The sequence below is a fragment of the Chaetodon auriga genome, chromosome 8 (genome assembly GCF_051107435.1).
Source record: "Chaetodon auriga isolate fChaAug3 chromosome 8, fChaAug3.hap1, whole genome shotgun sequence".
Classification (NCBI taxonomy): Eukaryota; Metazoa; Chordata; class Actinopteri; order Chaetodontiformes; family Chaetodontidae; genus Chaetodon; species Chaetodon auriga.
In genome coordinates, this window is record NC_135081.1 from 9,424,034 (window position 1) to 9,496,122 (window position 72,089).

The 72,089-nt window shown below is 40.5% G+C and overlaps 2 protein-coding genes across 2 annotated transcripts in view; both read left to right on the forward strand.

Moving 5' to 3' along the window:
* trhra (thyrotropin-releasing hormone receptor a) overlaps positions 1–6,149 on the forward strand; it is an 8,990-nt gene extending 2,841 nt beyond the window's left edge. The window contains exon 2 of the mRNA XM_076736309.1: positions 2,690–6,149. Coding sequence (XP_076592424.1) covers positions 2,690–3,130 — 441 coding nt within the window. The 3' untranslated portion in view covers positions 3,131–6,149. The remainder of the gene's footprint in view (positions 1–2,689) is intronic.
* Positions 6,150–48,045: 41,896 nt separating this feature from the next.
* Positions 48,046–52,315, forward strand: eny2 (ENY2 transcription and export complex 2 subunit). The gene is made up of 5 exons (XM_076736266.1): positions 48,046–48,317; positions 48,531–48,608; positions 50,621–50,691; positions 51,381–51,455; positions 51,885–52,315. The coding sequence occupies exons 2-5, from the start codon at positions 48,541–48,543 to the stop codon at positions 51,956–51,958; spliced, it is 288 nt and encodes a 95-aa protein (XP_076592381.1). The 5' UTR covers positions 48,046–48,317; positions 48,531–48,540; the 3' UTR covers positions 51,959–52,315.
* The last annotated feature ends 19,774 nt before the right edge of the window (positions 52,316–72,089 follow it).

Genomic DNA, 72,089 nt, shown 5'->3' on the forward strand with positions numbered 1-72,089 from the left:
CCTGTTAGACTCACCTGACTGCGGCTGAGATGGCACAATATAAATATGGATAAGATTCAATTACATACAAGTTTCTCATCAGGATTATCATCTGATAATTACATTAACAAAGCCAGGCTTTGTTATAGTGCGCATACAGATTTTATCAGTCCTCCTAGTTGCAAATTAATCAACAGAATCTGAATAAACAGTGTTTTCTGTTTACTACTTACAAACTACTACGTTTGTTTTCCCCTAAAGAAATTTGTTGGGGGGGGGAGACAGTGAGAGTTGCAGTAATGAAAAATGTCATCCTATACATTTTGATCAGTTTGTGGTAATTTTATTACAACAAATAACTGACAAATCTATGGGGATATTTTGGAGCATTAACAACTACAAACACACAGTAATGTGGGGGATATAATGCAGTAATATAGGATCAGAAACCATCCAATAAAAACTGCAATGAAAAAGATGACTATTATTCCAAAAGTATGGCAGAGAGCTACAGTGTGAAATGTTAAAAAATGTGATTTGTGTCTAAAATCACAGCTTCAGCCTGACTGTGTTGCCTGTATCATTGTTTGCATTTTTCATTTTTGGTTTTCAATTCATAGGTCATTCGCAGTCATCTTTCTGTGGTCATCATGGTATATGAACAAATGCTAACGGGGCAGGGATTCTGTGTGGTGTGGCTCTGCTGAACTTCCTTTGTCTGATGAATCGTCAGTCATAACCTTCCAGGAACTCTGGGAAGTGACCACAGAGCTTTCAGCATTTATTTGTGAAACCTGATGACGGATAACTTTGTGGCAAGTTAAGTCATCTACAGTACGGTTTATTGTGAGCAAATGCCACCACGCTTGTCGGCTTGTTTGTTACCCACAACCCCCCTGAGCCAACTAAATGTGGAAACATTGTTTAATACCACTTATCGAGAGATCTTGTCGTCTACACTGAAAGGTCTGCTCAGTGGAAAAAAAGAGACCTTTTCTCATTCCTTTTGTTCAGCAAACAAAAAACAGTCTCAGCTGATTAAATCTCTGCTGACTCCATTATCATCTATACTGCATTTTAATGTGATTTGATTGGGCTTAGGAGTGCTGACATTATTAATATTTCTATCCAGGCAAATCAGAACTCCTGCATTTTATGATCGTGATGTTTTCTGACAAATCAAAAAAACAACATCTGTGTTGTGTGATCACAGACGGAGTTAGACGTAACAGAAAGCTCCTGGACCCTGTCTAGCAGACATACAGCACTGTTTAAGATTAATCCAATCTGGAGAATGTGAAGGAAAAGCTTGGTTTGGGGTGTACTCCTGTGGTTTCAGTACATTTGTATTATTACATCTGATCTAGTTTAGTTTTTTCACGTCTCAGTCGAGGAAACTCTTTTGTAAGTACTTGTTAATGTGCCAGATGTGTTTTTTTTTCTCCCTTTTTAATGAGTCCTTGTTACTAGAAGTAAGATAATGTCATCATCTCATCATCCATTGTAGATCCTGCTGGACATTAATGCACATTAATAACCACATCCTACCACTTTAGTGTGTCAATAAAGCAGCTCATAAGATGTGTTTCAATGAATTTAATAATTTTATCAGCATCACAACAGCTCAAGTGGATAATGCTTCGATTGCTTTACTTACGTTAAATCGCCTCCTGATGGGACACACGTGCAGTATAAATAGTCTATAGTCTTTTTTTTTTTTGCTTGTTTTTACTTTGTAATACATTTTTCATTCATAGTTTAGCTTATTAACAATTTTCCTGGTTTGGTGGGTCTATATGATCTGAATTGAGCACTTTGTTGATCTTGAATGCATCCCACTGTGAAGACACACGTAACTGCCTTTCTGCTGCTCACTGATCATACAATGTGCCCTTTAAAAAGAGAACTCACTTGGCATTCTGACAAACGCTTCACATCAAGTAGGTCCTTGTAAATAAAATGATCACAAATGAATCAAATGTGGATTTACTTTTTTTCATTACTCCTGCAGTGCTGCCTTTTTTCCTCAATAACTCTGGGGAACCCAAACAAACTTAAGTTTAGGGTTGAATCAGATCAGCAGAATGAATATTCAGCGCGGGAGGGTTTCCTTCTTCTGAACTTGGCACACCATCAATATTTGAGTAGGAGCATGGCTGCACAATTTTCATCTCATTAAACATACTCAAGTTGACTCAAGACAAGTGTTCAGGTGAAGCTGCAGCTGTGTCCACAGACACGACACAGTATACAGAGTGTCATCTGGTTAAAAAATAAACGATTCACCTGCATCAGTGGTGAGAGGCTCAATGAACAATACTTTTTATTTTGTTGGCCATGATGATTGTATGTCTATCACAGATGCTTGAATTATAAGTCTCAATATTTCAGTGCTGGTGATCATTACTTGTTCCTTTTAATGTAAAGCAACAGCAGTCAGAAATGTGCAGAGTAGTTTGATAAACAGAGAGGTTAACGTCAATGAGATAATGTGAATGTGGGTAGATAGTTAAAATCTTAAATGACAATGGCAGACTCCACCACTAACAGTGAAAACTATGCTATAGAAATGTAGCTGCAGAATGTAAATACATTGACAGCCTTTTACTGATAGACTCCATGTGCATTCAAAAAGTTCAATTGATTATTCAGTTTTCTGTGATCTCATGTTGTTGTATCATTATTTGAACACATGATTGAATTTTATCAGGTAACAAAGATGCTGGCTGTGGTGGTGATCCTCTTCGCTTTACTTTGGATGCCCTACCGAACCTTAGTGGTGGTCAACTCCTTCCTGGACAAGGCCTACCTGGATACCTGGTTCCTGCTCTTCTGCCGTCTCTGCATCTACCTTAACAGCGCCGTCAACCCGGTCATCTACAACGCCATGTCCCAGAAGTTTCGCGCTGCTTTCAAGAAGTTGTGTCACTGCGGCCCTCAGCGTATGGAGAAACCAGCTTCTTACAGCGTGGCGCTAACCTACAGTGTCATTAAGGAGACGTCCAATGGGGAAAGTCCTGACCACTTCACAGAAATGGATGATGAGTTAAACATGCCAACAGATCAGTACTTACCCACTAGCATCCTGCCAAGTGCCAAGAAAATGACGTTCAAAGAGCCCTCCCTGTCTGGGAGTGACGTCAAAGCCTGACTAAAAGCAAACTTTTCACCCAAAACGGATTCTGACAGCTGGATTCAGTCACCTATGGGACATTTTAGAGATATATTCATTCAAAGTACCCGCAAACTTCCAATTTATTTTCTCCTAGGTGTTTTTCTAGGAAATGTTTCTTTTATTTCACAAGACCATTTGCCAAAAACCAAAGAGGATGCAGTGAGATGAGCTGATGAATAGGTCTTTTAGCATTATAGTTACAGATACATGGATGCAGCAGTGATTATTCAGTTCTGCTGAGAAATCTCTAATATTTGTGAAAAACAGGAAATAGTAGTTATTAATGCAGTATGTGATGTACCTAATCTGACGGATAAAATGCAGGGACACCTTTAAATACACGTTAACTTAAACTGTTACAGGAAAAAGGTGCAAGAGAGAAAATAAAGTCATCAAGTTTATCCTATAGTTAAATGATGGATTTGGTTGAAGCAAACTGCTCCCACCCACATCCTAATATGGCAAAGTAATGCGGGAAACCATTTCGTCGTGATATATTTTATTTTTCATATAAGTTTATCGTTTTTTATCGAGATAGAATTTACGTCAGTGTTTTTGTTGAGCACAAGATTCTCCAGTCGGATACAGAATCGGAAAAGTGACCAAGCATTGCATAAGATGTGGAGGGAAAATCTATTTAAACTCATGATTTATATGAAAATAAGTGAAATATCCTCAGTCCTGTCAGTGAAGTGTGAAATGTTTACAGCCATGGAGCTTATATCTTGGGTTAGTTGAAATAGTCATGTTATGGTTTCTTGCACAGGTGTTTCTCTGTGATGTGTTTAGCTAACTCAAACTACCCCGCTGTGCCTGTTTCTAAAACACCCATAGATAACCGGTGTTTCTCTCAGATACAAGTTGTACAAGGGATTGCAATTTGAAATTCAGTTATTAAGCTGAGTAAGGCTCCGTTGCTTTGACAGTCTGAGGGTTGACTTGTGATCTGTCCTACCCGGCACATCCTCATACTTAAATGACTGAATATGTTGATTGTCGCTGTCTCTCAACAAGATGTGCATCACTGAGAGTACCAGCGACAAGCCAGTAAGACCATGTCTTCGAAGGCAGACGTTTTGCCCTAACTGACCTTTTGCATAGGTCTGGGCAGCAGTACTACCAGGTTAGGTTAAAGAAAAGATCACAGGTTAAAATGAGTTCGTTACTGTTACGTACTTGACACAACTTGAGTTCGTTATGTACCTTAAAATAGGTCAACACTGACTTTTGGTTTCACATGGGACATGAAGAGTGGTCTCCTGGGTAAAGTCCTGTCCTGTCTTTGATTGATCCATCCATCCACACCACCTCCCTCCTTCTTGCTCTCTACACAGCATTACCTGACTTCCTGCTGGCTGTTGATGGTCAGTATATACCTCCAAACTGTAGGCTGACTGCTTGTCAAACCACATCTCATTTTTCTATGCGTGTTAGATACAGATAAGATGTAACGTGTGAGTGTGTAGGTTTGAAGTTGTTTTAAAGGCACCAATGGACTGTAATCTAACAATATTCTAATGATGTTTACTGTTGAGTAATTAGATTTAGATTAAACTAATTAGATGTAATGTATAAAAGATGATATTTTTAAAGTATTTTGCCCATCACTTATGAGTGGTAAGAAATCGCTTCATTTCTGTGTTGGAATTAGGTTAATAGCACGTTGTCAAGCAATCTGTCTTATCTACAGTGTATCAACGTTTCTAATTTTCTTATCAAGGAAATTTTCTATCGTCTGACCCGAGGATACCATCCAGCAAAAGCTTTTCCTCTTGTTCATGCACCTCCCCACAAGAAACCATGTAATTCCAATGAATCCAAATGCACAACACCGTGACATTGTAATCTTGTTATTAGAGAGAAAGCACAGATATTGAATTACATGACATTTTGAAAAGGTCCATGTAAAGAAAAGGACAAACGTTACAGACACTCTCTTAAACCTGTGTCGATTTAAAAGTCTAACGATTTCTGCAGGGAATTTAGTCTTAACAGTGACAGACACGGCAAAGCCTTATCTTGCTTTGGTCACTGTGGAGATGATCACTGTGGACTCTGTGAGGAGCATGTGAAGGTCAGTGGCTGGTGTATAACAACTAGGGAGAAATGTGTAATCCTGATGTGCAGACAGAGAGGCTCTTTGTCAAAGGGTCAGATAACCATTGTGGCAGTAATTCACTGATATTGGCTGAGATTGCAGAGTGCAGCGCTTTTCTGTGATTTATCTGCTCAGCAAAATCCACAGAGCAATCATGGAATGTGTAAATAGTTCGTGGCAAAGTGCCATACTTGAGCTGGTGCAATCCACAGCATGTACATAGTTCACCCTGCTATTAAAAGAAAACATTTCCTGTTTGTTTGAGCTGCGTACATATATGTATAAATTGAAGAGCACTCAGAGGGAATGAGTACTGAGTGAACTAAATGAAACGGACCTGCTTCACCAGCAGGCCTTTTTGTCTATACTGTGAAGTTGCTTGAAACTGATTGTGCAGTGCTATGTGAAATTAATTCAGTATTGTGTTTTCAAATGTGTGCCAGTGAGTGCATATGTAAAATAATAGCTTGTTTCAATTCATTGTTCCATCAGTGTGTTTTCTATCATTTCAAACCAGTCAGTGGAAGCTAATATGCCCCAAAGTGGAATAGATGAGGAAATAAAAACATAAAAAAAGGTTTGAACTCTGTAGTTTGTAGCATAAAGTACCTCTCATTCGTGCACTTTTATTAATTTCTCCCTTTGTCCTCAGGTGAAAGGCATTTCATTGTGGGGAAAATACCAAGCAGTTGTGTTTTCTGTTCTGCACGGTACAGTTTGCAGCATGAATACAAGCTTTTGTGATGTGAACACAAAATGTCAAAATCAGATACCATCTGAGGCGACGCTTTGTGCACAACTCTGTCTCAAGGTAGCTTTTTTCTGCTCTTGCTGTTTGATGGATTGTTTTGTATTTTGGATTGTTCTTTGTCTATAATAAACAGAGACAATAATTGTAGCGCTTTGTCAATGGTGCATTATTGCTGCATTTTAATGTCTTGTAAGGTTATATTGTTTTTTTCACCAGCTTCTTTCACCTCTCCATCTATACTGATCTATTAACCAGCAGCCACTGAAAAAACTGCCTCATCCAAGACTGCCATGAATCAGGCACAGTTCGCTTCTGTATGAGCTACTACCACATCAGCGACATCAATCAGAGGGGTGATGGCTTCGCTTTGAAGCATGTGGTGGTCTGCTTTGACACAAATTCATCTAAGCTACAGGCCAACTGTACTCCTAACACAAACAATATGACACCCCCACACAATTTCCGTTCAGTTACTGTAGTAATATCCCTCTCAAGTCATCAAACCTCCCTCTATTTAGTTAAGCAATAATGCTAACACTAGAGTATATATTACAGTAATTACCCATGCAATGTTATGGAGCTAGAAAGAGCTTAATGTGCTGGGAGATAATGTCCTTGGAACATTAATTGGCGATTGCTGTTACATTTCATCAGCTGTGTGCACTACAGCCATAAATTTTAATACCACACACATTTTATTTTTAGGCCAGAACCTTTTAATACCTCAAATAACACACACAGTATTTCCTAGCGCATCCAGTGTTGATAGGAAAGTGGTATTTCTTATATAATGACAGGTTACGCTGTACAGTATTTGCACCTGGACTACAGCTTTTACACTGCAAAAGTGTCATTTATAAAGGTTGAACAAACAGTTCTTTTATATTTGTTGCTTTGGATTTTCAATTTACATAGAGCTACACACAGATTGCTCTTTTAAATGCAATTGCAATAAAGTTTCTTCAGTAAGACACCAGTGAGGATGTTTTTTGTGATTCAAATATTGAAATGTTACCACATGGAGGTACCCAGGCCGCAGGGACACCTGATAATGATGTGATCTGTATCAAGATACATCACTTTTTACAAGGCAAAATTTTCTAGCTGTTGCTACTCGCTACCTTCTACCAGGCAGCCTGAAGCAGGAGGAGGTGGAGTCAGGTGATATATATATATATATATATATATACACACACACACACAAGCAAAATAAACATGCTGATCACACGTTGAAGGCAGGTCTTTATGGGGTACAAGACTAATGCTGGGGTCAGTCTCCACAAAATCAGCCTGATTTGACAGAGTTACAGTGTGATGAATGGAAAGAACTCACATGCATGCTCCACACCTGCACACTCACTCTATGCCATGAGTCATAAAGACTACAATTACTCAAACTTCACTGCTGAGTCATGATGACGTTTACTTCCAAGTTCACTTTCTTTAATAAAACTATCCATAACCACTATGTTGTCACTGCCAGGTTCAACAGTGAAGGCAGTCGCAGAAGTTGTGAAAGATGTCGTGCAAAAATGTATTGTTCTATGATCACCTGATCTGATGCCGTGACCATCTCAAGAGATGAAAATAGCATGTAGATGTGAGGCAGAGCAGAAGACTCATATCTACCTTACACAGCATCAGAATAAAAGGAAATATATTCCAGAAGGTGATTCAAATCTCCACTTTGTTATTGGGGTAGAGTGATTCGATTGTAATGGATGCTACCATTTAGAAGAGACCTTGTATGACCTTGTTGACAAACATGTGTTGAACTTTAAGTCAGACATGTTTGGATTGTACTCTGCACAGAAACATGATGTGCAAAATGTGGATGCTGATTATTGTGTGTTTAATTCAAAGTTGCTTAAATAGAGGTGATATACCTCACTGAATGGGATAAAGGCATACTGAGACAAATCTATCCAATTATACTGTGAAAGATGATGCTTTCAGTAAAGATTTACTGGCCAGAGAGAGACATTTTTTGCAAAGACTTAGAAATCCAAACGGGTGAAAACGAGACATTGAGCAGGGCTGAAGTGGCTGAGAGGATGAGACATCAGAATAAAAGCCTCAGCAGAGGGCAGCTGCACCAATGAAATGGCCCTGGCTCAATGAACCTCATTTATTTGCCTGCATCTGCCTTTCAAAGCTATTATGTTGGGAGAGCTGTACATCTTTATGTTCAATTTGAGAAAGAAGAACAAGAAGGGAAATGATGCTTCAGCCATCAGTAGAATGCAAACAAATTTGCATGAGACAAGAATATCACCAGTAACGGTAAACATTTACAGATTCCAACATTTCACTCTGACAGTGAATCATGGCTCTTATTTCTTCTCTACAGTTTATTGCATGCTTGGTGATTTATTCAGCCATTCTCAATGTGATTAGTCTTGGACTGAGAAGATATTATATTGGATAAATTGGTTTTCACTTATTTTACCCTTTCATTTTTTTTTTTTTTTTTTTGTTTTGTTTTTTTTTGTTTGTTTTGTTTTTTTTGTAACACAGTCCACAAACTGTAGCCTTTACCTGAAATGTACACTAAATCTAACATTTTTCACGCTGGATTTTTCTCTTTAAACCTGTTAAATGTAGCAGTATGCCAGCCATATCTGAGCATGATGTGCATGCATATGAGGAGAGCTGAAAGGCTTGGGTCTGACATTTCCCTTAAACTCAGTCTGTCAATTTTAATTTGTTTGATCCCCGAGCAGCATTCATCAACACAATCCAAGCCAATTAAGGTGGAAATGTTGCCTTGAAATTGCTGTTTTAATGTAGTTGCTGAGGCCACCAAGCTCTGCGAGAAACAATCAACAAGAATCCCTTGTTGAGAACAAGCATTTCCGCTTGACTTCACCAAGTCTTGCACCAGCACACAATCATTACTTTAGGAAAATGCTACTGAGCCCCTGTATGCAGGTGTAAAAATAAAGGAAACAGCTACTGTGTGACTGATGAGGTTTCTGAGCATGCTGCTGTTCATCATCTCACCCTTCGTCCTGCTTACCCATGGCATGGGTAGATCTGTGAAGGCACCATTAATGCTGAAAGGTACACAAAGGATTTGGAGCGATGGTGTCTTTTTCAGGGTCCTAGTAAAAGAATTCAGGCACAAGACTGGCGTGGTCTGCAGTCCACACCTGACTTCCACTGAAATGTGTGGCCCTCATGAAGCACAAATTATGACAACGGAGAGCCTGGACTGTTGAGGGCTAAAGTGAAAATCATGCAAGAATGACAAAGAGTTTCACTTTCAGCACTTCAACAGTTAGAATCCTCAGTTTCCAAAAGCTAACCGAGTAATGGTAAAAACAAAGGTGACGCAGTGGTAAACATGCTCCTGTTACAACTTTTTGGAACGGGTTGCAGGCATCAGTGCAAATTTGCAAAAAAAAAAAAGTTTTCCAGTTTGAACATTCAGTATCTCGACCATGTACTACTCAATTTGAATACAGGTTGATTTTTTTTTTTTTTCCAAGCATTCTGTTTTGTTTATTTTTTACAAAGCATTTGGAGACTTTTTTGGAATTGGGGTTGTAGTACCCTACTGAACTAACACTGATTTTCATTGTCATGAGCGCCCACAACTCAATGAGATAGCAAGTACAACAGTCTCAATACTGACAATGCTGGGGTGAATGATGCCAGTCAAACTTCTGCCCACTCAATCTTTTTACTTTCAGCTTATTAAAACGTGGTGGCTGCTTTTAAGCTGACAATACCACTGATTACTGTGTTACTGTTGGCACAGTTCAAAGCCTAATTTTCATCTTAATAGCAGGGATAAAAATTATGGAAGCTCATTGTTGATGAGGGGAAATAATGATGTTCCTCTTTTGACGGTAATATTTCATACATATAAGCTAGTTTCTCTGAAAAATGAATATAATTGTAACAACAGTAATATTTAAGAACTAAATTATTTCACAATTTCAACACACTGGGCTTTTTAAAGGACCAGCTAGAGAGCCAGAGGGAAACCAGATCTTCTGGGCTCTTTTCCAGAAATACGAAAAAACATATTTTTATTCGTGTGAATGTAAATTTTAAAAAATCCAGCCTTGGACCATGAGCTTTCATCATGGTTGGCGGTTCACTGCGTATCATTTCAGCGGCCTTTACTGAACACCATTTCCCATAAATCCACACCCCTCATGGCTTAAATGTCACCAGCCTGACAGCCAGCTCAGACATGTCTGTAATTAGAGCAGGACAGAAGGGGGCAGACAGCGTAGATGTGTTTTAGACAGCATACATTACAGCTGAGATATGTTTCAAGATGCATAGTAGACGACAATGTTGGTGGAAATTGTAACAATTCTAAACTTGCTTGAGAGTGAACATTTTGTGCTTTTTATTGTTTGTGAAACAGTTTTGTCATGCAGTACTGCAGAAAACATCAGCTGTCACTGGCTAGTACAACTTTGCTGTAATTGGCTGGTAGACGTTGCCTCGAGCATGAAAGAGTCTGTTCCAACAAAGTAGTTTTGGTTCCTAAAGCCAACCAACCTGCGACTGAACCCCCCCACCTCCCATAAAAAAGTCAACTACTGGTAAGTCTGAAAATAAAGTTTCTTGTGTCGAAGCCCTGTGTTTGTTCTACTTATACTACATCACCTGGCTTCCTAAAGGCTTTCTTTCTGGCAGAACAAGTACTAGGTAATCACAGCACAGTGGGGCGGGACTAGGCGGAGCAGTTATTACGAAGTAAGAAATTATCATTAACACATTTTAGCTTAGAAAGCTATCATTTGTTTTCACCTTGAATATGTTTAGTGTACATAAAATCAACAGCTAACCAGTTTCCAATGCAGCGCTTGAAGATTTTTAGTTATAGTATACATTTTATACTGTATATATAGTGTATACTGTAGCATTACATATTCTCATCCGGTATGAACATGTGATGATATGTTCACATGGATAAAAGCATTGTCTGAAGATTGGCTGAAGAGAAGAGGTGTCATGGGATTACGGGTTGAAACATCTGTCCAGCATCTGGCAATTCTGATGGTCATTAGGGCCTTTGGAGTGTACTAGCTTTGGTCTATGACTGCAACGATAAAATAACAAAAATGGCTGATTTATTTTTTTATTCTTGCATTTTCTCACCTAGTTGTTCCTTTAATGGAAATTAAACCTATTTAAAAATCCAATTTCATGAACAAAGGTAAAAGAGCTGGAGCTTTATCTTTTGTTTGGCAGCAGAGGAATCAGATCTGTGGAGGGTTTCATGACCAAACTGAAGTAAATTCCTGTTGACTGTAATGTTTTATACACAGAGTGACCAACAGACTCCATCAGTGACTGCAAAAAAGACCCCAGTATAAATGTAACATTTTATCTGTCTCCTCAGTGTGTGTTTGAGTCCATATGAATATGAGTATGAAACATTTTAATAACTTCCTAAATTGATCGTGCCATATAAATCATAAGGAATCAAATTTCTACAAAGCAACTTCAATTACGCGTACCTTCCTGGATGATGTATGAGCATCTTTCTGGACACTTTCTTTTAAAGTGCCGTTAGACCTACTTTAAACCTGTGTGCCATTTTCTGATATGAAGCAAGTCCTATAACAGTCATTATTCTGTATACTGAGGTAGAGGACAAAAGCTTTTAGTTTCAAATATAGTACAGCAATAAAAGAGAAAAACGTGCAAGACAGAATATCAAGACTCCCATCTCGTGTCAGCTTCTCTGTGCAGTAACAGAGTTCCTGTACAATTTGTTTGTGGTTAAAAGGCACAATATCTTGCGTGATCGTCAATAAAGCCACTTCTGGAAAACAGCTCCAAGACAAAATCTACAAACCCTGATGGATCATACAAGCACCAAGTGAGGCATGAAACCTGTCTGACTAGAGAGGAGAAAATAAAACCATGCAGCCTAATGTTTCCATCATCTCAGCCTATCAAATCATGAACGGAGAGAGGAAGGCCATAGCATGAAAGAAGCCATGTAATCACAGCTTGTTTCAAAAGCGCCCCAGGACATCTCTCACAGGAGTGCAGCCTTTATGGAACATGTCAGTGGTCGATAAGACTGGAGGGTAGGAAGCTGAGAACAGTTTGTGGCAGATGAGCTAGTCACTTACAAGGCTTTGTAGAGAAGGTTACTGCAGTAGTGTCATTTCTGCAACATTGTGACTCCAATCTGCGAATTTAGCAGTGAAATACAGGAAACATGTTGGAATATTACACTCCTCAACCATAAACTGGATGATGTGGAAGTTGTACAAATCACAAACTGGACAACTTCATAATTTTTTGAGAAATTTCACTAATAGCATTGCAGTAATGCCCTTTTTGCTTCTCTCATTTCTCCATTTTCCACCCCAGAATCAAGCTCTAAACCAATAACCTCCTCTGCAGCCACTTTAGGACCCACTTTCTATCTTTTATGATGCATTTAAACGAGCCAACAAATAAAACCTGCACCTTGATTTTACAGAAATATGGCTTACAAATGGCATCCTCTTCCTTTGGGTACCCAGTATTTTTTTACAATATATATATAATTTTTCAAAACTAAATTAAATATCAAGATGAGAGAATTACATGATAATGAATGAATATTAAATAAAATTAATATGTACCTAATCAATGAGGGGATCGACACAATAAGCAAAAACTAAGCATTATAACAATTTGGTTTTAACTAAATTTAGGAAACGTTTTAGTTATTATAAAAGAGAATCCTAAGCCAAAGTATTATACCTCCCTCTGGTATGAGCAAGGAAATTAACAGGGGTCAAGGAAAAGAGTTCAAGGCAAATGAACTGAGGAGCTGTTTCTATGACCACTCTCAGACCACTCTCTCTTTCTACTTACGTCTTTCTCCAGTAATGCTGTGATGAGAAAGTCTGCTTTATATTACTGAATGTCTTTGATGCAGGGAGGGTGAATCTTATTCTCGTGCTTACTTTTTATTCTGCACAACGAGACTAACTAAGGCTGGAGATACACTTGCTTTTAACATCACGTTCGTGTGTGCATGATGTCTGCCTGGTGTATCTTGAGCCCGTCTCAAGTGTTGGTTGTGCACGTCCCCAGAACTTAATGCTTCAGGTACACAAGATGCATTGTGCACACGAATGGTAGGGGCAGCGTTGGAGCACGTATGAGGATAGTAGCAGATGCCTGTTGCTAGAAAGCAGAAGGTGATGGCAAGCCTCTCTGCTGAACTGTCTGGCTCACTGTTTGTAGTATGTAATACATAGGCAGAGCAATTACCATGCAGCCAGTTGTCTACGCAAACACGTAATTAAAAAGCAAGTATATCTCTGGCTTAACTGCACCTAAAGGCATCGCAGTACTTTGAGATGCTAACACGCTCACGATGAAAATGCTAACATGCATTTGTTGAGCGGGGATGGTGTTTCAACCTGGGCATATTTCATTCTGGATCAAAGTGGTGGACCATTGCCTCTGCCATCCACACCCTAGCCTGCCTAAAAATGTTCAACAGGTCCCTGGAGGAAAAGGTGCACCCATGACAGCAAGATTAATTAAATCAGCTGACTTCATAGAGTCTGTCTGAAAGGCACCCTTACAAGCAACACATTACAATTTACAATTTGGACATTCAGCAATTTTATCCAGATCAATTTCAAATAAGTGCAACAGTAAAATGGGCATTCCTCAACTATCAGCAGGGAAAGTAGATGAATCAAGAAGAGTTCAGAATGAAAACGGAATGAATGTACAGAAATCAAGACAGTAAGTTAAGTTCAACAGCAGAAATAGATACATGACTCTGAGTCACTTCTGCTGTTTTGTAAGAGTGCTCTCTCTTCGTAACAGGAGCTACTCTGGACATGGAGGGCTTGTGTGTTTTCTCAGCTGGTGCTCCAGATTCTGTCCTTCACATGTGAAAAGCGTCATATGGATGTGCATTGAGCTCCAGGTCATCTCGCTCCTATCTGCGAGGATGCTCTTAGGTTGTACAGTTCAAACAGCACAGACCTGTTCCCTCTGAACAAAATGATTTGTGGCTATTTGCTTGTGAATGTGGCTGGCGGTGTGTATTAGCTGTGTGTTGAGAGAGTCAGGGCTTTTGATTGAACCTTTCCATCCTCTCATAGGTCTGGAGAAACTAACCTATTGGTAATACAATGAAAAAAAAACTTTTATGCAAGTAATCAATATTAACGCCATTCAGCAATAGTGCAAACACCATTATTGCTTGTGTAGCACAATCACACAAGAACAAATGCATCATTGAGGCATTACCAGATCATTCAAATATTTGCAGCTGAAGAAGTTGCTTCAGAGCAAAATATGAATAAGAAACACAAAACCAAAACAGCCCTAACAGAGGAGAGCTGTGTACATTTCTTATCAACTTGATGGGAGCAATGCCAGGTGTGTGTGTGTGTGTGTGTGTGTGTGTGTGTGTGTGTGTGTGTGTGTGTGTGTGTGTGTGTGTGTGTGCGTCATATTGCTGACAGGGTGAGCAGCTAGGAGCCTTGCTGACCTTGGTCGTACCTTTCTCCTGTTGGCAGATAAAGGAAATGTTGCTGAGCAACAGCTAGCTGTCCTTTCTAGCCAAAACCTTTTGTTTCCCACAATTGAAACTGAAATGACCATTTGTGCATTTTTTTGATTGTATCCTTGATTCTACGTTCACAAGTGTTTTTTTCCTAGATTTTCTTAACTTTTGATGTATCACACAGCTTGATGACTAATTCTTGATAAACAATGGGGAGGTTAAATTAGGGGGGCATAAAGGGGGGAGTGTTATCTATATGTTTTGTTGACAGTAGTGACGGATCTTTTGACTTCTTCTCACTCGAGATTTATTTTGATTTTCTTCTTTTCTTGTCAGATGTATCATAAAGGTTTATTTAGCAACTACATTTCTTGAAAATGTGGAGCAACCACAGCATTTTATGTATCATTGACATATTTTTTTGCCATAAATATAACTTTTTCAATGTGAAGGGGTGCATCCAAAGAAAATATTACTAATGCAGTGAAGGACCTTGCTCTTTAATTATATTAGATATAAAATTCAGCCCACCCAAATCATTTTTGGACAGTCCCTAAAGTAGAAACTGACACACTAAAAACATTCATAATGACCGATTTGACTTTCTTATAATCAGTCATCGAATGAGTTCAAAACAGCATGTTCACTTCATTCTAACCTTAAACTAAACAGTAGTTGTTGGGCACTTCATTGCGAGCGCCTGAATACAGGTACCCACAGCAGAGGGCTGACGATTTACAGGCTCACCTCCACATGAGAGCAGGCATCACACATAAGCACTGAACTGATAAAAAAAAAAAAAAGACAGGAGCAGCTGAGCGGTGGAGAGCCTCTTTCATTTAGCTGACCAATAACAGCTAGATGAACATTACCTTGATCAGACCTCTACACAGTCTCTCTCTGTTAGATTCAAGGCCATGTACCAGGTTCAACAAACCATATTTGTGCATGCTGACATAACATCCGACAACAATAACCAAGGACTCAGAGAAAAAGCTTCATTTGTAATGTAGTGACTCACTTCTGGTCTTTATCAGATTTCAGCATAAACTGAGCTTATTTGGCAAATATGTGGAACAATAGGACATCTCATTTTTGTGGCTAATGCTGACAATAATGTTGCTGTTTTCGTTTTTGTTTGTTATGGGTCCTATTGCGGCTCAAGCTGGATGAAACGACTTCTGATCTGAAATGATGACCTCAGTTCATGGCCCTGTACTTTCTGCCTGTGGTTGTTCTCTGGCAATGTCTTGTCAAGTCCAGGAAGTGCATTCTTATACCACTCATCACGTGTACAGTAGAGAGGTGATCCAGGTGGGAAGCGTGGGACTCTGACACGGGCCTTTTAGGTTCATGTACAGTGGGTGGTTAACTTTCGCCTATTACAACATTTTGTTCAAGGAAGGATGTTTTTTAAAAAAACCTATCCTGTATCTGACTTCAAGTAAGTGTTGACTTTTTACAAAATACGCAACAAAGAGCACAAATCTAAAATTCCCCAGAAAAATATTTTGTCTCCAAAGACTACAATGCACAGGGCTTTAACACTGGAGAATGGGGGTTGCATAATGATGACTGCCACTGTCTGTAAAATATAAATAATAACATGCATTAACTGTGTGTTCAGGCAGAAAGTGAAAACAAACATGAATTTGACCTCTGGACAATTTGTCTATATTTATTCGCCCCAGACAGCCAATAAAACGGCTGTGCAGCTGTTAGCTGTAAGCTCACAGTGTGTATGGCAGTTTGCCTTTGCATATGTTTGTGTTCAGCTTGGCCTGACTGAAGTCAGAAATCATCAGGAACTCCAATTCTTTCTGTTACCACCTGCAGGTTGTCTCCATTGTCTTACTGTCTTTGTGTGTTGATGAAGTAGATTCATAAAGCCTCTAATTTACCGCCTGAGTTGAGACATTCTGAATTCCACGTATTTTTGTGCTCCCATCTTGTCGGCTTGAAAAATTTACCTGAATTGTGTCTGTACTCACAGTAAAGGTCAATTCCTTTGCCATTCACAGACAAAACAATGATAATTCTAATCCACTAACAGGATCTGATTTTCTATCCAGACAGTGAATAAACTACTCCTGTTACCTTTTCAGTCTTACAAATGTGTTTATGGTGACCTTTCAGTTCTGTCGAGCAGACCTCCATCTGCTACAAATAGGAATGATTTGTTATATGACTGTACTTTCAAAGCATCTTCACAACCGTTACATATGACCACAAAACTGACACTAACACTCATCTGTCAGAATGACTTTTTCACTCACAAACAAGACATGTTGTCTCAGGAATCTCCTCTAGCCTGCAGGTTAGTTATTTCTTTATCAAAAAGACAAATCAAAAAATGTCAGAGTGGAGCTGGGCTCAAGTCTGGACATGCTGAATCCCCTCCATCACAGACTACACCTAATGGAATTCCTCGGGACATCTTCCAAACACGCGCTAAATTGACAGATAATTGCATGGATGTGTGGGAGTCGGGCAGGTGGCATCTCATCCACAGTCAAACAAACCTGTTTGTCTGGCTCTCTTGATATCATTGACAGTATCTCCTCAAGTAACTCTGCACAGCCCTCAGGGGCCACCACTCTTAGCCTCTGTTCCTGCAGTGTTTGGTATTGTATGTAAATATATATGATTACATAAGTCTGTCCTGGTTGTGTGTTATCAGAGTAGTTCTCTGGATAGTTCACCTGAAGAGAGATTAAGCAGCAGAACGATAAAAGTTCATGCAAAGAGAGCACAGTCTGAGCCTTGAGTAAAACCAAACATATTAAACACGAGCATTACATTTAGTTTGACCTTCACTAGAACGAAAGGGAATTCCAGGACAGAAATGAGTTGAGTCAAGTTTTGGAACATGATCTTTGACTGAAAATGTTTTAATAATTTACTGCAAAGTCGATTCAGACAATGCAATTTCAGGGGGTTTTGTCTCAGCTTAGATCCATTACCTTATAAAATGGAAAAGTTGGCACACTGTCGTTCCTTGATTCTATTCACAAGATCGCATCCTCTCAGAATACAAGGGAAAGCAAAAATGAAAAGTTGGTACAGATAACCCATGTTATCTTTAAAATGTGGGTTAACCCATGCTATCTGTACCGGGGCTCAGTCTGCCAACCCTCAGTTGGCCAGCTGCTGTAATTGCCACTGACAGCAGTTTCAGCTGAGTGGAGAACTGGCCTGTCCAGCTGTGTTTGCTCATAAATCACCACATGTATTTTGTCTCATTGCACAGACTGTTAATGCATGCGTTATAATCTCTGGCCAGCAATGTCATGAGTTTGGCTGCTCCAACTCACAATGACTTTTGACAGACTTAAATACCCAGAAATTATGTAAAGAGCAAATTAGTGAACATTGTTAAACTGCAAAGTCCTCTTGAAATCTGCACTAATCAGTATCTTTATATAAAGATGACAAAACTGACTTTGACAGGTGTCGCTTATAGTGACAAACTCATAAAAAATAATCACCTGGCTCTGTAGTTCCACTCAGTTCTACTGAACATTTTGTTGTCTTTCGGGTCATTGTTTTCTGTGGGTCAAGTTCCACCAATAATACAGGCAGACATATTACAGTGACTGCCACTCAGTGGCTATTGACTTAGACAATATGTTCCTCATCTTCTGAACTCCATTGTGCCATTGGGAGTGAGTGGACTACTTTGGACAAGTTAGCTAAATTCACCGAGTTAAATGTGAAAATATTCTGGCTCTGCACGCTGCCCGTGCCCGACCTTCCTCTCACCTGTCCTGCTCCACACTTCTTCTGTCCCTTCCTGCCTTGTCTTCATCGTCCCCAGAGTCTGAATCTGAGTTGCTGGAACTTAAATTCAGAAAGTGGTATTCAAGTCCTTCTTTTTGTTCTGGAGGAGGTCCCCCAGACCCCGCTCTCCATTGTGCCACCCCTCTGTTCAAACCAGTGTTACACCCATGACCTGAGGTGCATTTTCCTCTGGATGCAGAACTGGCTCACAGTGTATTTAAAGTGCATTCATCCCAAACTCTCACTTGGAAAAACAGGCTTGATGATATGTCCTGTGGTGAGGAAGGGGACGTATGGGAAGGACGGACAATCTTGCATAGGACAGCCTTATCAACAGTAAGGTCTGTCTTCATTTTGTCATCATATTGTAAAGAGCACATGACATCTAACACAATTACATCTATTGTACTGGGTCTCATGAAACATGCTTTACTGATAATGTGCTTAATAATGCAACATTTCTTTGTGACATTAAAATAATTGCAGGCAATTTTTTGAATGACATTTATGTATTCAGAATGGGCTGAATACAGAATCATGTTCTGCATTGGCTTATTAAAATGACTCAATATGACCCTGCCATTTCATTTTGCGTATATGACCTTTTTTCAATTACATCACAGGGATAATTAGGAGCGTGAAGAAAGGTCACATGAGTGCGAGGCTCCGTACTTGATTCTCCTAATAACAATGCTTCATTGTGAGCTGGCACAAGCAAATTTTGTGTTTTCTTTTTCGTCATTTTGCTAATCCAAAAGGTAATTTATTTAATGATACTCATCACCAAGGCAGCACCTGGGAACAGTTAGAGTGTGTTTTTGTGAGAAAAGGCAGGCGTCAGCCATGACAGAACCAAGACAAGACTCTGCAAAACACAGTAGTCAGCAACAGGTTCAGCGACTTCGCACAACAGCCTAACAACCAGAGGGATTCATCCTCTGGAGGCCATGAATGTCTGTCATATTTCAGTATGGACCAAAGAGGGATGGGCCAACATTGGCATCTCCTGTGCTATACAGCTACTGTGACTAAAAATATGTAGCTTTGTTTCAGCTCTTTCTGTTTTCAGCTCTTTAACTTTAACCTGCTCAATTTTTTCCATTAATTTATTTATATTTTACATTCAGTCTTGCATTATCCTTTGATGTCACTATGTTTGGTTTTTGACTGATGATCCTCTGAGGTGAAATAAAGGTTATGGATGTTTGAATCAGTTCATGTCCTCGTCTTGTCATCGTCCTCAGTTTGTAATTTACCATGTGAGATTTCATGTTAATATCTTGCTGCCATACATAGGCAGTGTTTGGGGGGAAGTTCTCTGTTTGATAAATGAAGCATTCACGCCTTTTTACTGAACTTCATTTGACATGATTAACAGTTTTCTAGACTAGCAAGTGCAGCCACTGCATCACTGCTTCTCTCCCAGTTCCAGCTTCCCAGAAGAGTTGCCTGTCAGCTGTGCTGCACTGGTACTTTTTCAGAATGAGGAGGTAGCGCTGGGAGGCAACACTACCTAATTGGCTTTTATGACAAGAAAGTCACTCGATGCCATAGTAATCAGGGCTTTTAGAAGAAATGAAAACGACACGGCCAAATTGAAGCTACACTGGATAGGTCCATTGTGTTTTATCATCAACTTGATTGGAGGCAATGCAACACTAGTAACAACCTACTGCTTTCTCCCACTGTGTAGCTGTGCTAAACCCACTCAAAGATTTCTCTGCTTCTCTCTACGGGATTTTGTTTTTTTGACAACTTACATATGGAAAGAACAATGATACTAACATGTGGGTTATCAATTAAAACATAATTGCATGTGTGCTCCTTAATTACTGACTGAATGTTCATTTACAAACCCTGCTGTATTTGTTCTTTGCAAGTGAGTATGATTCCCTTCATGTTTGCCTGCTGCGACACACTGAAGCATGCTCGTCATACATTAACATAATGTAGACAGATGCAATCACAAAGAGGACATAGTATTTTTTAACGAACTGGGTAAGGTAATGTGGAGGGTTTTAAGGGCTTTAAGGGTTTTTATATACATATATATAAATAATAATATAATTCAACGCTTGAATAAATGAATAAATAAATATATAATTACATGATAAAATTCTTAAAATCAATCAATATATAATTGAATGCGTAAAAATATCACCATGAATTAGAAATAAAATAGGACAATAAATATGCATTTCTTTATATATATAAACCATTGGATTTTAGGGGGGCAGAGTCTGTGAATTTATGATGGCAGCACCCAATGCAAATCTTCATGAAATCTTGCGTGCTGCAGTGGATGATATGTTGGCTAAAGCTGTGCAGATGTTAATAAGATGCTAATAAACAACAGTGTTGATTTAAAATATACTTTCTAGCTGTGTTTCTGCATTAATTCTTTTAATTATGTTTTAATTTCCATTATTGCAAGCTTCAGTATTAAGAAGTCTATATGTCTATGTATTTTAATTAAAATGTCTTGTTCTTAAATATTTATTAACAGCATATTAATTTGTTAATATGCGGAACATCTCCTGATTCAATACATTTCATTTTTTAAAGTTTTTCTTATGCAAATAAAGCTGGTCTGAAGGAAAGGCACAGTGGTTAGCAGTCAGTGCAGGTAGAGCAGCTGGGTAGCAGGCAGAGATGACTGACAGCTTGGATTTCTTCCAATAGCTTTTTTTCCCCCCCATTCATTCCATTCATCAGGTTAGACTGTCATATTTCTAAGGGGTTTTTTTTGTTTGTTTGTTTGTTTGTTTGTTTGTTTTGCTTATTAGGCAATCAATCCAAACTGATCCTACATATTGGGTATAAAGTTTCCACGTATTTTTCTTTCCTAGTTTTCATAGGGGCTGATGGTGATTAACAGACATGAGTAGCTGCACAGCAGGCTGCTCACTGAGAAAGCTCATTTCAAGTTTGTATGCCCACTATTATCACTATTATTATCACAATCAGCAGTGCATCAGCAGGAGAACTAGAAAACCACTCACTTAACCTTTTTTGAAAACCACTCACCTCAACAGACACCTGTGGCTTAATACAGCTACCTCTTAGATCCAATATGTCCTGTTGCGACTACAGAAACCCTCTTCCCTTGAGAGCTGTGAGCACAGTTCTGCATTAAGGTCAGCAGATAAGCCCGACTGTTTACTCGAAAAATGCTTCAAACTCAACGTGTAGCTCTGTGGTTTAGACTATGATTAGGTTTGTCAGAATTTCTACGGCTGATTTTATGATCTGAATATCTTGTTTTCTGTGAGAAACAGAGGAGAAAGTTACCTCAGGGAGTGATGCCACTCTCTATTAATACAGGGACCAACATGTAAAGGTGTGATCTAGCTTGACAGCCGGAAAGGGAAGAACCCCCCTTACTCTCAGGTCTGTGGTTTACTCGTTGCGCTCCACCTGAGTCTTCATGCCCAGAGCAGCTTACACTTACTTCACCCATCCATTTCCATCAGTGGCCCTAGTGGAGCCTTAGGGATGAGGCGAGTTATTTTGGATCCACATCGGCTTCTGTTGGAGTGGTGAGAGTGTCTCTATAGACTGATCCTTTGAAACCTCGTCCATTCCATCCCTCTATCACTTAGGCACCTCATGAACTGCGCTCCTCATCTCATCATTTTATTGATTACATGTGACAGATTATAGATTGTCACTTTGATAAGCCTGTCACTTATGATTAACAAAGTGACAAGCCCAAGGTGAAGATCATAATATCGCTCTTTGCAGACACTGTGTGCAGCCAAGCCAGGGCTGCATTTGTGTTCGCAGGTCTGACATAAACAGACAGCAAAGCTCCGTGTCAAAACCTCTGCCCTTTAAGGCTCATTAAACCCTGCTGGTGCATGGCCACCTACAGGCAGACCGGCAGACAGGAGGGGCAGCAGACAGCCAGGCAGGGAGGCTAGAGGTAGAAAGACGAGTAAGCACGTAAGCAAGCATAAGTGCGGTACAGCAGGCTCCTGACAAAGAACATTAACATAACCTTGTTCTTCTTGCTGCCTACACACCTGATTAATGAGGACAAGCCCGCTGGATGGCTGAGAGAGGTGAGGATAAGTAGACAAAGAGAGATGGAATAAAAGAGAGACAGATATTAGGGACAGAGGTAGAGAGAGTGAGGCAGAGAGAGGACTTTAGAGATAGCAGACAGAAAATCAATTACCAGGCTTAGACACAGTGATCCGACTTTCAAAGCTCTTCACTTCAGAAGTTTGAATATGCTCAGCTCTTTTCTAGACAAGCGTTCCGTCTGTAATATCATCTCAGATTCATTAGGGATTCAGCGTGATGATTCACATGTGGAGAAAAACTCTCTCCTTTCGATAATACAGATTTCAGCCTCACTGTTGGTGAAACAGAACAGTTCTGCTTTGTATGAATGCCAGCCACAGTGATTAAGCGTCCACATAATTACATGTCACCTTGCTACATAATTTAATTCTTCACAAAACTACAGCGGTGGAAGAGGTATTCATGTCTTTTATGTAGCAATACCCCAGCGTGGGAATAGTCTGTTACAAGTAAAAGTCCACCATTCAAAATTTTACTGAAGTAAAAGAGCTCATTTTACAGAATAACCCATTTCAGAATCATATTGTATTATTGGATCATACTTATTGATGCATTAATGTGTACATCACCTTAACATTGCAGCTGCTAAATGTGGGGGTAATTTAAATTGATTTATATATACTGCTGAATAATATAATTCTGAATCTATAAAGTGAAAAATGAAATGAGCAGTCAACATCGTGGCTGAGCACTTCTGCTTTGGAACTGACTGTCTCAAAAACATGGACTCAGGCAGCCAGAAACCAACCCAGTCAACTTGCGGTGTGGGTATCTGATGCATCAAACTGCAGGCAACCCTGTACAATTTGCTCTGCAGTGATTTGTCAGTTTGATGAGCAGAGTTGAAGGTCAGAAGATATACTTGTATATTCACATTCTAAATGAAGCCAAAGACATGTAGGATTTTTATTCATTTATTTTGTGGAAATAAACTTCTATATATGTGATTTTGATGAACAAAGAGTTTTTAGGCATTCAATCAGTGCCTGGATTACAATTTTGAGGTAAAAGTATACTAAAATTCAAAGACAAATATCATACTTTTTACTCCACTACATTTTTTTTTTTTTTTGCCAACTTTAATCACAAGACAATGTTAAAAACTTGATTTTCATTGTAGTTGGTCTTTAAGTAAAGTACTTGAGTAAATGTACTTTGTCCCACCACCGCAAAACAGTGTCTTATGTCTCCTAAATTACCTACTTGTAATTGTATCAAGTAAAAAAAATGATGGGTTGAGAGACCATATTCATCATTTATTCCAATTTCCATTCTCAAGGCTCAGTCACACGACAAACACTGGGTCAGAACATGTCACTGGTACCTGGTAAATTTAACCCAGTAATTTTGCTGCTGCTATATTGACTGGTGAGCTAACAGGTCAGTTAGCCCTGTGAGCGATATTTTCTCTACATTTTACATTTTATGTTCCCTCGTGTCACATTGTTACCAGGACTGCAGATCATTAAAATCAATGAAAAGTTATTAAAAGTGTGTAGAGGGAGCTCTCCTTATGACCTTGCTAACTGTCAGAAAGAAAGATTGCTGGATAGTCGAGTTCACACAGTCAAAAGATATGGCTGCACCATCGACTCCTGACTCATAACTGCGTGCAAATGGATTTCTTCTGCTGAAACATTGTGAATTTAACCCAATTTTAATCCCAAAGTGGTCACAGCCAACAAATTTAGGCTTCAGGCCAAATTTGTTATAGGCTTGCAGTTTGAAGGGGGTTGCAACACCTGTTTAACTGCCCAAAGTGGTTGTTGGACAGTTGGATGGATTTGTGAAATATTGACCTCCCATCATTCAGTTTGAGCTATGATGCAAATTCCAAGTGACGCCACCTCAATGCCTTTGTGTGAGTACACAAGCCAACAATACCTGCGTTTCTATCCACCCATTGTTATGCACATTTTCAGTTTGTGCTTAAAAAAACCTCAGTGGAAACACCAAAAAAATTGAGAAAACAATCTCGTCATATTGTAAAAAGGTTTTTGCACTTGGTTGAGGTGGAAAGTAAAGTGTCAATCAAAGCAAAATGCGACAAAGTGGAATGAAAACAGACTTAATGAAACGTACATGAAGCATGTGAAAAATAGCAACAGACTTAAAAATATGATGAGTGATGAGAGACTGTGATGTTCCACAAATGACTGCATGAAACAAACAAATGTCATATGTCCATTGCGTTTTCTACTTTGTTTTTTACCATTTGAAGTAATGTAGTTAGTTTAATGTTGTTGTGCAACTAGAAAACTGGTGCCACCTCCGGCTTATCTCAACTACTGCTTATTTTATCTAAGGATCTATCTGATGCACTCCTCAAATTCAGGACAAGAAGGCTGCATTTCTTGGCTGCATTTGTAGGATCGTTTGAAAGGGGACCACCATACATGCACTTGTATTCCTCAAATGCAGCCTTCGAAGGATGTGGCCCTTGAATTTAGACCCAGCTCAGTGTTGCTAAGCAATTGTGAACACTCTCAACCTTGAGGCTAATGTTAGCTAACACGCTTTTGTTGACAGATATTCAAACTAACCTTTAAAATCTCACCTCCAAGACAACCTGTGCTGACCGTATCTCCCCAAACATTTTCTCATCCAGACTCATTTACCTTCTTTTTTTCCTCACTGTAAAGCATTACTACAGCAAGTTGTTGCACCATGTCAGTCTTAGTTTTGTGAACATCTGCTTCCTCATGAGATCATGTGAGAAAGATCATGTGAGACGGCAAATTGCTCCTCCTAGCACAATAATCTTATGTAGCATGTGATGCATCATTATTTTCAAATCTTGCAATGTGCACACGTTTGAGATAACAGAGAACATCTCTGAAGTCTCCGGTTAAGATTTTAAAACTCTATAAATGTAAATAAAGATCAAAAGACAACCAAATACCAGCGGTATGTTAAGTTTAAGACAAAGACTGAGCATGGCAATCAGCAGGAAAGCAGCACTTTGCGGCCGATTCAATCCCCGATGAAAAAGTAACACATTTCCAAGCCTGTCGCTGAGGTTCTCCAGCTGTGGACTGAGGTGGTAAGTTTCGACGGGGGGGTAGCTAGAGGGGGGCTGTCTGCTCAGCCTCAGTTTGGCCCAAATTGGATGGCGTGACAGAGGAAATGTCAGCCACTGCTGAGCCCCAGAGAGCTTGGGGTCTTGCTGGCATGCAACAGTGAAATATAGATCTCTACTCGCTGCCATGAGAACAGCAGACGATAGTCAAGTATTCACACCCCAACGCGTGGAGTAAATGAAAAGACTCAGATCAATACGTGACCAGCCACTGAGAAAAGATTTTTTGTAGAAATATCAAAACAATAGCTAACTTCAGCCAACATATGCAGGGTTCTCCAAAGCACAGCCCAGGATGTGAATGAAGTTTCATTAGCCTTTCACTGCTATTTGCTGTGACTGTATGAAGCAATATAGCAAGCATCCACATCTTCAGCAAAGGTTTTCAAAAGAAATGTGACATTTACGTTTCACATGAGGTAACACATACAGAGCTACACATAGCTCACCTGTTTGCGCTCTTCATTTCACTAATGCATACACATTAATAGATGTTTGCCATTTTTGCTGCAAATGAGCTGTCAGCCTCTTTCCCCCGAGCTTGAGAAGACGTGGGCTTATCACAAAGTGCGTGACAGAGTAAAATGTTAATGGAGGGCAGGCCAGGCACAGGGAGGCTGCCGGAGCTCTGGTCACACACTTGACACTTCCTCATCAGCCGGAGCTGTCGTGGTTAAGGCAACGGTGTCGACAGAAATGTGCCTTATTGTTTTTCTGATGGCTTTTTTAAAGGATTCTGAATAGAAAGAGCTCAGTAATGATAGCAACAATGGCTTTGTTTGTAGTAGAGTATGTGTGTACTACTGGGTACACATTAGGGACTTGTAAAACAATAGTTAAATGTCAACAATTCATAATACTGCCTGTTGTCCGTGTTAGATGCGTTTGTTATGTAGTCGGCAATTTCTAATTGGATATTATTAATTTAAATAACGGTACCGGTTATTATGACCCATATTTCCATTTATTGTTGGATGCAGTAATTATGAGCAAAGGAGTAAGTCAGGTGACATAGTGTAAAGAGCAAGAAAGTCCACAGAAAGGAAAGGTGGGGTGGATGGGAGGGTCAGACAAACACCTAGGAGACCGCTCTTCATGTCCCATGTGAAGCTGAAAGTCAGCGCTGACCCTATTCACACATAACAGTAACGTATTTAACCCATAGCCCAGACCAAGCAGTTTTGTTGCCTAAACCTTAGCAAACTGTGACCATTTCACGTTAACCATCAGGATGAATGTCTAATACAACGATCACCTCCGCTGGTACTCTCCAACAGTGATGTATGTCATTTAGGGTCACTATATATTGTTTTGATTTTAGTCTTTTAGATATGAGGATGTGTCTGAAGGTCAATATCACTTTCAGCTCAATATGAAATTGCAACCAGCAGCTGGCTAGCTTAGTTTATCATGAAGTCTGGAATCAGCTGTACGACACAACATAACAAATATGTTTACCTAAATCATTGATTATTTAATGTGTTGTATTTTGCTTGTTTAATCTGTAAAAATTACAAGTTGGGTTTTCCCACAAGATATGCAGGCTGCTTCCCCCACTCTTCATATAAGCAAGGAAAGTACACATCATGTTTAAAAGTAATGAATTTCCATCTAAATAGATAGCAACATATAGACAGCAACAATAGCAAGATAGAATTTATTGTATTTTTGAGCTATCTCAAAACGCAGTGGGATTTGAGAGTAGCCACTGAAGATAAGGGCCTTAGAAAGAGTGAACACAAGCAGATGTGTCGAGGACTAATCTGATCGCATGCTGCTTCTTGAATTTGATACAGGCTGGCAACTGCACTCCTGTATGGTAAGTGTGGCATTGTGATTGTGATGACAAGTGTCAAGAGCAGTTCAAGAATCAGCAGAGACACCTGCTAAAAGGCTCTCTCACGTACACATGAGCTCAATTCAACATCGGTGACAGCGACGCCATGACACTTATTCTCCGACAATGAGCTTTTTTTTTTCTTTCTTTTTTTTTCTCAGAAATCAAGGCTGGAAAAAGCTGTGAATGCACAATGAGAGCAGCAGAGGAGGATCAAGAGAGTGTGTTATCAGCAGCATCAGGAAATGAGCAACAAGAGAGGCAAACATGGGTGAATCTGCTCAAATGGTGCAGAGCAGCTGGCCGTAGTGGGCTCTGTCCTCCTCTCAGAGTAGACAAGCTGGGTGCATCCCAATTCGTGTGACACATGTAACAACCAACAAATCCCATGGGGCGGTTTTTGAAAATGTTGGTTAGTGAGTGGAGCTGTGCTGGACACTTTTTTGAACTGTGTAGGAGGAGGATGCTCTCTCAGCCTGCATGCTGAACAGCACATAAGGTTGCCAAAGCTCTTGTACGTGGCTGGATTGAGCTGTGTGGGACTGCCATAAAATCTATATCACTGCTTTGGTATTTTTTGTGGCTGATAATCTTGGTATAAGCATGTTTTCTTGTGGAATTAAGAAAGATATACTTTAATTCCCCCCTCGCAAAAGGCATTAGAAATGGACAGACAAATGGAAAACTTGAGCCTCTAATCGCCAACAGCTGTAATATATTAGATTTCACGTCATCCCACTCCTATATAAATACAGTCCATTTACTCCTTGGGTGCAACAGTGGCAGTGATTTGAGTGCCAAAATACATCTATTCCATCTACAGTCACTGTGTTGCTTTTCACTGAGAGAGGACTTCAAGATGAAACAAAAACACACTAAGAAAGTGAATGCATAAGAAATGATATCATTGTATAGGAGTTTATCTTCATGACAGCCATAGGTGCTATTTCATATCTCCTCATGCATTATTCATCAGTAAATCACAACACCCCATGCTGTGCTGCGAGGATTCCATGAATAAAATGCCATCATCAGTATGCTTACACACTAACATTAGACTTTCAAGCGAAAGAATCACGTGACAGTTAACATCATAAATTGATTGACTGCCGCTTTGTCAACAGTTCTTCAAATGAATTTGCAGCAGAGATCACTATGAGGAGATCTTGAGGAATGCCCAGCCAATCAGAGCCCTCGATGGAGGCATGGAAGCATTTAAGTATTTCATAATGGGAACTGGGAATTATTGCTTAGCATCAACAAACATTGTTTTATGCATGCATGCAAACACACATGTACACACACACACAGTGTAATACAAGCGGCTCTATGAGGGACTGAGATTAACTCCACCCACAGTAGATTCAGATCACGATTTTCTGAAGCAGCATCCGTCTTACCACAGCGTGCATGGACCTCAGGCTTCAACACAGACTGCTCTCTTTAACACTTTGCCTGATTTACAGCCCCTTATAGCAGCTGCGATTCAGTCTAAATAAACAAGGAGCAGATGGCCACTTGGAGACACAAGTGTCAAGATGCTGGGATGGACACAACATGAGACACATGAAGAGACTCAAGACCCCTGTGTGAGTGCACGCTAACGTATGCATGCACACAGACGTACACACGAACAACGGCAAACACAAACATATCAGGTCTGATAAGCCTTTTGACTGAAAATGGAAATCAGATATAAATTCTACTTCGATGCTCAATCCAAGTCAAAATCTTGTCTGTATTTAGTAGTAAATTACATCCTTGATGAAGTTTTATAACAACCACCCATCTCTGGGTGTCAACTTCTCAAACTGTGGTATTGGAACACACACAGAAGTCAGAGCAATGCTTGTGTGCACATCTTTTTTTCAACCCACTATCCTGAAATACCAACTTAAAGCCCTGTGGAGTTTTCTTTTAAACAAACCAACAGACATTATGTGTATCCTTGAGGTCTAACAGTTCAATGCATTTCCTTTCTCCTTGCCAGTTTAAAAAGTATTTTAAATCCTGAATTGTTTACATCCATGTTGACTGGCTTGTGGTCTTCTTCAGTGGGACCCACTGATAAAAACATTGCTCCATTTCACCCGTCAAGAGCTCAGAATAGCAAATTAATGTCACTGACTTTTTGGTGTTGAAAAACCCTTTGAGAAACACTTTCTGAGCTTATAGAGACTGAGGTCATCATACTCAAAAGGGGGATCAAATTTGATCAAAAGACTATCCAAGCCTAACCAATCTGACATCCACAACATCCAGGAGTTTCACAGTTAAGTGTGTCTTAATCTGTATTGATCTGTTAGCGTTTTATGCTTCACTCGACTTTTTGTCTATGGCTGAAAATCAAAGTTAGTCATTATCACTGGATGTGATGAACTCCACTGCCCTTAATGTCAATATCAGTGCATTTTCTAAACCTGTAAAGCTTGAATTTGATTTGCCTTCTTGAAATTTTATTTACTTGCAGCAGTGAAAAGGCGCTTTTATTTTATTTTATTTTATTATTTTCTCATGTATGTATGATTATCACACACCTGGTCAATGCATGCATAATTTCAGTGTCCTGGACACTTGCCACAGCCCAGGCTCTTCCTAAATCACAAAGGCCACACAGCTACCTGAATTATTTAAAGAAAACAAGCAATTCATACATTATTGAGATGCACTTGTCTTGCTCATTGGTTTAACAGTATTTGTTCTTTTTATTTCCAGAAGGACTGCAGACAGTAAACATTAAAAGTGTATATACAAAATATGCAAAATAAATGAATAATTAAATAAATAAATACACATACAGAAAGACAAAGATCGTTGCTCATTTTGATCCTGCCAGCTGTTCTACTGGTCTCCATCTCTCTGTGAAGAGCTTTCAACTTTAATATCTTCAAGTGGGTCACGGGGTGGGTGGACGGGTTGGCGAGGCCAGAGCCTCACATGGAAAATTGGTGGTTAATTATGGGTGCAAAAAGGAAATGATAACCTCATTAACTGCCTGCACTGCTTAATACGCAAATTTTTTTCTACCTTTTATCCATAATACTCTAATACTGATGTCTCATAAAGTTTCAACAGATATGATCTCATGGTTTGTAAGAACTGCGCGACAGATTTTTGCTATTACAATTTCCTTCTTACCTCTTTAAAGCACTCTAATCAATATCTGGATCTAATAACCATGCAGTATGAAAATGATGGCTTGCAGTGACAAAACCAAAGAGAATAATCGAATGAGCAACAGAAAAAAGTAAGCTGGCAGCTGGTGAGCACACTGGACCATTTATGAATTTATGAGCCAGATATTTCCTTCAGCAGTTGGTGGAGACCAAAACAGAGCTTTAAGGTGAGTGAGTATTGGACTTCATTTGTCAAGTGGAACCAAACGTGACTCTAAGTGAAGGCTTGTGAAGGCTCCGTGTCTGCTTGATGTGAAAACCGTCACCATATAAACTTTATAAGGTGATAATATGCCAATGCAAGATGAACCAAAGGCCTGTTATGTGACCTTAACTTATCTTCATGTATTGTCTTCCTGAATTGAGAGCTAATCTATTACCATAGTAGACTGCAATAAAAACAAATAAAAATTAAAAATGACCTCTTAATTTCAGTGGCTGTGGTTTCTGATCAGTTTTTGTGATCTGCTCAGTAGAAAATGGAAGAAATTAGATCTCTACCACAATGATTATGCCTCCAATCTTATTAATGTGAAGCCTTTATCATTCTGACAGGATTAATTTGCTTTTCTCAAAGACAATTCGTATTCACAGTTGGTGATCCATTGACTTTTCCTTTAGCACCACCATGAGAGTTTGTGGTTGTAAGTGAAATGTCTCAATGACAGTTGGATGAATTGGCATGAAATGTCATACAGATATCTGGACGGGGTGTCTAAATACCAAATAAAGTTCTTCCAAGCTTTTACTGTAATCTTCCAAGATCAAAAGTCTCTGACTGTTTGAGAGCACCAATGTTTCCTCCCAGTGTGTAAAAGAAAAGCTTCATGGAAGAAAAATTATAATTCTTGAAAAGGTAAGAAAAATATGTCCAAAGGGGAACCAGTGACAGAGTTACTTCTCCCATCTGCAAATTCTGTCGGACACAAAATTCATTGCCGTCATTATTGCCTACTGGCCTGCCCCCAACACGCTCCTCAGAGATCCAACAACCCACAACTAGAAATGAGAATATTTATCATTGAACTCATTTATTTTGCCTTTGAGGATTCATGAAGTTGAATCCAGCCGAAGAGTAGTCTTATTGAGTAAGTAAATTGCAAATTTGAGAACTTTCATTTTGCTTGTTTTTTTTTCTGTTGTTGTTTTGTTGCTGTCATTTTGACACATCATTTTGTAATATCTTGTTCTTTTGTTTAGTTTCTCATCTTGTGCAGGCCAAGCCTATGTGTTGAGTGCTTTGCCACACACGGTTTCTGTTCCTCACATGTGAAAAAGAAAAGAAAAAAAAAAAAAAAACTGATGCCATTGACAACTCTCATCCTTGTTTGTGACATTAAAACCTCCTCTTCAAAACTCACGGCTTAATATGTAGGTCACTAAATACAGATAAAAAGCGTGTTGGAAAAAGCAGGAAATGGTGGTGTGCAATTAGAAAGGTATTGCATTAACCTTTTCAGGAATACTGGATAATGACGGATACTCACTGACCCCTTTTCAGGGAGCGTACAATGTGCTGTACTGATGACATCCGGCAGCACCCCATTCATGCTCGCCGTCCACTCACTAGTTACTGTGGCAACCTGAAGGGTGGGTAGTTTGATAATTTTAAAATGAATGAATGTCTTGTTGTAGACGGATGGTAGGGAAGGATCACAGCAAAAAGCAAAGAAAACACTTGCTGGGTGTTTGTGCATGCATGAGGAACTCCGATATTAAACACTGAGAGGATGAGGATGAGAAGGTGGAGGAGGCTGTCGGCACCCCTGCTATAATTAATGTCATTTTCATACAGTTAAAGAGCAATAAGCTCTGACCTCCTCTCTGCAAATGTCTTAGGGGCACTCACTGGGGAAATAATCTCAGTAACGTTTTCATGCACTAAGGGGAAAACTTAAACCATGAAATAAAAAACTACAAACACATGGACGCCATCAGGCTAAAGTCAAACTGACTCTGTAAGGTAAACCCACTTTAATCAGACAAATGTTTTGTCAATACAGAGTTCAGGCCGTTGTTTACTGTATGGGTTGTGTCCTGCTCTTGGTGTCTTCTTGTGTGTCTGATTTGTAAAGAGGGTGTGCTACACAAGATCAACTTGATCACAGTAAGCAGAAGCAAAACCTTGTTCAAATAAGTGTCGTCCAAAAGGATTTTACCAATATAGGCACCACCCTCCAAATGATTCTCCAAACGAACACTTTGTTTGATGCTAAGAACAACGTGCAAAGTATTGAGTAATTAACCTAATTGCTGCCTATATTATGTTCATAGTCAACGTCTTTTTTCAAGTGACAGAGGTGCAACCTTCTGTACCTCAAAAGGTTCCATGTGTGGCTATGTTTGACAACAACAGTTTGAGGTTATGGAAAGATCATAGTTTTGGTTGAATGTGTTATAGTTTGTACTTTTTCCATGTGTGTTTTTATGTTTTGCATGATTTGGCTAATGGCTCTCTCTCGCTCTCCTTGCCTGCAGTGGAGGTGTGGCCTGGCGGTGCTATGGGTCTCCGACACACCTGAGGCAGATCTCCACTGATTGCGCCGACTCTTAAGCAGCTTGGCAGCGTTGCCACGCTGCCAGATAGTTCTAGTTCGGTCTTTGTCATTAGTCTTGTGTGTTTAGCTCTCCTACCCGCTCGCCACGGTGTAGTGACTCTTTTGTTTTATTGGGCTGATTTTGTGTTCTAGTTCTTGGGTCGTTATTAAAACCGTTTGTTGTTACGACTCCTTGTTGTCCGGCTGTTCTTCCGCTCCATTGGTCCACCTTATTCACTGATTCTACGGAATCACAACAGAACGTCTTTACAGTGACAACAGCTTTACAATGACCGATCAGGGAAGGATCATGGCTTGGGTTAAAATAATTATTTTGGTGGGGTTAGGGGACCTCATGTTGTCCTGGTGACAATAACAAACACATTGTTGTGGTTATGAAATGATTGTGGTCATGCTTTAAATAAAGAAAAAGAAATCAACATCGACAGGCACTTAGAACAAAGCCACAGATTTAGCCACTTTATAATACTGTCATCTTACCACCTCATCATAATCAATTATTACAGGTGCTGAATGTGAACATGCTCGTTAATGTTTTTGCTGACATTCTTCTGTCATTCTCCTTGGGAGGACAGTCTCCTTTAAAACAGATGAATCTGTTACTTGGTTTCAACACCCCATTTTCAGTCTGAATCCCTGCTAAGACATGAAAGTGCTAACATCACTAACTGTTGTGGTCTCGATTTGTGCACTGTTTTTGTTTCTTGCCCTGCCTGTTGTTGTCCTCTTCCCTCTGTTTTCTCCCTTCCCCTCTTGCTCTCCCTCTCTGCAGCGCTGGAGTGTGGAAGGAGGCGGGGTCGATCTCCTGGCCACTTTGGAGACACACCTGAATGGCATCAGCTCATCAGCCGCGGGCTACTTCAACCAGCCTTTCCACCTGCTCAGTGCTGGAAGATTTCTTGGTCTGCTCACTCAGTTATTTCAGTTCTTTGTTTATTTCTTAGTGTTCCCTGAGAAGGTGATTTTTTTGTTTCTAGAGAATTTCTAGTTTTTCCCCCATTGTGGAGATTTTGAGTTTTTTGCCTTTTGCAGTCCACCTTGCCTTTTTCCCCTAGCGGTGATTTTTCATTGTCTTTTGTTTGTACTTTGTTTTTGGTGAAAATAAACTCTGTTCCTCCTTCTCTGCAATCTGGGTCCTGGCCGTGTTTGTCGTAGCTCGTAACGTAACACTAACAGCACTAAGGAGCACTGGAGGAGTACCTGTAGCCTGTCACAAGTACTCTCCCCTCCCCTCACTGTTCTAACTCTGTCTCTCTTCCTGACTCCAGTACAGCTGCCTGTCTCTCAAATTCACTATTTCTGCTTCCTCTTGACAAGCTTGTTTGATGATACAATGATGCTTCTTTTTACTGTGCAGCTTGATTACTAATACAAATTATGAACCCATCCAGCCCAACCGTAGTGTCACCTTTGATCTCAAGGTGGATTCAGGTTGTATATGAGTAAAAAATCACAAATACATTGCAGTAAGCAGGCCACAAAACCTTCAAAGTAATCGTTAAGATATTAAAATCAATCCTTAACCTGGAAGGCAGTGGAAGGAGGATTAAACAGGTGGGATGTATCCACAAGTAAAAGCCTGGCAGCTGAGTTCTGGACAGTCTTTAGCCAGTCAATAGGTTATAGGTCAAGAAAAGCGTAATAATCATGGTGTGAGGAGATAAAGCATGAAAGATGGTCTCTCTGTCTTTACATTTTTAAATTATCCAATTCCACACATTGGCCTTCAATCTTTTCGGTATCAGACTGGATACCACTGAACCTGTGACCGAGTCGCTCAGCGTACATTCTGAACATAGTATTTCATGGCCAAATGATTCTAAGCCCAATTCTGAAACTCATTCATGTAGAAATTCGACCTATACCAAGAAGAAAGGGGAAACTCGACAAGCCTGAATGCATTTTCTTTCTTTTATCTTTTATCTTATAGAGGGCTGTGATCTGACAAAACTCTATTGGTTGAACACTTTAATAATAACATGTGATTATCTTGAAATACTATTGCTCCACTTAGGGTTAATAAGACTTCGACTGACAGAATCTGCCCATGGTTAAACAATAGCAGTGTTAATGAGCAGAAGACAATCTGTTGAACAGCTGAAAGAAAGTGGAGGAAACCTGGGCTCACAGTTGACTGTAACATATACAAAGAAGTCATGGCTGTCTATAACAAAGCAATACCATATAGAAAGATTACTTTGCCAAGATTAAAACAGAGGATGCTGGGAACTCTAGAATATTATCTCCAGCTGCTCAATACTGCGCCCATCTGCCCACAGTTCTCTGCATCAAACTGTGAACAACTTACATTGTTTTTTGTAAATTAACTCCTTTCTTAAAGAAAATAGCATTCTGGGGGAATCTCAGTCAGGCTTTAGAACAAAGCACAGCACTGAAACCACTCTGACTTAAAATTAACAACCTCAGACCAAACTGATGAAAGTAAAGTCTCAGTTCTTGTCCTCTTGGACATAAGTGCAGCGTTTGATACAATTGACCATGATATCTCTTTGAATTGTCCTGAACAATTTGTTTGTCTTTCTGACTCTTTCTTGTACTGGTTACATACATCAAAGGGAGGGAGTTTTTTGTCAGTCTTGGACATTTTGTGTCTGAGGAACACGACATCTGTTTTGGGGTTGCACAAGGTAGCTGCCTCGACCCATTACTGTTGTCACTATACATGCTGCTGCTAACTAACGTCATTAGAGAGCACAATGTATGTTTTCATAGTTACACAGATGACACACAACTCTACATCTCTGCTGAACCAAATGATGCTGAAGCTATAGACTCTGTTAGTAATTGTCTTTCGGCAATAAATAAATGGATGAGGAATAACTTCTTGAAGTTATACAAGAACAAAACTGAAATCCTACTGGTTGGCCCAAAAGCAAAAAAGGAAATGTTATTTAATAATATGGGAAAAGTAAGTCCCTGGCTTAAAACTGTGGTTACAAGTCTTGTTATTATTATGTGCTTTCTTTGTTGTAAAGCACTTCTAGCTGTATTTCCTTTATGAAAGGTGCTATACAATTAAGTTTATTATGATTGTTAGCATTATCATTATTATTATGATTCAGTCTGATCTGATCTCCCTCCCTATCTACTATGTCTGCCTTAATGTCTACAGCATCGCAAGTAACAGCAGCTTGTCAATTTTAATCCAAGCAAGGGTAAACAAACCAAGCTCCTGCAGCCAAAATCAATACAAGTTTAAGTTGAAGGACTCTTCAATGGATTTTTGGACCTTCAATTTAAAACTGATCAGCAAGAATTGCACGGATATTATTCTCAGTGGAAGCCATCTCAGGCTAAAACTTATCAGAGCTGAAACATCTATAGCGAGCCCAGTCCTCCTAGGCCCTTAGTCGTAAATTACTCCCATATTTTTGGGTTGGAAACTCTGCTGTTTCACCACTGTGGGCTCCTGTACAGAGCCCGAGTGAATAAGTTTTCCACTTGCTCCTCTAATGTCATTATTGTGTCTGACAGGTCAGTACATCTATATGTCTGTCTTTAATGTGTTTTGCTGGCTGTGGTCTTCCCTCTTTTACACTTCCACTGTTGGCCCCATCAGTGGAGGTTGCTGAGCTGAAAGGTGAACTGTGATCCATTGAGCAGCTCACTGGGGATTTCATCCAATGACAGAGGGAGCTGTGTTGCCAGCTAATGTGTCAGCAGTCCTTGGCCTGGGATGCAGCAGCTTCTCCTGCTGACGTCACTGGCCTGACTTCACCTTGTCCCCTTTGCTGAGCGTCTGTAGTTAAGAGTCCCATAAGACCCATCCAGAAACTGCAGTGATGACGTCCCTCTCACCTACTTTACCTCTCCTCTGAGGTAAAGCTTCCCCCCAGTCTGCTCTTTCCTCTGTCCCACGTCCTGCTCTAGAAGTGGACTGTGTGTGATTTGCAATCAGAGAGTGTCCCACGCCCGCTCGCTTCACCTTGTCCACAGGCTCACCATCCCTTGCATCGGGCCCCACCAGGTGCAAACTTCCCCGTTTGTCACTTTTGCAGTTGGAGCCTGACAACCTGCTCCACTCTGTGTCAGCTCCAGTAATTTCTTTTCTTTCACCACAGCCACCTGCTACTATATCAGTGCCTCCCCCTACGCAAGCATTACACCAGGTAATCAATCATCCAGCTCACATGCTCTCAGTCAATTCGTTAACGATCGGTCATAAACTCAGATCAAAGCTTTCAATTTACAAAGGCGACCCTGAAAATGAGCAACCTGAGATTTTGACTGTTGGACACTTCATCCATCATCAGATTTGTAAAGCTTCCTGGTGCAATTACATGCCATGTGTCAGAAGGCAAGACAGCTGACTTTATTGAACTAATACCAGCTTTCCCTGACAGCCATCCCCTTGTCCTGTGATAGTGCATGCTGGCACCAGTCATGTCATGTTCAGGCAGTCCATTTAGGTGCATTATGAACTCGGGTCTCCACAGTTGAAGATGTGCCCTCGCTGGTCCCACTCCCACTGTGACAAAGAGCTCTGAGTGTTTTATCTATCTTTTAAGTTTGTACTTTTTAATGCTAAATTCTACGACTGCCATTGGATTTGCTTTTATTAGCAATTTTGATTCTTTCTGGACCAAGTGGGACCTCTCATCCTAACAAGCAGGGAACAGGAAAATTAATTTGGAATTTTATTAACAGTATTGCTTTTAGCCTTAATTGATGGTTTCCCCAGCAAGACTCTGCCCAGCATCCTGGCACTGCATTTCATCGCTCTGCTACAGCTGCTGCATGTCCTGCTGGTGCTCGTTTTGTGTTTGTTTCCCCCGCTAATTCATTCATTCCTGCTAGGATAATTGAAAGGTGGTGTGCAATAACAAAATCTACTCACAGCCAGCACAGAAGCAATCAAATCACAGTTAAAACCACTACTTGAATCTCAGTGAACCTTGCTGCCTCACCTCATGCCTCCTCAGGCAGTCCTGCTCCATCTCCGTCTCACAACCCAGGGCTGTTTCAGTTGTTGAACGTCACATCACTGGAAAATAAATCATTTTTATGCAGAGTTTTCATTGTGTGAAAGCAGTTAGACTGGTTAAGTCCATGTGACAGTGTTGTGGTGAATTAGGCTTGTTGTCCTGGTTTTAACTGTTTGCTGCAGACCACGATTTAAGGTTGTGGAGGTGGATTGTCTGAGGTTCACAGGGTGAATTTTAAATGCTCCCTGTACTCACTTGGAAACGTCTCCTCATTTGAATTACTTTGATTTATGATAAATGGCAAACCCCACCTACTTTGTGTTTTAATTCACAGACCCTCAAAGTCTATCTCAGGTTTTATTCAGGAATTCTCTGATCTTTTAGCTTTTATTAAACTTCGTTTTTAAAGAGTCTTGAGTTTAGTTGATTCATACATACATGTATGTTGACCCTCTGCAGGTCCCCACTAATTTAAGGTGATGCACTCTGCCCTCTGGTTTTATTCCTGGCGACTTATGTTTCTGGGACACAGCCTATAGTCTTAGTTCATGGCTCTACCAGGTGAGCTACTGGGGCGACCATTTCTTTTTAAAAAAACAACAGCTTTTATTAATTCTAGTACATTGTTTTATTGTCAACATGTCTTATCTGTTTTATTAGTATTTATTTTTATTGGGGGTTTATTCCATTTTATTTCTGTATTATTTTAACTACCTGAATTTATTTTGCTCAGTCCTGAAATTTGTCGTTTAAATAAGTGCTGTATAAGTAAGGTTTGTTGGTGTTGATGTTGTCATTATTTCATGTTTGTACAAGTTCTTAAAAAAATCTTGTAGAGGGCTGTGATCTGATGCAGCTGAGTCCATGTTTACCATGGCATATTGCAAGTTTCAGTGAAACAGGCTGAATGAATTAAAAACATAATTATCCCTCAAATTTCCCTGCAGCTTACATAAAAATGTAAGAGGCATCTAATGGGCTATTTGTGCTCTCATGGTAGCTACAGAAACAATATGTTTAAAAGCTTATGCAACAGGCAGTGATTGTTCCAGCTAAAGTGAGAAATCTGGTTTGGAAAGCAGACGAGGGTCCTTTGGGTTGATGTGATGGCTGATACTGTCATGTGTAAAATAAATACAAAATAGGATTGGGGTGTCATTACACACAGCTGTTTAGCACATTAATGATATTTCTGTTTACCTGACAGAAATTTTGCATCCTCTCTCTTCCCTGTCTCCTCTCATAGAAGTCATCGATCAGTGTCCAGGCATCCCAGACCCAGAACAGTTTTAGAAATATACTTTCCCATCACATCAGATATATCTTTCTTCTGGCTGTCTGACAGAATCTCACAAACTCATTACCAGCTGCTGGACACAGATGGGTGCGCTTCACAAAACCACGATGCTATCAAAGTCCCGTGTGACACTATTTAAATTGTTGTGTAAATGACTACATGCTAAATATATTAATCAATAAAAACAAAAGTGATCTCAATCCCATTTTTTTTTTTACAACAAGCAGACACAAACATCATGAAGACAGATGTGATAATGTGGCATTCTGGTTCGCGAAGCACATTGGGCAAAGGAAAAGTGCCAACTCATTCCAAAGTGGAAAAGCAATGTAACTGATCCTTATTTTTCATTCCCACACACATTAGACTCTGAAGCTCATCAGTGTGATGATGAATGCAGAGATGTGACAGCGTATTCACTCTGCCGCTAACACTTCAGCTCAGCTCCTTCATCACTGACACCATGATGACTGCTTCTGTCTCCCCGAAACAGCTATCATGACATAACTGCTCTGACAAATTTTCGCTCTGTCTTTTTTTTTTTTTGCAGACGTTTTTCGTTTTGGTCAGCGTGAAGCCGTGTGTGTCTGTGTGTGTGTGTGCGTGTGTGTGTCTATATGGTGTATGGCCATGTGTTTCCGTGAGTCCATAACTGTGTGTTATATTGTGAGTGAGGAGACAAATGTCTCCCTCCAAAAGGACCATTTATCAAGCCGGCTGCCCTTCGAGTTAATGAAGTCAGGGAGCCTCAGAGCACAGAGACCACTCCTCTCCCACCAACATGGACAAACAGGAAAGCATGAACGATCACACCACTCAGACTGCCCTCTCCTTCCTTCTCCCTGTCTGTTCACTGACTATAAAAGAGACTCCTGAGCACCACATCATTTGAAGCGAAGAAGCAGCTGTGGCACATGCTGGCAGTTCAGCGGCATTCATATCCAGAAGCTTCACCCCCAATTCTGGGTTCTTGTGAGCTCAGTAATGATAGGGAAATAAGCACATCTTTGTAATGTGAGTCACAGAGTCCAACTTTGAGAAAATGACCTACTCCAACTCCCTTATCAGAAAATGATTGCCAGTATGAAAGAGAAGAACATTATGAGTTGCTATTTAGCTTATGAATCACTATGGGATATTTAGTTATCATCTTCAGAAATCTTCATCCAAAATACAAATGTTTTAAAAAGTTAGAGAGATGAGCTGTAATGCATTACTGAAATGTGTTACAGTCATGGAAAGACTTTTTATAACTGTAAAGGATTAAAATTTACAGTAGTACTGCTCCATTACTGTGAGGATTTTTAGGACTCATCTTGTTTGCTGTCTTACCAAAGGATGAAATGATTGAGATTTAGGTCTGCTAGATAGCTTTAGCAAACATTCACTGTACTATATCCTTTTTAGGTTGAATTTTGGGTGAATCAACATGGTCCTTTTTCTTTTCCATTTTAAACCTGCCTCCCAACAGGAGTTTGATTCCACAACCAGCTTCCATGATGCTCAGGTTTGTATGATGTGCTGTCTGGTTTTGAGAGAAACATCCTTCTCTGTGTAAATTCATTGAGTAATTTATGTGTAACTTAAGATAAGATAAGATAAGATAAGATAAGATAAGATATAACTTTATTAATCCCCCGCTGGGGAAAATAGGGTGTTACGGACAGCAAGCAGTAGTAGTGGAAATTAAAAAAATGTAGAATGTAGAACATTGAAGACAATAAAAAAATACAAAATAAATAATCAACTTCATATCCGTACATCTTATACAAAAGGAGTATACAAAATAATATTGCAAAAGGAAAATTTTGAAATTGCAAATGGCATGGTACGGATAATTAATTGCAGTGTTTTGTATCATTGCGCTGTAGATAAATATATATGTACTACAGTAGAAAAAATATGCATACATGAGTTAGTACCTAGATAGAAAATACGTAATATTAATAAGATACTGCATGGATGTAATAGTGAAATGTTAAACATAAATCACACAGTGCAGGTGGAGACGACTTTGGCCCCTCTTGTACAGGACATCTGTGTTGCTAGTCCAGTCCAGTTTGTAGTTGAGGTGGACACCCAAATATTTGTACTCCCCACGATCTCAATGTCCAAACCCTTGATGTTCACCCATGTAGTCTGTGGGACCTTCTTGCAGAAGTCTATCACCATCTCCTTTGTCCTGCTGCAGTTTATGTGCAGGTGGTTCAGTTCACACCATTTGACAAAGTTGGTGATGACGTCCCTGTATTTCAATTCATTCCCCTGATATACACGTCCAACAATGGTTGTATCATCCATTAACGTAATGATTCATATGTGGTTTGTTCACCTTTTTTCCAAGCTAAGCAAGTGTGTAGTGTCCAAATATTCTTCAATCCATGCATGTACTTCAGTAAGTGATTGCATCACCACTGATGATACAAGCACTGATTCAGACTGTCTGCGGTTCAGTTGTATACTTCAGGACACCACCTGTGTACACCACCCACTAGGCTGAGAACTGTTTATCAGATTAATATCTCTGGAGACCCTTACTTGCAACATACTTATCACTTCATTAACCTTCTGTGGCATTCAAGGTCTCTCAGGAAGTAACATATTGTGTAGCCAATCACAGCAGAGCTGACAACGAGTGAGTCAGCAAAAGGTACTGATTTGGTTGGCGATGTGACAAGTTCAGAAAAGTTTGAAGTTTCATTGTTGAAGATCGCTGTTGATGGTCAGTAAATGACCCCGAGCTGTAGACAGGCTGCCTGTTAAACCACAATGTCTCATTTTCAGTTTGTTTAATACAGAAGATATGACATGCCGGTGAGGCACCTTTGACTGAGCTGAACTGAGTAATGAAAAACTTCCAGTTTCCATGGTCAGACTACCATTAAAGATCATGCAGAAGAAGAAATAGGAGCTTGTGATGCCATCCTGTCTGAACAGCCAAACACCGTGAACAGCACCACCTACAGAACCACAAACTTCATGCACAAGATAAATAATCCTTTTATTCTGAGGCCTGACTTTATGTTGTCTCAGTCATATCAATGCAGCACAGACTCACACACCCACACACACACACACACACACACACACACACACACACACACACACACTGATGGTCCTCTGGCTTATCAGACTGTCAAACCATGAGCGATGATGCCATTTAATGCTGTAACTGGCCCACCATTGTGTTTGCTGAAAAAGACACGGGTATGTGCACTGTTCGGACAGAAAAGAAGACAAAATAGATGAGGAACTCGCTGATAATGTATATATTTAGACTACATTTTATTCCAGATTCTCTAACAAACAGGTTCATATTTTGTGGGGGATTTTATTTGTAGACAAAGAGTTCAATTTACTGGAAATGGCAACACTGAATTCATGTCAGAAGCGTAGCGGAGAGAACAATCTGTTCCACAGTGGTGAGAGTGCTTCAAATTGCTGTCCTCTGGAGGCTTCTGCAAAAAATGCTGGTTATCTAGTTTTGGTAAAGTTGGAGGAGCAGATGGCAATTGGAAATGATCACTCAAAGATTAAACGTGGGTGATACCAGAGGCTGTACAGTGAGGAAATGAAAAGTCTTCAATATTCCAGCGCCAAGACAAGATTTAAAAGGAGTTTTAATGAGTATTGCTTCACAGTCAATTTATCAACAGAATTAGTTGAAGAAATCATAAATATTATATGATGGACAAAAGAGCACTGCTTTTCTGTCCCTGCAGTGCTGCTGTTTTCTGCCCAGAATGCAAGTGTGTGACAATGCATGTTAAAAATATATCATAGAAAAAGATAATTACTGCCAAGACATCATCCCAGTGGAAGACAATAGTCCAGATTACTTGTGCTCTGCTCTTTACAATTAACGTGTCGTCACATTAAGATGTAAATGGTAATTTGTGAGCTCGTTATTATTGGGTGAATGCAGGTGGTTCCCACCCCCACGTTTCCGGTTGCATCTTGTAAGAATTTTCCCTGCTAACAATTGCCAAGCGTGAAGTGCCATATATGTATTATTAGTACATCAGACACTGAATTGACTTCTTAGGGTGGGCAGGGCTGTCAGCTAGAAGGCAAAGCCATAAAAAACAGCCAATTTAATGTGGACACCCAATTTAGAGTTTTAGAATGGGGGTCCCAGGTTCTTGTGGCCACAGGCAGAGCTCACTGAAGTATCATTAGTCTTTTAGTCTGAGGATTATCCTCTCTTCCTTCGTGCTTTCTCTATCTCATGCTGCATGCTTCTCTTTCCAAGGTCTTGCAGAGAAAATAATTGCAGCTTCACATGAAACAAAGCAAAGAATCTGGTGTTTATGAATTACACCACCACCACATCTTGTGGTTTAAAAAAACCTTCAAATGAGGATCCCTGTGGCTTATTGCTTTGCTGGGAGTGGAGCACATCTCTTCTAGCTGTCCAGCTGCCTCGGGCAGCTTCAGCCAAGATAACTGTGGTAATAGGCTGGGACTATGTCAATTGTAGGCGGGGGAGGGAGAGAAGATAAGGCTTCGAGAGGGAGGGAAATTCTTTATACACCTTGTTGCACTGAGGCCCTCCCCTTTCACCCCAAAGGCACATTTGCTTGAGCATGTCCACTGAACTAAATAGTGGCGTAAACACCTCAGATTGGGTCTGAGGCGCAGAAACAATCACCAGCAGCAATAAAACCCCTCTCTAACTTTTCATCAGCTCCTCATCGTGCTGGCCAGCTGTCACCAGGGAGGTAGATAATTAAGCGAGGCTCCACACACACACCCACACACACAGGTTTTCTCTGTGTCATGTAGACTTGCACTCAGATAGAAGGCCATTACTCTTCCCAGTGCAGGTAGAGCATCAATCAGTCTGTCATGAGGTGATGCAGGGGGAGGTATTTCTCACTTGAACATGAGAGGAAGCCCTACTAAATTCCACTCTGAGACAGACAGTAATTCCTGACCAGACTTCAAAAGGCAGATTCTCCTATTTGAGCATGAAAGGTGAAGCCCTGGTCAGCCTCATGCATTGCATATAAAAGCTTCTCATGCTTTTCGGCTGTCCTACAGTGAGAATCCATCAGTTGCAGCTAAATGTGACCCTACTGGATTTTAGGGAACGTAAATGAAACAGTAGCACTTAAACTTTTGCAAGTGACCAGAAGTCAGAAAATGATTAATTAAACAGAGCAGCTGAGCAGAACGGGACTGGTAGTTGTGTCATAGGGCATTTCCTAATAAGGCTTGGCTCCATAGATTTCAGAGGTTTGAAGACTTGTTCAGACTCAACAAAGTTCTGTCTTATTAATTATGCGCAACAAGAACTTGAAGCATCTTTTGAGATTTGTGGACTGAACTGAAATAGTGGAAAAACTTGAACCAGGGTCTTTGGATTTCTTCATTTTTCCATTTCTCCTCTCATTTTCTGTCCCCAATCTGATTACAAACTTTGCATTGCAACATATATTTCATTAATATTTACCACCAAGGTTTGGTTTCTTCAATTACATGTGCAAAACATCTAGGTGCTGTGAACTGTATTCCCAAAGCTCTCTTTTATATATGCTCTTTGGAGCTGCATATGCAGGCTTTCACTATCTTTTACATTAATAAAGTGAAATCCATTTGTGATCCACAGCGTTCAGCCCCGCCAGCAGAGAATATTCTGATAACCTCAACAAAGCAAGGCAGGACTCAAGAGGACTTGACGAGCAATTGGTTTTGAGGTTGAAAAGATATAACCACTCAGGAAAAAGAGAAATATTGCTTAGAAATGATATTTCAAATTAAATGATAGACATTCATTTGTGATGCTTTGCCCTTTTGGTGTGCAATTCAAGAAAGCTGCATTACATTCATACAGTCCACTTCAAAAAGAGAGCTGGAGGCTTCATTGTTTAATCACTCATTTACTAAATGAAGGATAAAGATGTTTCAGTATTTGTTTGCATAGTTATAGTGTAGCTCAACAATGCTTAATAATGCAAAACAAGCAACAGAAAGCAAGTTTGAATGATGGATTTGTTTCTGTGGGGATAATAGCACGCTGTCATTTCAAGAGACAAGGCTTATATCGTGCTTCATAAGCCCTCATAGACCTTCTTTAACCTTTAGCGGGATCTCTTTTTCCAGTCCATCTTATTCCAAATCTAACTTCACAGAAATGGCTCCAAACATTTTGGGACATCACTGTCTCAGATAGAGGTGTTCAGTGCGTTTGTGAATGACATGAATTTCTGGTTCGAGCCAGTTGGTTTGTTTCCAATTTATAGTGCCAGGGTTGTGTTAGCACACACACAGAACAGGCAGCGGATGGCGGGCCGTGAACAGATATCCACTGAATTTAACATTCTGTGAATATCAGCAATCTTTCTCCACAATGATTCACCTCACCTTTAACAATTAGACTTTACTCTTTAAATTCAAACCTGAGTCACATAATGAGACAGCTTTAACCTGGGTTCGGAACTTCCTGTGTGCTGGTGCCCCACCGCGTGCGGCTGCTACTCTGTTTATCGCCCCTCAGACTCAGAGTCCACCACAATGCCTGCATAAGTCTGATCATCTGCCACAATACTGGTTGAAAATGAAAAGGCCAATGTTATCTGGGTGTCCAGACCCATAAAAAGGCAGTATGTTGCATACATACACAGGTCACAGGTGAACAGACAAGGTATTTATCTTGGTTTTCTGCTGTCAGCTGTGCCATTTGCATGGATCCATGAATAAACAGTTTTCAAGTCCCACCATCTGAACTTTGATCTTTCCTCTCCAGGAAATTATCGTTGTTTTCCAGCTATTTCTGTGCAGCATTTGCTTTGTTTAGCACTGTTATTTTACTGAAAGACAAAATTAAGGTTGCAGTTATGAGCTGGGCTCCAGCAGCTTTGTTCTTCACAAGCCCTCCAGGACCTGCTGCAGAGACGCATCCCCACAGCACAGTGCTGCCAGAACCCTTTAAGTGCTTACTGCCACAGGCCTCTTTGTAAGCTCATTTACAAGTGATGTACTTGCACCAGCTCAGTTTTGAATATGAATACAGGCACTGTAGTACATTGGGTCACAGTCAGTATCAGACAGATAGGAAACCATGAATGAAGAGCACATAGCCATGACTCACTTCCTGTGGCCTGCTGTGCACCACAAAAGACTGACTGATGTCCATTGAGTTGGAGCAGCAGCTTCAGTTTCACATCATGCCACATCACTGAGCCCACACCACGAATCCTGCTGCATCCAATTTCTCTTTTGTTTGCTACAGAAACCCCATTGATTGTATCTATCATTTTCACGTTGATGCTTTTCATAACTCGCTGATCTGGATTTTATTTTAAAATTTAACAGAAGTTCTGTTTGTTATTTTGCCCAGCTTGACATTTCTGCAGGTGACAGCTATCTGATGCTGTTGTGATCAAGATGTTGATTATATCTGAAAGGAAAACCTCATGATTATATACTGCTTCTTCCATAGGTGTGAATTCTGAGGATACAAGGAGACTCAGAAGTGCAACAGCACAGAACCACTGGCTGTTTGAATCTTCTTTGTATGCTTTTAAAGACTTTTTTAACAACAAAACAGGCTGCCATAATTAATGTTTTGATTTTTTTTCCCCTTTGATTGATGATCAGATGAAGGTTTCAGTGTAGGAAAGGCTTACTGGATGTAGCAGCGATGTTTACTCTTTTCACTCTAATACCTGCAGCCATGTTTCATGAATACATATATATTTCATTTCCAGATTTTTTGAAACCAAAGGGAAAACAGAGTGGTGTCCTGCCTCATTTGATCCAGAGATTCTCCCCTGAAAATCTGAAAACTATGTGTCATGTCACTCGTTCTCATATTTGCTTTGTAATCCTCATTAATGCTCTTGATTTAATAGTCAGATGGTGATTTTTGTTTTACGTTTTTCTGAATATGCACATGCACAATGACTATGACACCATGACACCATGGCCCAAGAACATTCATTTATTCTGCTGAGTACAGACTTATTTTTGGTTCTTGCTTACTTAATCAATAAAAAGGCACATCACACAATATTATTCACACACTTAGTAATGACCTTTGAAAGTCCCTTGAAGTTCATCAGTTTTTTTTTTTTTTTTTTTTTTTTTTTGGCAATTAAAGGGTGCTCCAGAGTATTTAGAGGTTGTCTTTAGCATTAAACTTGAGCATGTTTCCAGTGGGTCAAAGAAGCAGGCTCTCAGTGGTACTTGTGGAAGTGGCATTTGGAAAAAAAGCAAACAGCACTTCAGTCATCCCACTTCATATAAACACTATTACTGAGTGTGGTTGCTTCAGTCGTCAGTAGTCACCAGGAACCAACCACACACTGCTACCTCACTGCAAAACACAGTACATACACTAGCCGACTGACCGACCATATGACCCGAACGTTTTGACTTTTAGCTCTTAACATTTTATAGCCTGAAGCAGTCACACCTCTACATATAATTTTAATCTGTTCCTGAACGAAAGATTAATTCAAGTTCATCAAGTATGAAATAAACACACTGGGCTGGTGACAAATCCAGTGATTACTTATTATGAATAAAAATAATAAACTAAGTACATAAAACATCTGTAGGATGCAGAAAATACCAACAGGAGCTGATAGTCAGTGCGTTAATGTGAGATTTTGAAAACTATTATCCTCTAAAGGGAAGGTGAGAGGTCAAAGTCCGAACTGATTCAATTAGATGTATTAACCAACACTGCCGCTGTGTGGGGGAACAGAGTATTGCAGTTAACGCAGACGTAGGAACCATTGTACCATCCATGTTTCCTGTCGGGATGTGCTATCTGACGGTAAAACCCTGAAATCAAAAGCTCAGCCTCTCTTTTTAGCGCTGATCTACTGTAATTTTGACGCTAAATTACTTTAAAAAAGTCAATTCAACGTAATAGTTTAGCTTGTAGTGACTGTCGGATTTTCTAATGTTTGTTCTAAACATGTCTGCTGCCTTTTTCGGGCCATTTGACCTTATTTCATTTTAACTTTTTCATGTACGCCACAGAGTCTGGTAACACTGACGAGTGACACCTCTTTTAAACGTCCTTCTCTAGCGGGTAAGTTAATATTATAACAGTATAATATTCCAGCTTAGCCAGTGAAGCTTAGTTAATCACTGGCTTACAAACCATAACTGGCCAAACACTATTATTGTTGAGCAATTTAAACGTAAGCCCGAACAAGCAGATGCTACGTTGTGCTGCGCGGCGCCACCTTGACTTTACGTTGGCCGCGTTAACAGGCTGTGTTGTTTTTTTTTCTCCTCGGAGGTAAAAGACTATGAGTAAAGAGTCCAGAATGAGGGCGACGATAAACCAGAAGCTGACAGAGATGGGGGAACGAGAGAGGTGAGACAAAACACTGCGGCTTGCTTTAATTGTGACGTTACTTAATGTCACTGAACAGCGTGAGCAGTTCAGGTTGTTATTGTGCGCTGTTTTCCCACGTACAGTGCTTAGACCACCTGTCATAAAAACGAGAAAACATGAATATTTTAGAAATCTTTCCAAAATTTGTTCAAAAATAAAAATGTTATTGTTATTTTCTTGGCAAATAACAAACTGAAACGACTAAATAGCCTTTTTCCTCACATATTAACCAAAAAACCTAATGTTTTGTATGGCCTCCTTTGCCCTTGATAACAGCTTGCACTCTTGCTGGCATTGTTTTTATGTACTTCTCGACAATCTCTTTTGTTTTTGAGTTCCAAATAGTTTCTAGCTGTTCCCACAGACTTGCTTTAGATGAAACCTTTGTGTGATCAATCTTTGAATCTACTAAATCCCAAATTTGTTCAGTAGGATTCAATTCCACACTTTGATTTGGCCAGTCCATCAGTTCCAGTCCTCCAGATTCCTTTTTCTTGGTCAAATAGTCTCTGCACAGCTTTGCTTCTTCCAGTCATCAACAGTCCAGTGTTTGTGCTCCCCGGCAAATCTGAGGCGTTTCTTGATGTTTGCAGGCCTCAATAAAGGCTTCTTAGCAGCTGTTCTTCCCTTTAGGCCTTGTTCCGTCAGTCGTCTGCTTATGGTCATTCTGGAGACTTTCTCAGACTCTGATCTAGAAGCATTCATCTGAAGATCAGCAGTGGTCTGCCTTCTGGCTCTAGTACTTAAAATCTTGAGGTGTCTGACATCTGCTTCAGTTAACTTTTGTTTCCTGCCTCTTCCTTGGCGCATTCTGTAAGTACCAGTCTCAGCAATTGACTCCAAAGCGTACTCGATCACACTGTGAGAACACTTCATGTCTTTCCCTGTTTGTCTCAGAGACCATCCAGCATCGTGAAGTGCTTTAATGTGGACTCTTTCATTTTCAGTGAGCTCTCGACGTTTTACCATTTTGAACAGAAAGGAAGCGTTTCGAACTGTCACCTTTTTATCCCAAAATTTGAGCCGGCTCACTGGGCTTCTGTGAGAAGTCAGAAATAAATCAAGCATAACTTTCCTGATTTCTCTTCAGGAATGCAAATAAATAACTATAATTTGACATATTAATCAAGAAATAATAATGTGCTTTACTATTTTTTCAGTTTTTTGTACAGCAGTAAATTTGAAAATTCATGGATAACAATAATAATTATATTTTAGCATTAAAAATATCATTTCCGTTAAAGAGCTTCTACATATTGGTGTTTGAACCATTACAGAAACATAAAAAATGGTTTTGGTAATTACCAGTGCTGTTCATTTAGGGCAGCTGTGGCATAAACCTTACTTTGGGTGGTGGTCCAATAAATTTGTTAAGCACTGTACATCCTGCGTCAGTCTGGATCGACATCGACAGTATTTGCAATTGACAATAAAATCATCGTTGTTTTATCAAAATACGTACGTGGGAAACCTATTATTGGGTGTCTGTCTTCAGATGGGTGTTACATACAGACACACTGCATGTATAGTATTGTTAGAGTTACTAACAATTACTTCATTCCCTACTCTTATTATCATTTGGAAAAAAGCTGAGGATCTAACTTGGCATATTGCCTGAATATAGAATAAAGTTACAGCTGCTCCAAACTACAAGGACATTATGAGCATGTATGGCATTGGCTTGATATTCTCAACATATCAGTGAAGACCAGAGGTTTCCAGATGTTACAGGGCAGAAACACAGGCGAGGAACCATCGTGTCATATGAACACTGAAGTTAAATGGCTCCACCAAGCTTCGAGGAAGGCTGCTGCTCCATCACGTGTTCCTTTTTCTGGCATGCAAAGAAGCATCAGTGCATAATCCAAATGTGGCAGTAATGCTGTCAACACACAGAGGGGACTTTATCGAGTTGTCAGCTGTTGTTGATAACTTAATCAGCATAAGAAGGAAATGCTGTACTGTATCATGTGTTTGCATCTTTTTGACAGACTGAAGGAGTTACTCAGAGCTAAGCTCACAGAGTGTGGATGGAAGGACCAGATGAAAGCTCATTGTAAAGGTACAAATTACAGCCACTGATTTGCTGCTATTGGCTGACTGCCAAAGAAGCGAAATGAACGCCATCATGTGCTTACTCAGTATGTTCACCTTAAAGGCCCAGTGTATTGTACTGTGAGCTTATAGCTTTGTTTACATTTGGACCACAAATTTTTACTTAAGTATTGCCTTCTATGCATAATTGACCCCCAACCAAACAACAGGCCCGTTTAACAGCAGTAGGAGAAGTCGAGGTGTTACTAATAACATTAACGATGGCTTTGTTCTATTCAAGTAACCCAGTGAGTCGTGACAGTGAGCCAGCATGAAAGACACAGGAGCCTGAATCTGAAGCAGCTAAATTTAATTCAGTCACTATTTTGTAATTTGCACCTGTGCTTCTCTTACAGTAACATGTCAAGATGTCTTCTGTGAGAAAAGCCTGTTGTGCAGTGTGTCCAAGATGTAAACTGAAGTTTAATTAAGAGCATATCTGATGTATATTTCCTCACTTTTTTTCTGCCATTGAAGCACAAATCAGCTTCGTACCTGAAATGAGCAAAACACAACCTCTTTATTGGAATAAAACCTCTAGAGCTTTAAGAACAGAGACCATTTAGGACATAATAAAGAACATAAACATATGACTTGAAACTGTGTAGGGGTTTGTTGTGACACTCTCATTATGCTTATTTTCTTCCTTTTTTGTAGAAGTAATCAAAGAAAAAGGCTTGGAGCATGTCACTGTGGAGGACCTGGTGGTAGAGATCACTCCTAAAGGAAGAGGTATCTTAACTGGACTATTTGGTGGTGAAACACATGCAGAAGAAAACTGATGAGATTTCGTGCAGCTTTTTATGGCTGTGCTCTTCTAAAAATCCACCCTAAAAGACAACATTGTTAAATCCATGTTGGTAATCTAATTGAATTGCATTTTGCTTCCTGTCTGGTCGAGTTAAAAACACAACATGTAGGCTTTTGCACAGCTTTAAAGTTACCGTTTTGTATCCGTCAGAGGAGACACAGAGCTGCTGGTTACTTCACCAGCGGCAGCCTCAGTAGGAGGTGGTGCAGTCACGAGATGTTATGTTTGCAGTAGTGAATGTGGGTGTGAGCATGGACACAGACGTTTTGCAGCACCACTTGCATTAGACAGCATCTGTGTGAACGGACAAGTCACAGTCATGTATATGTATGTATGTTTGTCTCTTTCAGCCTTGGTGCCCGACAGCGTCAAGAAAGAGCTTCTCCACAGAATAAGAGCCTTTTTAGCTCAACATGCCACCTAATTTTAACATGTTCTCAGACCATTTGCCTATACTGTCATGACACAGAAGATTTTAATGAATTTTAAAGATGTTATTTTCATTACCTTGAATTATCAGTCACATACTGACACACACTCAGCTATTTGGTTGTGTGTTTTTACTAATATTGTTTCTACAGTTATCATTTATTTGTAAATGCATTTAACTTGCACATTTAGCTGTCCTCCCTGTATGAGGTACGCTGTTTAAATAAAGGGTTTGATTTATTGGACTTGAGTGGACAACAATCATTTTCATATACTTTGTCACAGTAATATGTCTGAATAGAAGTTTTCACTGCCCTGGCTTCATTCTCCTCATTAAAACATTTGGAGCAGTACTTTTTAATCTGTCATTTTATTGATTTTTTTATGGCAGTATTAGGTGGATACACAGTTGGCACATGTTGTCAAAGGGCCTATGTCCTTTTCCACTGCGGTTCACATCTAATCCCACAATTTCCCACGTATGAACACAGCATGCAGCTCTTCACCTGGTCCTTCAAAGATGGGATCACAGCAAAAAATGTGACACATGAACTGAAAGAGGAAAAAACGTATTTACCGGAGCAACATGAGTCACACCCAGCTGGTGCTGTGAATTAACATTGTCCTCTGATTAAATGGACTAATATCCAAAGAACTGTGATCCTGTAATGACAAGCCTGGTGCTGCTTTTACATTCCAGAACAATGTTCCCAACTGAAGGGGGTCGTAAGAAAGAACATGAAAAGATGAACAGGCTGACTCTGTTTACAAGGAGAGGTGGATGCACCGGGGGACAAATGGCCTTCACTGAAGCCGGTTGTCAGATTGTTTCAAAGTCCTGGTGATGTGTATGAAATGAACACGTGCACACAAGTGAGAGAGAGAGAGCGTAGGCTGAGGGACTCACACAGTGAGTAGATAGAAAAAGGTTAGGCCATGAGCTCTCTACAATATCCTGATATGCTTAATATGTTTTGATGTTATCGTGCAAATTCATGACCTCCCCATCAACTCAATAAAACCAGGACTATTACAGGAATGACTGGTCCTGAAGCAGCCTTTGTTTCACTCTATTCTGTCCACATGCTGAACCACATCGTTCTGTTTTGTTGAAAGGTCTCTATAGTTACACACGCACAATGCCTAATTGGTTATGGATTACATTTGGAGAGGCCATGAACCCAAAGCAGCGCGCCGCTCGGCACGAGTAACACATTAGTGGGTAGTGAGTGAGTCTGAAGCTGGTCACCCACACGAGACAGAGAGTGTGTTTTCTTAGCCGAAAGACCTGCTGTGACATCAGCCCAGGTGACAACATGCTGATATACAGTGCTGTTGTGGAGGCCAAATGTAACGCACCCCTCCAGCCCAGTGCACACGCTCCTTTAATGGCCTACATCAATCCCCATGTTATCAGCAGATCTCGCTGGGCCCCTGCATATAAAGTGGGCTGTGCACACTGCAGCACACCGCAGACCGGCGCTGTATAGAATTACCAGTGATGCAATTTATTATCATACAGATTTTTATTTACCTTCTCACTCTCCCTTCTCAGCTTTTCTCCATCACTCAGGACCTGTGCAGCTCTGCCGAGGAGCTGTACAGTAACCAGATGACTCTGCACATCATTAAAAAAACCTAGAAAAGTGGACTTGTCCAAATAAAAGGAAAACATGATTTGAAAAATCCCATTCTCCTATTCACCAGCTCAGGGTTGCACATCTTGGATGTGGCCGGCAGGAGATTCAAATGAACCTAAAAGACCTGTTTTGGTGATCACAGCGGCGGCTGATAGCGAGGAAGCGTACACTTTGTAGCATCCTGTGAGGCAGCCTCTGAATGAACCACCGTAAGTCAAGCAACAACAAAGGGCGAGAGCGCCCTTATTCCACCAATGTCAACATCAAGCTGCGTCTGAGCAGCACTTAATGACATTTGAAAGGAAAAGACAAACATGTGATGTGTGTCTCCGTGGGCTTTTTGTGCGCATGTAGGTGAGTGTGCGCAGATATGTTCACCACCCCTGGAATCAGATCATTTCAGCATGATAGCAGCTGTGTCAATAGGCACCGCAGCCAAAAGTGTGGTCCTGTGTGCTGAGTCCCATAGGTGCTCTGCGGTCCTCTCTCTAGTGAAATTGGCAACATCCAAAGACCATAAACACCTCGGTTACTGTACAAACAAGTGAAGAAAAGGCAGCGCAGGGTGGAAACAGATGGCAGGGACTTCAGTTCATATTATAAACAAATGTTGGGGAATGATGATGTTATAGCACGTTGCCTTGTAAAGGATAACAGTGCACCTGCTTCAGGGGGTAATGGTTTAAGACGTGTCCGTGAAATACTGTATCTCATGCCCTGGTCATGTAACACTGATAGATAAATCTCTTCATGTTTACAGCAGTATATCTGACATTTCTAATTTATAGGACATTGCTATGGGATTTAGTGTCTCATATAAATTTTCCTATCTTTTTTCATAATGGAAAGGGCAAAGACATTGCATAAGCAGACAAAGGGTCAAAGAGGGTGTTTCAAAGCAAAAAAAGGGGGCCATGTGCTCCTACAAATTCCCAAGACCCAGTGTGCTGGCCCTCTTTACTGTCAACATGTGTGAATGCCATGCTCGATAAATTTCTCTTTGAATTCCCTCACTAGAATTTATGAGACGTGCAACATGGGGTTGCAACTCTTTTGAAGCCTACACACTTGCAGCACTCAATGCCGTTTACATTCTCATTTTAACAGGGAGAAAAAAAAAAGCAGAAATATGCAGAAGTTGGCGTGTAGCATCCTGCAGTGTAAAGAGTTTTAAATGTATTTACACTCTGTTGTGTCTCCTGGGAACTGTTTTCTACACACTAATGAGGCTGAGGAGCAAGTTTCATTCTGTTATTCCTGGCATTGATGCACCAGTCACAGGCATACCACTCACACTCTTTTTTTTCCCTCCCTTTCCCTCTCAGTAGCCCAGTGCAAATAATAAATAAGAGGAAATACATCATCCCTTTTTCAATCCCGGAGCCAAGAGCCGGTCTGCCAAAGGTAACACAAAGCAATCTTAGGTAATGATCGGCAAATGTGTATAAAGTTTCATAGAGCATGACTTCACATAATTCTTGTTTAGATCATGTTGGCTGGCTCAATGTCAGCTGTGATGCTGCTGCAGTAGAAACCATGCATTCACACGACACGCACACACACACACACACACACACACACACACACACACACACACACACACAGTATTCTCTCTTGAAGCCTGTTTGTGTCACGCCTAAAAGCAGCACTTCTGTTTTATAAGTGCTTGTAATTGATTTGATACAGTGTAACATTGTGGCAAGGATTAGCTACCAGTCATAAATTGTGGAATTTTAACAGAGGCTTTATTACATTACATACTCTCACAACCATTCACTCTGCAAAACTGTGTCAGATTTTCCATTCATTTACACTCATCGGTGGCATGGACATGAAACATTTCATCATGGCTCAATTGATGAAAATGATTTGTTGAATGTCAAAAAAAAAAAAAAAAAAAAGCTTCATGGAGCTGTTTTAGTGCTCTACCTACAGCACAGCCAGTGTGCAGATGGAGAGCCGGGGGGTCTCGATGCAACAACACGGAGGAAAGAAGCGAAACACAATCCAGACATTGTTTACCCTGTTTCTGATGTAAAGGCCACTTACTGTCGTGTCCAATGCCTAACCCTTAATTTGCTGCCCCAGCCTTTGAAGTTTGTGCATATTTCTGTTTCCTGACACTACCCCCCCCCCACTCTCTCTCTCTCTCTCTCTCTCTCTCTCTCTCTCTCTCTCTCTCTCTCTCTTTCCTGCAAGCCCCAGCAGTTGATATTGCAACTGGATAGGCCATGTTTCCATGTAGGGGGCTCTTTTTAGGCCTGCTCTGATGATAGAAAACACAAGTGGGGAAGGGGAAAAGGAGTGCTGGGCGCTCAGATCCACAGAGAGGCCCTGGCCCCAGTCCCGGCCCAGACAACGCTGCAGGGGATTAGAGCACACCCTGGCAGCAGAATGGTTTCACTTAAGAATTTCAGTAATCACTTTTAGGAGTGTAATATATAGCTGACCTTCGGCAGCGCCACACGACCCCCCGCTCCCCCAGCCATTTGATCAAAGGAAGCGGCAGTGGCTGTGCAAACAGGCGCTATCAGTGGACTCCAATGGATTTACTGCCTGCTTCTTCTCTCTTGTCTCCCCTGAGTCGTGTGCTGATACACACAGAAATCCAGTTTCATCTTACAGAACCTATTTTTCTCCCAGTACTAATTTACGGGCCAGATCATGAACTTAAAGGAGGAGGAGGGAGGGAGGGAGGACGGGGAGGCTCGGGGGGCCTCAGGGAAGGGGAGAGAGTGGAGGTGGGAGCAGCTCGGGGGCCCTTATGCACTGCCTGCTGACTGGGCTGAGCAGAGTGGCTCTCATCATCATGGGAAAAGCCCAGTAGGTGCTCTCTTCTCAGCTGGAGCAGCCAAACACCGTGGCCTGTGCTCCGCAACAATAACAGCAACCAGAAAAGGACAGAGGGCTGGCCCAGTAGGGTTTATATAGTGCCCTAAATCACAGGAGGCTCTGACAAAGGAGTCGGGAGAGAGGATGTGGGTATCATAGCAACTATTAATAACCCACTACATTCTGGTGTGAACACAGTCAAGGTGTCTCTAAGTCTCTCTCTCTTTAGTGTTTGCTCAGTTTTAATAACACATGTTCACTCTTAATATTCCAGCTCATAAGTATGACATTTTCATTGACTATTTATGGCTTTAAGTAACGGAACGTAGCATTTCCATCAATTATGATCAGCCAATTACTGTAAACATTCCTCAATGAGAAGCAGACTATCAGAAAACAATGTCAACATGTTGACCTTTATGCTTTTATAGGGAAATATCTTTCAGCTGGTTAAATCCCCACTAATTTGTAATTTGTGACTCACATGTTCTGGTCGAATTTCATGCTCTTGTTAAAGTGTTTCTTGCAGTACCCGTTGTGCTCATGGAAAAATGGTTGTTTATTTTGTCTGTTTGATTTCAAATGAACAACAACAACAACAAAGATTTATTTGTTGTGTTTCTATTTCAGCATGAATGCCAGTAAAAGCTGCACGAAGCTGTGGCTTGCAGAGCAGGAAGTTCCACTTGTGACCAGCTGAGGGCGTCACAGAACAGATGACTGAAGAGAAGCGATGCGCTGAGTATGAGGGGATACACTAGGTCATTCAAGCTGCTGAGTACTTACACCTCACTTAAGAAATTTCCCACATACAACTGGAAATATTTGTGAGAAATGTGTTGCTTCAAGCATATTTTTTATGTCCTTTGAATAATCCAGGCTCAGGAGATATGATCATTTCCGTCCATTGGACATATAGATGTGATTTCAATTTTCATGACAGTTTCAGGTGCATAAAAAAGTATTTCAGTGATGAGAAATTGAATCCAAATGATAATAGAGACATGCCTTCCTTAGCTGGCATGTCAGGGAGTGTTTATGTGACTCAGTTGATGACAATGTGTGCTGTGTCATTAAATGACCGCAGGAAGTCCACTGCTTTTATGAGCTTCTTTTGGGGGGGGGGGGGGGGGCAGAGATGAATGTTTCCTGGTTTCCTGATTCAAGCACGTTAGACATGAGGGCAACTTACCGCTTTTGTCTGTTCCAGAAACAACCACCATGCCAGGGCCCTAAAACACAGACTTTACCCGGCCTTTCATCTCCAAGGGTCACTGCAGGTCAGTCTTTCACCAAAGGCTACAAAGTATATGAAGAAAATGGCCGTTCAGCTCCTTCAGGTACGAATTTACACTCTTTTGAATCCGGTGTTGTAGTTATGCAACCCCCGTATCTAAAAAGAACTGATGAGGAGGAAGTGGAGGTGCGGAACATTCTTCCTGAAATATTCTTGCATGTCCCGCATCAGCTGATAAGGTTCCTTGTTTGGAGAGCAAACAGGAGTTTAAGTACCGGCTATAAATGCTCTGAGGCCCTTGGACGTGTAAGTATTTTATGGTGTGATACTGCTATGGATACACTGATAAGTCAGATACCTGAGTGCTTGCCATGTCATTACTGTAATACAGCTGGTTATTTTGATCCTAATTGGCCTTGAGTCAGTTACAGTAAGAAATAATAACCTCTCACTTTGTTGGAAAGAACTCTGCTCAGACTGTGATAATGCAATTGCCTTATTAGTTCCGAGCTGACAGCCAGCAACATTAACTTGTGTTCAACAGTTGCTTTGGGGAAAACAGGGAGAACTCTGTTGACCCTCATGATTATTACTAATTTTGCAGAAGAGTGTGCACTTTTCTGGGTGGGAAATAAGCTATCAGGCTTAAAGATGATTAACAACGTGCCTATTCTAATTCGCATCAAGTTATTAGAACCGTTCCATTTGGCTCTGTGCTTTATAATCGTTATCGTTGAGCACCATCTCTTTCACGCACACACACACATACACACACACACACCCTGCTTGGGCCCTCTGATCATACAATAGATATGTGCCGGCTAGCAGGTTGGCTGTGTGTGTGTGTGTGTGTGTGTGTGTGTGTGTGTGTGTGTATATGGCATCGGTACTATGAATCAGCTGAGGCTCATGTGGCTGGGGTTGCTCTGTGCGACCCAGCGGGGCTCAGCCACCAGCTGCCTAGCACCCACTACACATTCCTGCCTTATTCCCAAGCTCGCCTCCCTCAGCTTCACCAGTTAGGACAAAATGTATACCAGCTGCACCATCATTAAGTAAATAGGATCCTTGCACAGTGTTTTTTAAGGCACGGGATTGAAAAGTTAGCCGAATCAGTTTTGTCAAAGGCATGTGTATGTGACACATGAATGTGAACCCAGACTCTCATATACACACACAGTGGGCTGCACTGATAAAGAATGTACTGTAAGCTGCTGCAGAGATGTAAAGCACTTAGGAGAGCAATGTCAGTCTGTCTGTTGGTTGGTCTGCCCAGACTTCAATATCTCAACAACTATCCAATGGATTACCATGAAATTCCATACAGATGTTCATGGTTCTCAGAGGATGGATCCTACTGACTTTGAGGATTCACTGACTTTTCCTCTAACACCACCACAGGGTTGATATTTGTGGTTTTTACAGCAACATCTCTACAACTATTTAACTGACTGGAATTCAGATATCCAGGATGAATTAGAATAACTTTTGGTGATCCTTAACAGTACTTTAGCTCATGACCAAATACTTACAAAACTAATGTTTGCATAATACAATACAACCTGAAGTGTTGAAACTCTAGCAAACACTTCTTTTTGAGATTAATGCATTTCACATCATCAGGCTCTCACAATTCAGCTGTTTGTTTTATTACTAGTATTGCAGGAGTTTTGAACTCTTTAGACTACCTTGGAAGTAAGTGAAGTGGTGCCAGAAATCCCTACTCTGCTCCTAATACAGCCTCGCAGAGAGAGATGGTGTTTCTCCATAATTTTGTTGTTTCTCTCCTGCCTACAAAGCTACATGTCAAATTTCTGCTAATAAAGCCCGCTGAGCTGCATTATAGGTCCACAAGGTACCGCATAAATCAAATTTATTACTTTTTATCGTTGTCACAACCACATGTCCTCACCCTAAAGGCTTAACCTCTAGAGTCTCTCTCTCTCTCTCTCTCTCACACACACACACACACACACACCATTTGCATACTAAGACACTGCACACCAAAGTGTCCACATCCACTACAAACCATCATGCAACACGCAGCCAGACATACACACCCTTCCCTCCAGACTGCCGTCACAGCACTCCAAGCACAGCTGTCAAAACTCAGGGACTTCCAACACAACAATAGTTAGATGGCTTGGGAGGGCCAGAGAAAGACAGAGAGAGGAAGACATGTAGTGGATGCTGATGTGACACTTCTGGACAACTCATATGGTCCAGATTGGATCTACATTCTCTGCATCGTTTCTTTCTTTTCCCCCCTTTCACTCCTTTCTGTCACTCATGTTATTCGCCTCCTCCTCTGTTGAAAGCTCTCCCTTTCCTCCCCTCATTCCACCTCTACGTCTCTTTTGCTCCAGGCACAGTCCACTGTTGTCTTACATCAGCTCTCATAACAGCTCCGGGAAGACCTCCCTCAACCTCACGCCTCGCATGTGAGTCCACACGTCCAAGAGCAGTAACACTGAAATCCTCCAAATCAGGTCATGTCAAATTAAGGGAGGTATTTCAGGAGCCCACCCAAGTCTCCGAAGGGGTCAAGTGAAAGCTTGCTCGAGGCCAGATTTGCATGTCAAAATACACTTGATGATTCAGACTACATCACAAAGCGGGACTGAATCTCATAGTCTCAGAGTCTCTAAGATGCTGCAGATTTGGCCTGTCGCTGTGAAGTCAGGTGCGGACACGGGTGAGAGATCCTGTTGGCATGCAGAGACTGGCAAATCAAAGCTTCTGCCTTAATTGCAGCAAGCAAGTGTTCCTCGGTTGAACTAGCTACAATAATATTTTTTCGCCATTTTCATCCAAAATCCCTAGTAAGAAGAGGAAATTTTGTCTTGAGAAGTTTGCATTTATTTTTTCAACTGCTGACCCCACTTGTGGACACCAGAAACCCTGTGTTTCCTGGTGTTGATTTAAATGCAATGGCAACAAGTGATGTAATAAATTTGCACACCTGAAGCAGTTGTAGCTGCAATGCAAGTAAAGCATACAAGCTGCATAATCGTCACCTCAACAGTGCGCCTCTAGTGCACCTTTAGGTGTTTTATTACTGGAAATATTGCCTCTAGGCATCTAGTCTTGGGCTAAAGAGATCACTTTTATCTCAGCTTCATCTCTGATAACACAGAGATGTGTTGAACACTGATAAGGTTTGGACCTTGCTTGGACTTACAAACAATCATTTGGCAACTCAACAAGCATTCCAGGGAAGTTCACTCTCCCCAGTGATTTATTGCCAGGATGTGGCTGTATAGCGAGAGTGTGTAGGCTCCAGGTTGAAGTAGCTGGTGGCACTGCAGGTCAGCAAGATAGCTGAGCCGCGCAGCAGTCTGGGATTCATTCAGCAAAGCTCTCAAGGGAACTGTTGACTGGAAAGAGGCGGTAAATCTCCATTTTGAGGACTTCATTTTTGCTGATGTTGTGTGAAATGTGAGCTAATCTGACTTCACAGAGTCGGTCATTGTAGAGTCTATTGTGTGAGGCTTTGATATTGAGAGGAGGGTGGATGGCTGCAATTGTTTTCTAACATCTTTATTTTTCTTATTGTTAACAAATCCAATGAATGAATTCACCCTGCTAACAAGCTTTGTCTTTTTGTCCAAAGCCTGATATGTTATTCGTCTGTGCCAGAGTGCCCTGTTGTTGTTCAAAAACTATTGAAAATACATAACAGCTGAACTCTGTAACGTGTTCCTTTATTATGATGAACATGGTGCTACAGTTTATATTGAGCTAATCCCATACAGATACACAGCTGCTGTACACACTAACTAGTGCTCCAAATGTGTATTAATGCTCAGATGAAAATAGTCTCAACAAATGTGATATTTACTCCTGTTTGTTTTTAAAACTGAAACTCTATTATTTTGAAAATATATTTTCAAAGATGTACATCATCATCCCTTTATGAGATGCTGTAGATTAAACCTATAAACCGGTGTTAACTGTTTTTATTTTAGTTTATTTATTTTTTGGCCACTTGGGGGCAGCATAACAGCAATAGATACAACAATGACATACTGTTACCTTACAAAGCGGACATGATGAACATGTACGCAGACAACTGCCTACTTTCAGGGACTGACAGTGAAAAAAAAATAATAAAAATGTGACCCATAAATCAAAACCAATTATCTGAAAGATGCTAAAACACCATAGACCTGAGGGGAAGTGAAGAGTTGGGTAAGAGCCAGATTACTATGAGCAACATACTAATTCTCTCTATTGTTCATATAAAAATATTGATTATTGCAGTTTTTAATTCTGCTGTTGTCATCTCCTTAGTGACAAATCAAAATGAAATCAATGAAAAAATGAAAATTCAAACCGTTCTGTCAGTACTTTGGAGAAATCTGGACTCAGTGACATTAGATCCTTCACCTGTTTCCTTTGGCATTCAGAATCACGCACTCTTCAGGCTGCTATGCATGAACAAGTTCAACTTTTTTATTTCTTTTCAGAGCCACCACTTGCTGCTGCTGATACAGGAGATGAAAATGTGCTACAGCTATGGCTGCAACAATCTGTCTTTCCACATGTTCACCCCAGTGAAATAAAACAAACACACATCCTAAACTCATCTGCATGCCCCATCTGAGCTGATGTATACAGGTCCTCAGCAGCCGAAATGAGATGCCAAGCACTTCTCAAGTGCAAGGAAATGGTGCGGTTTCACAATTCCTAGATTAAGACTGAAATCTGCAGTTCCCCCACACCACTTTAAGTGGCTGTGGTGCACACACAAACCCACTGAGACCATAGAAACATACACAGCGGTTTTGTGTTGGGCTCTGGCCAAGATAAATGACTGCTTCAGGTGAAAACAAACCGTGGCCCCAGCAGATTCTTTCTTTTTTTTTTTTTCTGCAAGATTTGGGGCGACTTCTCCTTGTGTGTCAACTGTTCTTACACATATGCCTCGCTTTGACTCCTCCACTCTCCAACACTCTTCATGCTTGTGACTTATTCAGAATGAGGAATTAAAGTTGAAATGGTGCTCTGTACACACAAGTGCCTCATGTCCTGAGGACTAAAGGTGGAACAGCAGCGTTCAAGTCCATCACACTGGATATTTGTGACATCAAGTTTATCTTGAAGGGGAAAAGAAAGACATTTTCACATATTACAGCACCAAACCCATACATATACACACAGTGAACGCCCTCAAGCTTATTCATTCACTCTATAGATGACCACAATAAAAGTCCTGGCTATACCCAGAGCTCTCCGTAAATCCTGCAAGGCATTTTTACTTCTGCTGTGTCACTGGGCTATTTACCTCTGCGCAGTTTCATAATCATATGTTTGTGTTTATGAGCCAGCAATGGATATCATGAGCTGTTATAACTGTGGTGAGCAAGATAGACGTCCATATACAGCAGTTCCTTGGTATTTACTGTGCCAGAACAGCAGAACAAGAGAAGCGGATGTTTGTGAGTGAAGGAAGTTTTACATGACAATATCAGCTAGATTCGATATCATAATTATTCAATTACACAGTTGAGTCTCTGCCAGTTTATTATTTTCAAGATTAACAATGTGAAAGCATTGTCTTTTTCTCAGCACCTTTGAGTGATCACCTGAGTCCCACCTGAGGGAAGTGGGAAGAGCCTGTAGAGGCCCTGAATGGCTTCAATTAAGAGAACAATTGCTTTAGTCACACAATTATGAGCTCAGGGTGACTAAATGCAAAAGGCCCTGAAGGAGTGCAGCTAAAGATCTCTGGCATCCCATTCAATGTGGTCCGCCCACCCCCCGCTGCTCATTACTGGGACCACCAACTGGCAGCAACATTACTGAAATGAGCAACAACAGCACAGTGCTGCAATAGTCATGAGTTATTCAGCTTTAACTGACAACTAAAGGAACTGAAGTGTTGCAAAAATGAGCAACAAAGGCTACTGGATGATGAGATCATGGTGCAAAAATAAATGACTCATTGGGGTTTAGTGTCATTATTAAACAGTTGTTAGGAGCTCCAAAATGAGGAATCAAAATTGAGTCATCGTCTCCACTGATTTTAACTGTATATTACTTTATGGTGAAAGAAGTATTGGTATTCTTTATGAAAGTGAAGTTATATGTAAAAATACTGCATTACAACAAAGGTCTACATACAAAATCTTACTTAAGTAAAAGCATTAACAGCAAAACATAGTTAGATTATCAGAAAAAGAGCTGCTGTCAGTCTTATATTCCATGATTTTGTGATTAGCACTGATGCATCGCCATCTAAGCAATACTTGTAGTTTGTCAAAGGTGGATCTGATTATAACTGCTTAATATAAATGTGGATAGTTTTATCAAACAGTGCATCATATTTCATAAACTGGTCAGGCTTTGTATGTAAAGACTTGATCTTCAGAGAACATTTGCCTCTGAAATGTGGTAGTAGAAGTACAAACACCTAAAAATAGTACTCATGTACAGTACTTGAGTAATGCACTACGTGTCATTGTTGTTGAGATATTTCTGTCTGGAAATTGTTACAGCATTGCTCATAGCAAACGTTATTGTCTTAATATACTGTACACCGATTGGTCCTCTCCAGCTGTACAATGCTGGTCTCAATCCAAGTCCAATACATGCTATAAATGTTCAATTTAGATCACATCTGGTTATTTATATGACCACCATCGTTTGCGTGTTGTTCAAATCATCCAGTGGGTAATTGGGTGGACCCATTGCTGCAACCGGGAACATTTAAGCATGCATCCTCATGAATGCTGCAGGATGAGCCGTCCCTAAAATGATCAAGAAATGTCTGCACTGAGGCTATAGAGCGCTACATTGAGCTCATGGAAAAGCCCTAGATGAATGGTCTAATAATCTTTTAAGATATTGGTATGTATACAGTTTGTGGAGAGATTAGCTGTTGAATTAATCATTGGATGTACTCATGTTTGTGAAATCCCTTTCACATGCCAGAGGGTTCCATGACCGAGGCAACTCACTCTGACATTCCATGGGCCTCTCCTCCTCCTTCCCTCGCCTGTTTGCTGAGTGCAGCGTTGAACGCCATAGATGTACACAAATACAGATTTCATACTTCACCCTCACAAGTCAACAGGTTCTAAATGGGTTGATAAAATCAGCAGGCATCTTGGGTACACTACTAAGAGCCACAAACTTCCACTCGGCTGAGGCTTTGCTTTGGCAACAGGATTTCTCCTTGGAGAGGAATGAATGTGCAAATGTGTTACAGGTGGGATTCATTAAACTGAGACCTGGCACATTGGTACTCGCTCTGCACAATTACTATGTTGCAAAACCAGGGAGCAGAGAAAAGCTAACATATAGCTACACTACAGCTACACAGTAGATGAGCATACACACCTTGCATAAAGACTGGGAACGGAAAACAATGTATACACACAAACATATTGCACATATATAAGTACGCTCATGCACATTCTGCATGCACAGTCAAGATTTAAAAGGCTGATTTCACTGCTCTCTGATGAGCTCTTCAAAACAAAATAACCTATAAATGGAGCGGTTTGTGCCCGTGTTATTTCACAGAGGATGAAGAAAGAAAAAGTTCAAATTTCACGAGATCTTTTCATCCCTATTCAGCCTCCACTGCTCTCACCTCTCAGATAAAGTTTTAAGCTGTCAATACTCCATATTTTAGGCATAAATAACAATCCTTTAACATGTTTTCCTTACTTACATATGACAGACTCTTCCAGGCCATTCTCACCATCGAGTCGGTGGTGTTAATTTCTATGAATAATGTATCTGGTGAAATCTTTCAGCTCACTGAGCTGTGGTCACATCATAGAGCATTCCTACAGATTATAACTTCCTCCACCCTCCTTCTTCATGTTGCACTGAGACCATTAAAGAACTAAAGGCATTTATTGTGCAGTAATACTGAATATGTAAGAGCTGTGTGGAAACTGAAGGTGTTCAACAGATCCTAATTATCACTGACTACTACAATGCGTGGAATTCGTTTGCAGTGTTGGAAGCAATAAAATCTTGGGTCATACTGCACTAATGGGAACTGGCTTGCATAGTTGTGTGCTTTTTGATTTGATCTGAGGCGTAATTGAAATTTTCTCTTGTAAATTCTTGGACCGGCAGCTGTTTTTTGTCTCCTCACACATACATTTGTGCCTTCTCTGAAAAGTAGTGTATGTGCAATCAACAACCTTAGGATGCACACTGGGTGGCTTGCATTAAAGTGAGACTATGTAACTTATTTAGAGGAAATGACTCATTCCTGTTTTGAATTCCTGAATAGGGTTTAACCAGTTTCTTATGGTAGCTAATGCTTGCTAATGTTAGCAAACCACAGGTAAATATTGCCCTATCAGGGGCGTTGCTGATTGTGCTACTGTTACATTATGTTGGAGCATTAGCATTATCCCTTATTGTCTCTTGTAGCCACATTGGCAGCAACATTTACAGGCTCGCTTTCAATAATATCTGACACAGGTCAATCATTTCACATAAGGCCAGCCTAAGTGACAATTACAGGATAAAAGAGTCATAAAGCCACCAAACTGACATATTAAATGCAATTGTAAAGCAATCTGCAGCTAAGTTTAACTACATTAGCCACCATAAGGTACTGGCCATACCACACCACACCAAAGGAGGCTGTAGCAGCAGAGTGTACTTATGTACAAAGGTGCATTTTACTGCTTATGGATTTAAATATTTCATTTTCAAGAGAGGGAATGTGTTATTTGTTATGTCTCACTTCAATCACATCACAATGTCTGACAGGGTAAGAGACACCTTTAATCGAAGGATTCATGAGGTATTGTTAAGTACTGTAAAGTTAATTACATTATATGAAACATTATTTGCTCATGTTATCCTGATGGCCTTTTTTAAATAAAAGTGTTGATGTTTCTGTCATTTACTTCCAATACATCAAAAAGACTTTTTTTTGAAATATTACCACCATATGTAAACATCCAGAGACTCTCACACACACTTCAATACACACATATTTCACAGTTTTCCCATCGGACAGCTGTGCGTCAGTCACAACCATCCACCCTTCACACCTGGTGATCAGGGCAGGGTGCGTTCAAGTGACCCGCTTCCCAGAGTCCACAGCCAGATAATTATTTCCAGTTGCAATTAGAATAACCGCAAGATTTTTTTCTCTGTGAGCAAAAGGGGATCAGCAAATATCCTTTCCCCTCATTTTTTGCTTGTCTGACACGCTTGTGTAAATACCCTCCACCTGGTCATGGGAGTGTCTTTAGGGGAGCTATCAAAGCATTCATAAAAATCAAGATGTATGTGACATCCAGTGGATTTCCCCCGAGCTGCACACGGCAGGCCAACTCAGGAGGGCCAGAGCCGGGGTAAAGTTTCCACTCTTTTCCTCCCTGACTAGCGACTGACGCCTGATTGACTGTGATGGGCTTTTTTACGCCCTGCACGTGTTGTTCCGCTGCTCGTCTGTCTTCTCAGTGTGGTGTTTTTCTGGCCTCTGCTGCTACTAGACCTGTACTTCTAATGTGAATTTGTCAATCTAAAACCTGACCTGAAAATATTCGCCTGGTCGTGCACTTCACGCTCTGTTCTTAAATAACTCTCACCACAGTGCTCCACTTCCTCCCATGCTTCGTTTACAGATTAGGGCCTGCGTTGGCGTTTGTAAAACCATAAGAAGAGGCAACTGGATATCAGGAACATGACTGGGAATGAATGCATCTGCATGTGTCTGAGTGCCTTGGCTTGCGTGTAAAACATTTATAAAGTTGGGACTGATGACACGCACACTCATATCTGGTGATCAGAAACTCTGGGAAGGCGGCCATGATGGAGGGCTGCCTGACTTCTGTGTGTTCGACCCTGTGAAGACTGATTGTTCTGTCTGAAAACAGTTAGAACAAACTGGGAACACTGACTGAAAAAGGAAACAGATTTGTGGGAGGGACAGTGCAAAGCAGCAACACATATCTGTTTGTGAGGTTGAAAAGGGAACGCTGAAATGCCTCAGGTTTGCTGTTGTGTTACTTAAATGCTTGAACAAATTGTCTTATGAGGAAATGTCTGTTTTCATGAGCCATGCTTGTGTGTAGCTTTGTGTCATTCTGGTTAAATTCCCCATGTTGTAAAGGAAGTTGCAATATTTCCACCTCATGCTACTTCATGCTCATTAACTTTCATTCAACTTTGTATTGCAGAGACAGTCCCAGTCCTGTAGGGGGCAGTGTTTGTTTTACTCAACAGGGTCTGACTCTGGCCATAACTGGGCATATATAGTGCAGGTGAGAGCAAAGACTGCTGTGGCCAGCCTGCAGAGATGGCTACATACTTTCCATTCTTTAATGAAGCCCTTCAGTGACTCCTGCACTCCAGCACTTTAAACTCACACGCACACATATGCACACACACACACACACACACACACACACACACACACACACACACACACACTTTCCACTGGTGCACGGCCCCTGATAATAGACTCTACATAGGAAACCTGCGAAGCATTTTGAAATGCCAAACGGCTGTGAGGGTGTAGACATTTGAAGGACACTAATGTAGGAGCTGAGGCCTAATATAAACAGCATTATTCACATGAAAGCTCAGCTGCGGCCATTAGGGCCTTTCGGAGAGGTGGCACTTCTCCGCCGGCACCCTAATGGCACTTCTCGTTTAAGCCTGCGGATCTGTGTGCTCGCATATTCCCTTGTAATCTGTCTTTCCTGTAACAAATAGCTGTAAAATGATTTGTCAATTGTTATTTTGCACGAACATTTCCCGATTTCCAATCTCTTCGGGATCTCATTGAACTGTAACACAAGTCTTCATCCAGACCAGGCTTTTTGTTCAAAGCATGTGCTTTCTGCATGCTACAACTCATCTGTTATCCCATAATAACAATCGATATTCTGCTGAGAAGCAACTATAGCAGCTGTTCAAATACATTCTCTCTTCAATTGTGAAACCCAGAATTGCACTTCGTTTTTTTTTTTTTTCATTTTGAGGCCTGTAACTTACAACCACCTGGAGAATATAGCTGGCTAGTAGATCAGCCTCTCACGAAATTATTAATCCGACAGAAACGTCGGCCCACCATCTAACTGGGAGAAGCTGTTGAACTCCAACATCTTGTGTGGCGAACGCACAAGACTTGACCACTGTCAGCAGCAGTATAGCATGGCTATCCCACCAGCAGCACATTGTAACATGAAGCAGAGCAAAACATCTTTGTAATCTTTGAGGAAGGTCCAATCGGAAGAAGCGGGGAGGAACATACAGTAAAGGGGAGGCAATGAGGATGAATAACACATTTCTTTTTTGGCTGCGGCAACAATGGCCCACTCAATAGAAAATTAAACAAATGAAAGCATTTTAAAAGTCAGAGACATTGAAGATTAATTAGATTTGAGTGGTTCTTGCCAGCCAGAAGAAGTAAGCCATCTTGCCTTTTGATGGTATGGTTTTGATCAGAGAGCGATGGGACAGCCAAGTTTGTTGTTGCTCCACTGTTTTTGGCTTCTCCACTTCACATCCATCTTGTCAACACATTGACTAACTTCCCCTTTCACTGATAGTGACTCAGGAGTTTTACAGCACTGCAATCATTGTAAGACTTACACTGAATGATGGATGATAAATGATGTTGTGCAGTTGCTTTTTCAATCTGTAATTAATTTTCAATTTCAGGATTACACAAAAAAATAATAATAAAAAAATAATTTTAAAAAATGACAGAAAACTACAGGATGTGTCCAGCACTGGTGATTAGTCACACCCACATTACAACCCCACACAGGTGACAGTCCAAGTGACCCTTTTGATGAATACACTCCTTCAGTTACAGCAACTTAATGTAACCAGTGTTGCTTTTATGCAGCTGACATTTATATTAACAATATTTAAATCACATACATTTAAATTTCAGGAGTCTCTGTTACACGTTTTTGGATGGTGAAAGTCAATAAATGTGTATTATTTTCTTTTTTCTGTGTCAACTTGCAGTCAAAAGGAGCTTGAAAATAAATGAAACTCCCAGTAGGCATTTCTGAGTGAGTGACACAATTTTCTATGGGATTTAGATGAACCATTGAGTCGTTTTGGGTTAAATCCTGCAGTACCACTCTGTGACCCCTCCACTGGCCAGGCCCATCAAAGATTAAAGGTGAACACGGGGGCAAATCAGTTATCAAGTCAGAAACACTCATCGTCAACTTCCCACTGTGCCATTACTGCACAGCTGCACATACACACACATGGTTGACCCTCATCCTTCCTGCAATGGAGGTCATGACCCCATGTACCAGTACCAAGAAAGGAATAAGGGTGAGGATGCATGACCCTTGCCGATTTTTTTCAGTTCTGCGTGCAAAAAGTTTCTCTGAACAGAGATGATGCATCTGAGGGTTCAAAAGTACGGATGAAAGATTTACATGAGCCCTTTGACTCTAATAAGAGAGGAGTCATGTACAGAAAATAGTTGGAAAACCGAATAATGAAAACGTACACATGGAAGGTCGTCTTTCCTTAGATGACACAGCTTTCAGCTGACATACACATCAGTGAACAACAACAAAATAACCTCCTTTATATCTGTGGATTCATATTTGTTGGATTGTGCCAAAAATTAAAGGAACGTTTCTGGCAAGATTGCATATAAGAGAGTCGATATATTTTGTTTGCTTAATTTGCAGAGAAGTGTTGTAGTTTTTAAGGAGGGTTATGTGTGGAACTGTTTCTTGGCTGGGTGCAGCGACCTGCTGGAGCTTCCGTCGGTTGCCTGGCAGCTTCACGGTGACGACAAGACTCCAGAAGTCATTGTTATTTGTAGGTGAATTGTGTTTGGACAGAGCCGGGCTAGCTGTTTCCCCCATCTTTCCAGGCTTGGCTTCTTATTCACTAATACTGTAAAGGGGTTATCAATCTTCTCTTCTAACTCTACTCACAAGAGCAAATAAACAAAGCATATTTCCTAAATTTACTTTACAAACAGGGTTTATGATGTCTTTTTAGCTAAAGGTGACAATATCTGAAAAGATAGAAAAAAGTCTATTTTTCAAATAGGTGAATAAATGTTCTGGGCTGGTTGTGGTTGGGAAGAACTCAAACACCCACTGAGGGGACTGAGGAGTGATGTGTATAAGCTTAAGTTAGTTAGAAAGAGAAAGACAGAAAGATAGAAATAGAAAAGATAGTCTGTGTACGCATGACTGGCTGAGGGTAGATGCTGGTGATTGACTTTTAAAGCTGTTTTACTCTCACAAAAGGGACCAATTTACCTTTAGTTGCAGTCTTAAAATCTTGCTTTTGCTCTTAGACAAATCTATGCTCAAGTAAAAGTACAAGTACATAAATCCTTTCAAGTCATCCGTCTCAAGTCTAAAGTGTCAAGTCATGAATACCAAGTCAAAGTCAAGTCCAGCCTTTCATCCGTGTTCATCAAGCAAGTCTCAAGTCCTCAGATTTGCAACTCGAGTCTGACTCGAGTCGTCATGTAACTCGAGTCCCCCTCCTCTGCTGAGAGACAGTTTTTTGTATTTGTTTTGTTCTTGTTGAAGTGCTAAGTCTGAAATTTCATTTACTCTACATTCCACCTGATGGAGTGTAAGTTACAGTTCTCCTGATGCTAGTTTTCACAGCAGTTGAAATGACAGATTGCTTTTCCATTTCACAGTTCATTTTAAATTGCCTGTGAAAGCATTTGGCGCGCTAGCTGAATATTTGTTTCAAGTTTTCTGGTTTCCTGATAAGGCATCGTAAGTCATGTCGTTTTACAACATTAGAGTATTTGATTTTGCATATTGCTTAATGGGACTTCTTTTGCTGTAAGTGTTTTAATTCTTTATCCATTTTTAGACTCCGTTATAGAAGAAATCACCATGTGTGACAAGAGTGTTTAGAGTGTTGAATCATCTGAGCCTAAAGAGCGAAGAAGGAAAAAAGTGAAACACGCAACAGCGCAAAAGTGACTGGAGAAGCATGGAGACCATGTGGAGATGTGTGTGTGGTGAGCGGGTCAACTAGATATTTCAACAAGTTTCAGGACGCACTGACTAAAACTTTTAGCACTGCATTTCTGCCTGTTAACTGAGTCATTCCTACTGACAAAGGGGAAAACACTCTCTACACTTATGACTATTTCATATTTAAAATGCATCAAATGACTATGTGTAATGTGAAAGGGATCAATCTGGATGGTGAACCCAAACAGGATTTCCAGTCTGACCTTACAGTTCCTGGGCAGCTCTACTGTACTACTCTGAGTGTTTTAGTGTCTCTCAGCTCATTGTTTTGGATTTATGGCCTGCAACATAATGGCTTTGGTTCACTCTCATTACTATTGTTTCCAGCCACAACAGGCAGCTGTTTCTAACTACAGAATTCTGATAGTACTGTTCAATACCTACCCAGCACTGACAGACAAAGCCAGTGACTGGGTGTTGAACATAATG

Excerpts from the sequence above, each read along its gene's own strand:
- eny2 (XM_076736266.1), top strand. The coding sequence starts at position 48,541 with ATGAGTAAAGAGTCCAGAATGAGGGCGACGATAAACCAGAAGCTGACA. Across the intron at positions 50,692-51,380 it reads GATGAAAGCTCATTGTAAAG|AAGTAATCAAAGAAAAAGGC; the intron begins GTACAAATTACA and ends CCTTTTTTGTAG. Across the intron at positions 51,456-51,884 it reads GATCACTCCTAAAGGAAGAG|CCTTGGTGCCCGACAGCGTC; the intron begins GTATCTTAACTG and ends TGTCTCTTTCAG.